General features: G+C 39.4%; 3 protein-coding genes and 1 long non-coding RNA gene across 8 annotated transcripts in view; 2 read left to right on the forward strand and 2 right to left on the reverse strand.

The window, feature by feature from the left end:
• Positions 1-5207: 5207 nt before the first annotated feature.
• LOC144193023 (uncharacterized) lies at positions 5208-6326 on the reverse strand. Of its 2 annotated transcripts, none has more exons than XR_013325561.1 (3): positions 6044-6326; positions 5448-5516; positions 5208-5367 (listed from the first exon to the last, which is right to left on the reverse strand). It is a non-coding gene; the product is annotated as an uncharacterized LOC144193023 (long non-coding RNA). The 2 variants fall into 2 exon arrangements; XR_013325562.1 differs by having other exon boundaries at positions 5448-5505; positions 6044-6325.
• A 1200-nt stretch (positions 6327-7526) lies between these two features.
• LOC144193021 (aldehyde dehydrogenase, mitochondrial-like) lies at positions 7527-33874 on the forward strand. 2 transcript variants are annotated; one of them, XM_077711826.1, is made up of 14 exons: positions 7569-7728; positions 8934-9064; positions 9229-9333; positions 14281-14421; positions 14729-14808; positions 16410-16521; positions 19883-20011; positions 21504-21617; positions 23549-23651; positions 24687-24871; positions 27504-27668; positions 28144-28301; positions 29693-29807; positions 33411-33874. In XM_077711826.1, exons 4-14 carry the CDS (start codon positions 14347-14349, stop codon positions 33441-33443), a joined length of 1269 nt encoding a protein of 422 aa, XP_077567952.1. In that variant the 5' UTR covers positions 7569-7728; positions 8934-9064; positions 9229-9333; positions 14281-14346; the 3' UTR covers positions 33444-33874. The 2 variants fall into 2 exon arrangements, with proteins under 2 accessions (XP_077567951.1, XP_077567952.1); XM_077711825.1 differs by lacking the exon at positions 8934-9064 and having other exon boundaries at positions 7527-7728.
• A 3747-nt stretch (positions 33875-37621) lies between these two features.
• LOC144193027 (uncharacterized) lies at positions 37622-50362 on the reverse strand. The gene is made up of 8 exons (XM_077711831.1): positions 49772-50362; positions 47323-47438; positions 47065-47168; positions 45361-45535; positions 45156-45264; positions 43511-43596; positions 38964-39034; positions 37622-38830 (listed from the first exon to the last, which is right to left on the reverse strand). Exons 1-8 carry the CDS (start codon positions 50237-50239, stop codon positions 37755-37757), a joined length of 2205 nt encoding a protein of 734 aa, XP_077567957.1. The 5' UTR covers positions 50240-50362; the 3' UTR covers positions 37622-37754.
• Positions 50363-54641: 4279 nt separating this feature from the next.
• The window catches only part of LOC144193019 (guanine nucleotide-exchange factor SEC12-like), an 18233-nt gene continuing 17874 nt past the window's right edge, over positions 54642-55000 (forward strand). For all 3 annotated transcript variants that reach the window (XM_077711822.1, XM_077711823.1, XM_077711824.1), the window contains exon 1: positions 54642-54807. The gene's annotated coding sequence lies outside the window, so the exon portion shown is untranslated. The remainder of the gene's footprint in view (positions 54808-55000) is intronic.

Genomic DNA, 55000 nt, shown 5'->3' on the forward strand with positions numbered 1-55000 from the left:
AGATGTAGAGAGAGAGAGAGACAAAGAGATGTAGAGAGAGAGAGAGAGTGATGTAGAGAGAGAGAGACAAAGAGATGTAGAGAGAGAGAGAGACAAAGAGATGTAGAGAGAGAGAGAGACAAAGAGATGTAGAGAGAGAGAGAGACAAAGAGATGTAGAGAGAGAGAGAGACAAAGAGATGTAGAGAGAGAGAGAGAGAGTGATGTAGAGAAAACAAAAACTCCCTTCTTGGAGCGGATAGGAATTCAATAGGAATTCAACTAGTGCAATTTAGCGAGTGGTTTCAGCAGTATGAGTGATTTGCGATTTAGATTTAAGTATTAGGAATCATCCTAATTATTAATATCAAACACGAAGACAATGCAGAAATGGCCTGCATCTAAATAAATAATTATGTCAAACATGAAGAAAACAATACAGAAATGGCATTGATCCAAATTATTAGGTAAATTCTATCTGACAAGTTTAGATAAAATAATTTATTTAGGATAGGCATGATTTCCCTAGAATGCAATAAGCACAGGATTTCTTCAGTGCACGGGAGATATCTTTTGTTTTGCCCTGAACAGATTAAATATGCTTTTGCGGAGTCATATTAAGGACGATTAGAATATCTAGGATTGCATTAGCATCAATCAATTGATGTGAACCAAATGACGTTAACCCATTTCTTTTGAGAAATATTAGTGCTGAGAGGACAGCAAATGGAAGTGAGCTGCCAAGAAGCCCAGACGCGGGATTGCAGTCTTCACCGGTGATGAAAATTGCAGACCATTGATGTCTGATTATGAATGAATGTGAGCATGAATGGTTGTTTGTCTTTTTGTGTTTCTGATTGGCCGACCACCAAGATATAATCAATCCATCAGATATCAAGGTGGAAAATGATTTAAAATTTCAATTCAAATTCTGAAATCGCCAATAAGCCTTTTTTTAATGGATGGTAATGAAAAATTATGGAAAATTGTTTAGTCCAATGAAGTTTTTTTGAGGAAAATGCAGCAGCATGTACCGACAGTGTACTTGTGCGTAACAGCACTGCTGGTAGGTGTATTTGTGGGTAGCTGCACCGCAGGTAGGTGTACTTGTGTGTAGCGGCACCGCAGGTAGGTGTACTTGTGGGTAACTACACTACAGGTAGGTGTCCTTGTGGGTAATTGCACTATGGGTAGGTGTCCTTGTGGATAACTGCACTATGGGTAGGTGTCCTTGTGGGTAGCTGCACTACGGGTAGGTGTCCTTGTAGGTAGCTGCACTACGGGTAGGTGTCCTTGTAGGTAGCTGCACTACGGGTAGGTGTCCTTGTGGGTAACTGCACTACGAGTAGGTGTCCTTGTGGGTAACTGCACTACGGGTAGGCGTCCTTGTGGATAACTCCACCACGGGTAGTTGTACTTGTGGATAACTCCACGACGGGTAGGTGTACTTGTGGATAACTCCACCACGGGTAGGTGTACTAGTGGATAACTCCACCACGGGTAGGTGTACTTGTGGATAACTACACCACGGGTAAGTGTACTTGTGGGTAACTGCGCTACAGGTAGGCGTACTTGTGGGTAACTCCACCACAGGTAGGTGTACTTGTGGGTAACTGCGCTACAGGTAGGCATACTTGTGGGTAACTCCACCACAGGTAGGTGCACTTGTGGGTAACTGCGCTACAGGTAGGCATACTTGTGGGTAACTCCACCACAGGTAAGTGTACTTGTGGATAACTCCACCACGGGTAGGTGTACTTGTGGATAACTCCACCACGGGTAGGTGTACTTGTGGATAACTCCACCACGGGTAGGTGTACTTGTGGATAACTCCACCACGGGTAGGTGTACTTGTGGATAACTCCACCACGGGTAGGTGTACTTGAGGATAACTCCACCACGGGTAGGTGTACTTGTGGATAACTCCACCACGGGTAGGTGTACTTTTGGATAACTCCACCACGGGTAAGTGTACTTGTGGGTAACTGCGCTACAGGTAGGCATACTTGTGGGTAACTCCACCACAGGTAGGTGTATTTGTGGGTAACTGCGCTACAGGTAGGCATACTTGTGGGTAACTCCACCACAGGTAGGTGCACTTGTGGGTAACTGCGCTACAGGTAGGCATACTTGTGGGTAACTCCACCACAGGTAGGTGTACTTGTGGATAACTCCACCACGGGTAGGTGTACTTGTGGATAACTCCACCACGGGTAGGTGTACTTGTGGATAACTCCACCACGGGTAGGTGTACCTGTGGATAACTCCACCACGGGTAGGTGTACTTGTGGATAACTCCACCACGGGTAGGTGTACTTGTGGATAACTCCACCACGGGTAGGTGTACTTGTGGATAACTCCACCACGGGTAGGTGTACTTGTGGATAACTCCACCACGGGTAAGTGTACTTGTGGGTAACTGCGCTACAGGTAGGCGTACTTGTGGGTAACTCCACAACAGGTAGGTGTACTTGTGGGTAACTGCGCTACAGGTAGGCATACTTGTGGGTAACCCCACCACAGGTAGGTGCACTTGTGGGTAACTGCGCTACAGGTAGGCATACTTGTGGGTAACTCCACCACAGGTAGGTGTACTTGTGGATAACTCCACCACGGGTAGGTGTACTTGTGGATAACTCCACCACGGGTAGGTGTACTTGTGGATAACTCCACCACGGGTAGGTGTACTTGAGGATAACTCCACCACGGGTAGGTGTACTTGTGGATAACTCCACCACGGGTAGGTGTACTTGTGGATAACTCCACGACGGGTAGGTGTATTTGTGGATAACTCCACCACGTGTAGGTGTACTTGTGGATAACTCCACCACGGGTAGGTGTACTTGTGGATAACTCCACCACGGGTAGGTGTACTTGTGGATAACTCCACCATGGGTAGGCGTACTTCTGGGTAACTGCGCTACAGGTAGGCGTACTTGTGGGTAACAGCACTAAGGGTAGCCATACTTGTGGGAAACAGCACTAAGGGTAGCCATACTTGTGGGAAACACCACAACAGGTTGGTGTACTTATGAAACAGCACTAAGGGTAGCCATACTTGTGGGAAACACCACAACGGGTAGGTGCACTTTTGGGTAACTCCTCCACGGGTAAATGTAATAGTGAGTAACTCCACCACAGGTAGGTGTAGTTGTGGGTAATTGCACTCAGAGCTGCCAACCTCTGTCGACCCCATTTCAGGAGAACTCTTGTCCCTTTTCCGGACTGAATATGATTCATGCAAAATTGATATAAAATGTAAAAAAAAAAGAAAGGACAATTTAAATCAAACTGTTATTATGTTTTTACTGCTGAAAAGGTACAGCATAATAAAAAAATAAGTATAAAAAGTGAACAAAGTATAATTTGACAATCATTTATTGGCAAATTCCAATTTCCAAAATATATTTTTTTTTCAGCTGGTCTCTGACCCGCACTTGAATGTTGTGCAATGTGCAAATAAATGTCGGTCAATTTGGAGACAGCTTCAACATGAGATATTTCGTCCGATATGAACTTCTGTGAGTGTCTGGGTTTCTCATTAGAAGTTTTATTCAAATTGTCATCCAAATTGCCATTCATTTTGCACTTAATCCGAGCAGGCATATTAATAAGACTTACTAGTTCTGTGTATGCCTACTTCCTTTAAAACCACCGCAGAAATTATTGGATTTGTTTCAAAACAAAAGACTGGTGATATAGTCAGCCTTAATAATACTTCCCTTATGAAAAAAACAAATAATTTGTCAGAATTTGTAACTGGGATGATTCAAAATGCACTCGTGTTACCGAATTCATCTGGTTTACAGTGCAGTTAAATCAAATGCGGAAGTAAGATGCAGAAGCCGTAGCAAATGTGTGAATGTCGAGGCAATTAAAAAGGAAATTTGGCACTTTCTCGAAATAGCTTAAAAAATTGTGTGGAGTGCATTATTAAAAAAAAAAAAAAATCATCCTATTGGAAATCTACCACTAACGACTGCAGCAAAGCTGAGGAGAAAACATTTCACAATGGCGTCTGCAAATGTCACATACGGACAAAAGGAGCCCAAATGTATGCAGACGTGACGTTGAGGAGGTCCGGTTTGGCGGCCTCATTACAGCATCCCTGTTTTTTGCAGATGATGTGGTTCTGTTGGCTTCCACAAGCCGTGATCTCCAACTCTCACTGGAACGATTCATAACCCATTGTCGGGATGAGAATAAGCACCTCCAAATCTGAGACCATGGTCCTCAGTCGGAAAAAAAGTGGAATGCCCTCTCTGGGTCAGGGATCAGGTCCTTCCCCATGAGGAGGAGTTTAAGTGTCTTTGAGTCTGATTATCGATTGAGGTAAGAATGGAATGGGAGTTCGACAGGCACTGATGCGGACTATGCACCGGTCCATCGTGGTGAAAAAGGAGCTGAGTAAAAAGGCAAGGCTCTCTATTTACCGGTTGGTTTACATACCCACCCTCATCTATGGTCACACAAGCTGTAGGTCGTGACCAAAATAACAAGATCCCAGATACAAAGGATGTCCGGACTCTCTCTTATAGATAAGGTGAGAAGCTCAGTTATCTGGGAAGGGCTCGGTGTAGAGCCGCTACTTCTCCGGATCGAGAGAAGCTTGTAATGAGTTGGCTGGGGCATTTGATCAGAATGCCCCCTGGACGCCTCCATTGGGAGGTGTTCCGGGCATGTACCACCGGGAGGAGGCCTCCTGGCAGAGTTGGATGAAGTGGCTAGGGAGAGGGAAGTCTGGACCTCCCTGCTGAAGCGGCTGCCCCTGCGACCCAACTTCGGATAAAGTGGGAGAAGATGAGCTGAGATCACATTATTAATTTGTCACCCGATGGTGCAGTGGATCTTATGCCTGACTTTGGTGCGGGCAGTCTAGGTTTGATTCCCACTCGGTAACAGTGTGAGTGGTTGCCTGTCTCTATGTGTGCCCTACGACTGACTGCCAACCAGTCTTGGGTGTAATCCTGCTTTTGACATTTGGGTTAGGCTCCAGCAACCCTTTTGAGGATGGGCAGTATGGAAGATGAATGAATAAAAATAAATTTTAGCATTTTTGTGTTTCTCTCATGTTTCATACAAAAGAGGGGCATTTTGATCAAATTTAAATGGGTTTTGTTGGTAGTATTTTTGAGAACTGGGGCACGAATTACAGAATTTACACAATGTATTGCTCTGCCTATGAAAAATCCAAGTTACGAAAAAAGTAGAGGTAAGACTGTACACTAACCAGCACATAAAGCTACCCACACAAACCTGTCTGAAGGTGTTGGTGCCAATAACTGGTCGGGCAACTGGTAGCGCAGTGACAGTCAGGGCTACAGGTACAGCCTCCACGACAGGGGCGCTTCCGAGTGGGACTGGGCCACCAAGAACCTCTTGCTCAAACCTACGACATGACAAACAGAGAGGGAAATTCTAAGTGTGATTTCCGTTTTGGGTATAACATATTACGTGAACGGTACTCACAGCGCCATTTCTGCCTCCATCTCCTTTAAACGTTCTTCTTCCGATTTCAGCGCCATTGCTAGGACACAACTAACCAACTTTAATAGTATAAATTGTATAGCCTCTAATGTACATAAGAGTTAAAAAAAAATTATTGTGCATTATGTTGCATTAGTGGCGGCCTAACAGTGAGGGACCCAGGTTCAAATCCATGTCGACCACCTGTGAGTAGTTTGCATGTTCTCTGAGGGCCTGCGTGGGTTTTCTCCCACATTCCAAAGATGGTTGGCTGATTGGACACTCTAAATTGCCCCTTGGTATGAGTGTCAGTGTGAATGCTTGTTTGTCTCCTTATGTCCTGTGATTGCCTGGCCACCAATTCAGGGTGTCCCCCACCTCTGGCCCGAAGTCAGCGGGGATAGGCTCCAGCACCCCCCGCGACTTGTGCGGATAAAGCGGTTCAGAAAATGAGATGAGGTTGCATTAGTATTGGGTCCTAGCGATTTGCTTTCCTATCCTATCAATTTCTATTACGTTTACCGTTTAGAAACCAAATATCTATCAGATGGACGCCGCTAAATTTCGCTAGCAAAAATAGCCGTTTCATTTATTCTTACCTTGATATCCAGTTACGATTTTTTTCTGCGTGGAACCGAGTGATGTTTAATCCAGGCTCGTTTTAAACATGCAAGGTGTAGCTCGCATACAAATGCTAGTGTTTACTTTTCGACATCCTTGGAAAAAGTAAACATAATCAAAAAGCGAGTTTGTTTGTTTGGACGAATATATTACTCGTTGTAATAAAAAGAAAACACAGCTGACCAGAAATACATAGACGTACGTTTCACCGCCGTGCTATCTTAAGCATCGAGGCAGTTTCCGCTTTTCCTGTTACTTTACTACCCCTAGTGGTCTGGAGCAGGAAATGATGAATTTTACTACATTTAGTAATTGGCTGGACGGAGAAAGGATTGATAGACAGACTCATTTGCTACTTTGTAAATCACACTCATGAGCTCGTCTGTTTAAATGAAGGTAAGCAAAATTGAATTTAGACAGGATGAAGTGGATGAAAAATGCAAAGGCAGTTGGCCCAGATGATATAACTTTGAAGGTTTCAAAGTGTTAAGCAGATGTTGCTGTCGAGATTTTAATATAGTTTAATACAATCTTAGAAGGAAAGATGTCAGCAGAATGGAGGAGACGTCAAGAAGGATACACACAGTTTTGGAAAATATAGGGAGACAGAGCTAATTATCCAGCCATACAATAAATTTTAAAAGTTGGTCCGCCAGAGAGTGGTTAGGACGTCGGCCTCACAGTGGAGGACCTGGGTTCAAATCTAGTGTGGAGTTTGCATGTTGTCCCTGGGCCTGCGTGGGTTCATGGTAGGTTGATTGGACACTCTAAATTGACCCTAGGTATGAGTGTGAACACGGATGTTTTGTTGTGTCCTTGTGCCCTGCGATTGGTTGGCCACCAAGTCAGGATGCCCCCCCCCCCCCCCCCCCCCGCCTCTGGCCCGAAGTCAGCTGGGATAGGCTCGCGACCCTAAATGCAGATAAAGCGGTTCAGAAAATGAGATTAGAGATAATAACAAATAATAATACCTTTTTTAAAGGCATTGATACAACAGGGGAACTATTATAAAACATTTGTGAATAAAATCAACTCCCTGTTAAATCACTAGAATTCAATCTTGTTGTAAAAAGCATGCAAATTCTATTGTAGAAAGTACTTTTTCCTGGATTTTTTTTAATCAGTTAAGTCTCTACCCAAAGTAAGTTATGAAACAAGTTATGGAAAAAATGTACGGTAGATATTTTTTAATTAATTTTATATCAACCGTAGGCCTGGATATTACTCGTTTTATTATTGTTTTATTTTACTTGAACTCTGTGAATCCATCAAGAATTTATGAAGTTTATGGTATTTTAGGGTAGTAAATCTTAAATTTTACTTCCGCTGCAATAGCCGCTTGTTATTTACACCACAAGACCCACTTTGAGACATCTACCGCTAAAATGTGATAATTCTGACGACTATTAAAAATAAATTGTAAAGACGATTGGTCAAATAATGGTGACGCCTATATAGGCGTGGTGATTTTTAAAGCGCTCTACAGGGACTGCGCACTTCTAATGCATTTTCGGATAACTCCAAGTGGCTCGTCACCTTATCCGAAATGCTCCGTGCGGTGATTTCTCGAACGCTTCCACGAGTGAAGGTTTTGTCGGGGTGTCGGTACTCTACGACGCCAATACCAGCACCAAACACCCAACCCGAAATCCACTTTAATAAGGTACATTGTTATGTCAATTTCTTCTGATCTGGACCGATACAGAGTAATTATGAGATTATTATTGCGAAACCTTTGTGAGTAACCTAATCGTGCGCACTATTATCAATAGCTACGAGGACGCTTCATTGAAGATATGTCTTGTGTAATCAATAGACTTAAGCGATTGAATAACCCAAACTATATACGTAAACGAAGCTCAAAGCGAACTGTTACTTTGGGGGGCTGGCTGTAGACAATCGGCAAATTTATCGCTCACCACTTTGTTGCAGTTTACTGAAGGGAGCTATTGAAAATGTCCCTTTTAATTTTGGCAGTAGCTCCGTAGCCAGTAACCGGTCAAACAGTCCCAGGGGCTATTTAGCAACCGGCTAAATAGACCCTGGGAATATTTGACCGGTTACTGGCTACGGAGCCACTGCCTTTAAATTTGATTATTGCTTGTACAGTCATACCTTGAGATACGAACTTAACGCGTTCCGGGACCGAGCTCTTATGTCGGTTTACTCGTATCTCAAATATTTAAACTTTCCTATAGAAATGAACTACATACAAAGTTACTCGCTCCCACCCTCTGGAAAAAAAACACAAAAAAAATGATATTACAGTTGGAAAACATTTATATTGGTTCTTATGTTGAAAGATAAACTGAGACATAATTCAGTATAACGTGGAATGCGCGGCGAGGGGAGAAAGAAAGAGACTTTTTGTATGGCAAGGCGCTTTTAACACTAACAGAAATGAACTTTGATTACGATACAGAAACACGTAAACGTTTTAATCTTACCTAAGACTAAACTTAATTCTAATTGTAATTTTTAATTGTAATTGTAGTTCCAATTCTATTTTCAATTCTACCTTTTCTTTTCCGGCTTGGCTCTTTTCCCCTCGTTTTCACCTTCACTTTTAGCTGGATTTTTAAAAGGAGGGTTGTTTGCTTTTGTCTCCCCTTCAAAATATGACAATGACGCACATAAATGTCCTCACACTAGGATAATGCACGACCACTTGCCAACTTGTCCGGGAAGGACTCCTCTCGCATTGGCCCCACACACGTACACCACTCATGTTTTTTGATTAGTTCGTGCTTAACATCGATTGACATCATACGCCTTTTCCTCGCACTACCCTTAATTGCACTTGCTTGCTTTGGACTAATTGTGTTTTCTTTAATTCTACACTGACTAATGCCCCAAAAAACACGGAAGAAATGCAACGCTCTGCCCAGTACTCCTAGATATCTTGACACGAGGGAAATGCGGCGAAAAAGACGGTGCACTGTTATAAGCAGTGTATCGCGTCTCGGCCATATGGCTGTCTCCTATGCTCGTATCTCAAGGTAAATATTTGCTCGGAATTTTACTCGTATCTCAAATTTCTCTGATTTTAGGGCACTTGTATGTCAAGGTATTACTATATTTTGTTTAGAGTGGGATATACACTATGAAAAGGTGCGTTTACTGAACAGCGTAAAACTCATTCACTTCTGCTTCATTCTTATAGCTGTTCATCAATAACGAGTGGCAAGATGCAACAAGTGGGAAAAGCTTCCCAACTGTAAACCCAGCAACAGGGGATGTCATCTGTCATGTGGCTGAGGCAAACGAAGTAGGCAAACACTGCTTTCTTTCAGTCAAGTCACTTTCTGCAGTAACAGGAACCAAAAGCAGAAAATAAGTAATATTATCAAAAACCTATTCAAGACCTAAATAGTTCTGAGGTGACAACACCATCACTAAAACAATTGTAATACTTTTATAGTCATGAATTCCTTCTGACAACCCAATTGTAAATTATACAACGTTGATGGTTCATCAACAAATTAACCAGGTGTACGATAAAATCACCACACAGCGCAAACATGATGGAATTAACATTTGCTTCCATTCATTTTCTGAGGTGTCCAATCCATTTGAACAAGGAATGGACAGCAACAAGAGTGTAGCACTCATGATGAGTGGCTGCCTTTGAATGATCATGTTTCACTGCTTTGCCATCCGATTGTTCGTAATCCTTCTAATTGAAATGAATTGAATCTCTATCGTCATTCATGTCAGGAAATGAGTTACTCATATATTCATTTTCAGTACCACATATCAACACGAGGGTTGCGTGGGTGCTGGAGACAATCCCAGCGAACTACAAGAAGGAGGCAGAGAACACCATGGTTCCAGCCAATGCTTGCTGACATATAGACAAAGCAACCTTTCACAGTGACACCCATGGAAAACTTTTTAGAGTGTCCAACCAGCGGAAGGAGTTAACAAAAAGAGAAAAAAAAGTAGATTGTGAAAAGACCATATTTTCTGAGCTCTAAATTGCAGTTTCCTTATAATTTGGGTGTGATTCGTGTGAAACTGTGAATTCACACTATATCCCACCTGTTATTTTTACTAAACCACAAAAGAGCGCTCTAGGCATGTGTGGATAATTTCAACATTGTCCGCAGGTGGACATTTTTTTTGTACAATCATACCTAAACTGTAGCAGTAAATGGATTCCAGGTTCTGCTGAAACAGGTAAACCGTGATGCGAGGAATGTGTTTTTATGGGTTCTATTTAATACTGATTGTACGACCCTCTTTGTACGATTTTAACTTACCCATTGCAATACTGTTCCCTAACAAGAACAATTGTTGAGAATTTAAAATGTTATAATAAATGAAATAAAAATTGTACTGTACTTTGTGATGATATGTGTATCCAAGGCTATCCATATGGCTAAAGTAGCTTCCACACACACACGATAGTCTTATTAGAAGACGTAATAACCATTTTTGCTGTCTTACTAAAAGTATTGGAAGTCGTCTTAACAACGGTAATCTCGTCTTTCTAGATAAAGCGAATGGCAGACTCATTTACCCTTAATTTGAGTGAAATGCCAGCCGAAGTGCTCGTTTTCTTAGCCAAATGAAGAAGTTGCAGCTTCTCAACGATTACATATATTTAGACATAGTTACAACCTTGGATAAAGCAAAATGCATTTCAGGCTAGCAGTGATTAATACACTCACAAAAGAAAGAGAAATCACAAAGAACAGTGTGAAACGATCCAAACTGCATGATAGATGGACACATTGTGGGGAGGAGCAACGCTAAAATATTTTGTAACATAGGCAAAGGAGTTGCCAGCATTGTTCGGTTTTTAGTCATTTATTTGTAATTTTTTACAGGCTGCCGTAGCTGACGCAGCAACAACAACCCCTCCTCTCGCGAAAATTTCTGCTCCCCTCTTTGCCCACTTTCACGGTGTCTTCAAGGACAGTTCGTAAACAAAACTTCAACATTAGAACCCGTTACAATATCTTAGATTCTGACTGAGTGCGGAGACTTGCTGTGAAACAGAGGTGCTCATTACTTCAATTGTGATTGACCAGTCCAGCTCTTGATAGATTTTTTGAGATCATGCAGCCAATGGTATTCTCTCACCACTCCTGCTTTGTGAGTAATGATCATGTTTTTAACACTATGAAATCCTGCTCATCTCATGGTAGAGGTACGGTTGGTTGTCATTAAGATATCGGTTGACAACCTGACACAATGGATGACCAAAATATAATGCAGCATAGAATGTATTTTTTTATACACATAGATTTTTTCATTTCAAGTTTACTTCAGTTTATATTTGCACTTCCTCTTAATCATGAAAAGTACTTAGTATATTAACCCTCACAAATGCCATGATCAATCACATAGTGTGATTAAAGCACCATAGAAAATAAACTATTTCACAGACCACTGTCAATATGAATAGAAAGTGATGCCACCGAACTCTCTCTGTTTTAATAGAACACTTTTAACAAATGATGAATAATACAGTTTTACCTCTACTTCAAAAAATATTTGGTTCCAGAACTTTATATGTAAATTATCTAATTCATTAATTCAGTCCTCACACAACTACCAACTAAACCCTTTAAAAATGGTCAAAGTGTCCCAAAAAAAACAGGGGGGGGGGGGATGCAAAGCTCCGCCCCGTGCTCGTAGACATATTTTATACACGAAAGAGATGTGGGAAGACGGTGCCATGGCCACCTGGCTTGCTCGCATCTGGAATTTTTTCTCGTATCTAGGGTGAATTATTCGATCGAAATTTTCATCGTATCTCAAGCATCTCGTAGGTTGATCTCCTCGTAGATGGAGGTACCACTGTATATGTTTTAGGGCATTGAATGGTAAACTGAAGGGCAATCAGGTTTTTTCTTTTACAGCTAGATTAGGGGTCTCAAACTCAATACCTGGGGGCCGCTAGAGGCAGAGTCTAGGTGAGACTGGGCCGCATCAGGATTTCCACAAGAAAAGATCTGGCAGTGCTTCTTTTCACATTGCTGAGTCACATTTGGCCTGAGGGGGGAAATAGTGGAGGCCCTCAGTAGAGGTTGAAGATGCTCATCAGTAAGCCTGGACCTGTACTTGGACTTATTGAAGTTCAAGGTGCAGAAGAGCTTCTCACAAGTATGTTTTCCCAAAAAGGCACATGGTCCGCTGGACCATTCGGGAAAGTTCAGGGAAGCTGGGGCTCAACTCTCTCAAAAATTGCCCACTTGGCTTTGAGTGCAAAGTTGCACTGCAGGTCAATGAGCTCCATTTGAAGCTCAGGAGGGGCATCTTGCACATCAAAGGAGAAGGGGTCCGCAAAAATTTGAAATGTGGCTGTGTGCCTTGAAGTCAGCAAATCTGTGATAAAATTCCTCCTGTAGCTTCGAAATGGCCTCAACATACTTCTCACCACTGAATGGTGTGCCTGCATCCACGAGAGCCTTGCATGCTGAGAAATGGCAAAGGTTTGCCTGAGAGAGCTGGGCTTTCCATAACACAAGTTTAGTACAGAATGCTCTCACGTTGTCATAGGCAGCACTGGCAAGTTGCCCCTGGCCTTGTAGCTTCTTGTTCAGTACATTAAGCTCATGTGTGATATCAACAAGAAAAGCTAAGTCCATGAGCCATTTGGGTTTCACTTAGCACAGGAACAGCATCCCCATCTATCTCCATGAAGTCTTTTACTTCTGCTCTCAACTCAAAAAATCTCTTCAACTCATTTCTCCTGCTCAGCCAACGTACCTCAGTGAAGTAGAGCACATCGCCATATTCTGACTCCATTTCCTCTAAAAATGCACGGTTGATGCATTTGAAGACAGACATCACATTGTCAAACTTCAGGCATCTGCTGCAAAGGGCCTGCTGATGGATAATGCAGTGCGGAGCTATGGCGTCCTCCACACTCTCCTCTTCCAGTTTTTTTAACAAGTGCTACCAACCCATTCTTCCTCCCTGTCATTGATGGGGCTCCATTGGTTGCTATTCCAACAAAGCTCTTCTATGGCAAACTGGCATTCTCAATGGCATCACACAGCTGGTGAAATATTTCCTGAGCGGTGGTCTGGCCATGCATTGGAATTACTGTGAACAACTCCTCCATCACTTCAAAATTGTCATCAACACCACGGACATATATTGCGAGCTGGGCAGTGTCTTTGATGTCTGTGGTCTCATCAAGAGCCACTGAATATACACTGAAACATTGTGCTTTCTCACACAGTTAATCATAAATGTCACTTGACAGGGCAGAAATGTGCTCTGCCACAGTGTTGGCAGAAATGCTGATGTGGTTGAACTAACTTTTCTTTTCTGGACAGACAATATGTGCAGCCTGTAATATGCACTTTTTCATAATTTCACCTACTGTGAATGGCTTTCCTGCTTTAGCAATCAACCCACAAACGGCATAGCTAACTTCGACTGCTGCATTACTGACTTTGGTAGCCTGCTCAACAAAGAAATATTGCACTCCCCACTTTTCTTGAAACTGTCTATGCTCATCACCGACCTTTCTCTTCACGGCAGGCTTTGAAAGATACATCTCTGGGGCTCTGTAATATGTGTTTCCACTTGGAATGAGTCTCGGGTTGAACTTTAACTTTCAGTCGCGCGGTTCTGTGGCGCATGCGCACTTTCGCTCTCCGATCGTATTGGATTACGGCAGTTCTCCGCATATCTCAAGTGTCATGTTAACGCACTTACTGTTAAGTTTCAGTTTCACTCGCAGAGATGGCTACAGACGCAGACACAGGCGGGATAACGGATCATAGTGCCTCATTCAGTTCTATACTGAGAGCAGCGAAGGACTGTGCGCGCTGAGCAGAGTGATCGGCTTCACGGCTTCTCCTCTGACCACTAACCTAGATTGTAATCCAGGATACTTTGCTCCTCTGCTTTAGGAAGTAATTTGACATCAAAACACAAACACAAAAATAGTCAATTTCTTCTACCCTCTCCTATATTCCGCCTCATATCGGCAGCTTGGGTTCATGTTCTTTGGATTTGTTCACAAAAAACATACGGTATCACCGGCGGGTTGCTTGAGCCTTTCCTAGCTGACTTTGGACAAAAGACAGTCTTAACCTGCATCCCTGCTTGCCCGTCAGTCCTTAAGTTGGTATTCTGCCAGTGGTAAATTGAGAATTCCGAAGATATAAATATGGTTAGTATTGCATTGTTATAGCTTGGTTAGTTTTCAATAGTGAAACTAATGAATGTGGTTTTATTTTCTGTCCAGGTGGATGTTGACAAGGCAGTGAAAGCAGCACGCAATGCCTTCAAATTGGGATCGCCATGGAGACGGATGGATGCCTCCCATCGTGGCCTGCTTCTCAGCCGTCTGGCTGATGCAATTGAGAGGGATTCTGCCTATCTTGCAGTCAGTTTTTATAAAAGACAGTCAAATACACGAGACCTGTTTTGTCTCTGTAACACATTACAAAAATCTGTAATGTTTTCCACACAGCATTTTGCGCTTAACCATTGATCCCTACAGAAACTTTGCCACACATCAAATGCTTTTAAGTCCAAAGTCTTTATTGACATATGCGATTGAAAAAGAGGAACAACATGTGTTGAACAAGTACTGATTAATTAAGTGTTTAAATATTTTTATTGGATCTTACTTCAATTGTTAAGTGTACAACATATATTTGGCTTTGATGAAATTGTGTTTGTTTTTATAGGAACTGGAGACCCTTGACAATGGGAAGCCATATGCTGTCTCATATACAGTGGATCTGCCCAATGTGGTCAAATGTCTCAGGTAACACACGAGTAACTGAAGGTTGGCATTATGTAGCCGAGGTGTTTTGGTCGTGATAAGGTTGAAGCGTTTCCTGTTACCGTTACTCCCCAAGACAAATTCATGGCTTTTTCTGAGTAATTTGGCACCCTAGGTAAGACGTTTATTAATTGGGTATTTGAACAATAGGGAGAGCTGTAGTAAATACACTGTCGTAAATGTTAGAATTTGTTTTAATCCTGATTCAAAGAAGCTAAGATTGTGGACACCTTGGATCTTCGAGTAATTTCCAGATGTGGGGTTTATGGCAAATAAATGTCGCCTCAGCCTCCTTGGTTCTTGTTTTTGGAACTATACAGACCGATGACCTGAGGCAGGGTGGGCAATTAATTCCACAAAGGGCTACAGTGGGTGCAGATTTTTGTTGCAACCTATAGAATAAAATTGGTTAAACTGTCTTTGTTGTATTGGTTGGAACAAAAACCTGCACCCACTGTGGCACTCGAGGACCGGATTGCTCACCTCTGACCTAAGGGGTACATAATCTTTGTAAAGGTAAATAAAAAATAAATAAATAAATAAATAAATAAATAAAAAGCGAGCATATATTGTGCCCCAAGGTTATTATGTGTAGACCCGCAGATTTTATGGTCAACCTTTGACTCACAGGTAGCCAGTGTAATGATTAACTGAGTGTGTATATGGTCTAATTTCCTTGTATTTATAAGGACTCTGGGAGCAGCATTGTGGATTACCTCCATCATCCTGACTGAATTTTTTTTTTTTGTTACGACCTGAATATTTGCTAGCCGCCTTGTGGTGTAGAGGTTCACTCGCCAGATCTCGGTGCGGACAGGCGCGGGTTTGATTCTCGCTTGCGGCATGATTGTGAGGGTGTATGATTGTTTGACTCTGTGCCCTACGGGCTGACTGACGACCGGTCTAGGGTGTAGTCTGCCTTTCGCCCGAAATCAGCTGGGTTAGGCTTCAACACTGCTTTTGAAGAGGTGCAGAAGGGAAGATGAACAAATGAAAATATGCTATTGAAACAATCAACTTTACTTTAACTGGATTGTGTTCCTTTACCCATTGAAGGCTCAGGGACCTAATTACAAGCACTACAATCTTAAGCCAATACGTCAGACAAGAATAATAGACCATTCTGTTTCCTGACCATCCTTTTGGCGCATTACTCATGGTTAGTGCATCAGCTTCACAGTTCTGGGGTCGCAGATTTGATTCTATCGGTCTTCACTCTGTAGTTTGCATGTTCTCCCTGGTCTTGTGTGGATTTTCTCTAGGTACTCTGGTTTCCTTCCATATTCCAAAAACATGCTGAATTTGCAGATGCAACAGTAAATTTCCCCTAGGTATGGTTGTGAGTGTGCATGGTTGTCCTTGTGCCCTGCGATCGGCTGCCCACCGATTCAGGGTGTCCTCCGCCTCTGGCCCGGAGTCAGCTGGGATAGGTTCCAGCATGGGTGTAAGCATGAACGATTTTCTGTCTCCTTGTGCCTTGCGATTGATTGACCATTTCCCTACAAAAAGTCACCACTGAAGAAAGAGCACTCATAATATATTTTTTCTTTTGTGCCCATTTGAAATAATTGCTATCTTCTCAGATACTATGCTGGCTGGGCTGATAAATGGGAAGGAAAGACCATTCCCATTGATGGAGATTATTTCTGCTACACCAGACATGAACCCATTGGAGTCTGTGGACAAATTATACCGGTAAGCTACAGATGAATTCAGTACAAATTCATTTGACATAAATGGTGAAAAGTAGGATATACTAGTCCATTCGAAGTGTAACAAAAAATGATCTGAATGATAGCGTGTTGATATGTAAGCGACTTGGAAGATTGGCTTATGCATTAGCCTAACTTTACCTTGAACCACAGTAACTCCTGAGAACCTCTTCAAGCACACGTGGGGAGAAAAAAAAAGTTTGACAAATCACGGATTCAGATTTTTCTACACAGAGTTTGCCCTTGTAATCCAGTGTTTTGATTATGGGGTTTGGTGCATGTGATTTCTTATAATAGAATACATTGGGGGTGATTATTGGTTAACATTATTGGTTTCATGGTGTTTCAGTCCTTCAACTGAAGCTGACTTACATAGCATTTCACACACTCAACAAACCATCCTATGAAGCACAATATAACCTATTTCTGGTTTGTTTACATCAATTGTTTCACTTTCCATTGACATTAATTCTATAGACGAATACTAACTAAAAGTACATAAAATGACTAAATATCAATGGTAGTCCTATATCATCATCATTAATTGTTTGCTAAGATGAGCAGGCAATGTGTTTCCCGAATACGGGATGATTAAAGTTATCCAATCCAATATATGCAGGCACTCTTTTCCTCTTTTTGCTGCCCAATAGAGTTGATTTAAACCCCAGCAACTATGGTACATGGTAACAATGTTTGACAATGTACCTTCTGTTACCTGACGCTGTACAGGTTTTGTGTTAAAGGCTTGTTTTCTCCATTATTTTCCCATTGAAATCCGTGTTATATTAAAGGTTGCTACATATACTTGTTCTATCTATATTTTTTTGATCGCCTTTACGCCTTCTCAACTGAAAGATACCTCAGGACATTTTTCTTGGTGTATGTTCTACCATGGTTGCTGTTTATAGCTTCCTACTGTTCCGTTAGTTTGTTTCATCATTGCTTGCAGTTCCTAATTAAAATTACATTCTACGGTCTTAATCACCTTAAAAAGCTGACCTCTTTAAAAATGTGGACACCTGGATCATTTCTTGTATGATTGTCTCTGGAAGTTACAACAATACAGTATTGTCATGTCTTTACACATTCTGTTCTCTAAGAATTAGCTTTCAAACTCCTCGAGGCCCATGGTGCCCTTTTGTGCAACATAATGTGCATTTGTAACTTCAAAAGGTTGCTGTAACTCCATAGTCAAAGAAGCACAATGTTTGAGGAACCGATTCTCCTTTCACAGTCACCATCTTAAGGCACAATAACAAGACTATTCTTGCTCTTGTGCTTTAGCATAACCACCTGTCTGCAGAGAGACAATCACAACATTTATTGATAGCTCTTGGGGTTGGATATTTTCCTATTTAATGTTCCTAAGCAGAATAGTTGAGTGCTTGTGATTGCATCAAACACATCCAGAACAATTTCTGGGCCTTTCATGAATTCCGGTACCTCCCTTTTGAAAATCTACACACGGAGGACAATTTACAAATTAGTGTGGCTTTTTTACAATAAAATCTAATTACTGTATATAAGATTTGGCGGCTTTTCCATCTCTTATGCTGGGGTTGAACGATTTCAGCGTGGTTAGTAGCTTTGTCACTTAACCTGAGTCTCTTGAAAATTTACCACATTGGGACATTTGAGTTCGATTCTGTAGCCAGTTCACTTCATAATAATAGTATTCTCACATTTGATGATTTTGACCCACACCTGTTCTCTGTATTGTATCTCAGTTCTAGCATTTCTACATCCTCTTATAAAAAGCAACTTTCTCTTCCTTACCCACAAGGGAGTGACTGCAAAAATAGGTACACAGTTATGTAAAGAACATGCACAATAATCATTGTATTATTTTTATTATACAGAGGAAAATTAAACTACTTTTGCACCCCTAAAACCATTTACAGTGCTGTGAAAAAGTATTTGCCCCCTTCCTGATTTCTGTGATTTTTTTCCATCACACACAGGTTTCATATCATCAAACCAATATAAGTATGACACAGAGACAACCCAAGGAAATGGATGTTATATAGTATTGTATTTTCCAAGGCACAAAAAAAATTACAAACTTGTCTGGCCCTCTGAGAAAAACAATTGCCCCCTGAACCTAATAATGGGTTGTGCGATAATTTGTGATGGCCTTTCACAACGCTATGGAGGAATCTTGACCCACTCTTCTGTGCAGAATTGTTTCAATTCTGCAATATTAGAGGGTTTTCTAATATGAACAGCCAGTTTCAGATTACACAACCGCATTTCAATGGGATTTAAATCCAGATTTTCACTTGGCCACCCCAAAAACCTTAACTTTTTTTTGCCATTCAGAGGTGGACTGATTAGTGTGCTTTGGATCGTTTTCATGCTCCATGTTCCAAAGGTGCTTTAGGGCGAGCGCACAAACAGAGGGCTGTACGCTCTCCTTCAGAGCAGCAGTCATTCTTCCATCAATTCTAGCAACTCATTGTTGTCCTCAGGTAGCAAAGGAGCCCCAGACCATTACACTGCCATCATCATGGTTCACTGTTTGTATAGTGTCCTTTTGATGGAATGCTGTGCCATTTATTTTTGCCAAATGTAACGGGCTGCACGCCTTCTATTAAGTCCAACTTTTGACTCATCAGTCCACAGAATGTTATTGCAAAATTGTCGAGGATCATCAAGATGTTTTTTGACAAACGTAATACAAGCCTTTATATTCTTTTTGGATAGCAATGGTTTTTACCTTGGAACTCTGCAATGGATGCCATCTTTGGCCAGTGCTTTTCTTATGTAGTCATGAACTTTGACCTTAACTGAGGCCTGCAGTTCTTTGGATGTTTTTCTAAGTTCTTCTGTGAACTCCTGCATGAGTCGTCAATGTCGCACTCTTGGTGTAATTTTAACGGGCACTCAATGTTACTTTCCAAGTATGACTTGTTTTATTGAGTTTTCTTTCAAAGCTTAAAACTGGTTGACTTGAAATTTCAAGTTGAAGGTGTAGTGTTTCATTTGTTGTCCTTTCACTGTTTTTATTTAACTTTTTCAGTAAGCATTAAGCATTACAATAATTATCTCTCAGCTATTTCTGTCGCCAAACAGAACACACTAGCCACTACTTAGCTCACTTAAAATCTGCTAGAATTGTGAGATGTGGGAGCCTAACACACTATTTAAACTTTGGAACATTTTCAAAGACCAAAACCAGGATGTGCAAAAATGTCGCACTGTTCTGTGTGAAACGTAATCTTTTAGGTGGACTGTAAAGGCTTTGTTTTGAAACTGGAGTCATAATATTTGCAATGTGAGATCAAACCATTGAGAGGTCATGCAAAGTGGTAAAATTCTATTTGCTCTTCCTTTTCTCTTTGCAGTGGAACTTCCCCCTCTTGATGCTGGCGTGGAAACTTGGCCCCGCTCTTGCAACCGGTAACACTGTGGTGATGAAAGTCGCTGAGCAGACCCCGCTTACCGCTCTCTATGTATCCAACCTGATAAAAGAGGTACTTTGTCCATGTTGCAAACTATAACAATCTTTACTATGGAAAAAAAAGCTGTCACTTCACAGTATTCTGTTGGACTTGTTTAAGTAATTATTCATTTATTTTCTGAACTGCTTTCCTCAAAGGTTGTGGGGGTGCTGGAGCTTTTCATCCATTCATTCAATCAATGATTTTCGGAACCGTTTTATCCAAAATAGGGTCGCAAGGGCTGCTGGAGCCTTTCCCAGCTGACTTTGGGCCAGAGGCGGGGGTTATCCTGAATCAGTGGCCATCCGATCACAGGGCACGAGGAGACGGACAACCGTTCACTCTCACACTCATGCTTAAAGGCAAATTTTACTGTCCAGTCAGCCTACCATGCATATTTTTGGAGAGTTTGGTATTCGCTCATCCAGCTAGGTCTCCGTGAAGCACTTTATGCAGATGCTCCGACATTGTCCTTGTTGTCTGATAAGCGCTGTTAGCTCTTCCATCTTATTGGGGAGAGATCTTGCGTTCCCCATAATAATAGATGGAATGCTGGGTCTGAAGCATTTCTTTTTCTCCTGACATTTTCGTCCAGCTCTGCATCCTCTTCTCTTCCTCTTTAACTCCGCGGGGAGGTCCAGGGGAATCCAGGTGTTGCGTAGCGCTATCAGTTGATCCTTTGTGTAAAGCAGCGTAGGCATGGCTGAGTGGGTCAAAAAGTAGTGTCCAAAATTTGATGTTTGAATTTGAAAAGATAAACTAAACAAATAGATCAAAGACTGCCTCTTGCACAGCTTGAGTCTTGGACTAGTCTTGAAAGTGAAGTTTTAAAACATTAAAGTAGCGAATATAATATATAAAGTAAAATCTTAAGAGACAATAAAACATAAAAATAAAGGATTAAAAAAATCTGTAAAAAAGGTGTAAAAACACAGAATACGAGTGAGGGTTTAGGGAGCTATTGCAACAAGCAACTGCTTTGAACGGCGCTTATGATGAATTTTATGTGAATAAATGGAAATAACACCATAAAAAAATTGTGAAAATTTATTTTTTACCATGATTTTGAGAAAAAAAATCCACCATCAAGTGTAAAGGTTATTGAAGCACAATAACGTTTTTACATGTAGTTTATGATTTTTACGGTAATATTCTGGGAACAGCTCAGTCCCAGTGATAGACGGATGGATGGAAAGATTAAAATCTTAAAATAAAACAAACAAAAAGAATGCAGGGCCTTTACAAAAAAATAAAAATAAATCAAAATTGCCCTTAAATTATCATGATGTCACCAAAAGACGTGCCCTCCATTTTTCAGCATGTTTTCCATGTGTTGCAAATGCCACCCACTGCCATGTATGGAAAATGTGTACATTGTTGAACATTAATGATTCCATTTTCTTGATAATCATTGTGTGATATTATTCTTTGACTAAAGATGATAATGTTAAGACAAAATACAAACATGCTCAATTTTGTCTTATTTGTTTCAATAGTTTACTAAGAATGAACATTTTATTTTCAGGTGGGGTTTCCAGAAGGTGTGGTTAATATTTTGGCTGGCATGGGGCCTACAGCCGGTGCCGCTATCGCAAGACACATGGATGTTGATAAAGTGGCCTTTACAGGATCCACAGAGGTAGAAAAAGCCCTCCCTTCTTCCCAACTTTTCTCAATGATTCAAAAAAATAGAATGAAAAGCACAATATGCTAACTTATGTTACCTTGGTATTGTCAAAAAACAATGTCACTGACAAAATGTTTTTTCACGGCACGTCTCAAACTGCTGAGTGCAACAACATGTACCAATATGATATAATAGGGAATAAAGATTCTGTATGCCTTTTATATTGCGTGTTGAGAGGAAAGGTTTATTTGAAACATGGAAAGATTAATGATTCTTGATCATTTATGGTAGTATTAGATTGTTTGCTTTTCAGTTGTGACCTTCGGAAAAACGCTCTATCTAAAAGTGAGTCATTGTTTTATTAAACAGATCAAAGCTCTGGAAAGGTTTATTTGAAACAGGGAATGATTAATGATCCTTGGTCATTAATGGTAGTATTAGATTGTTTGCTTTTCAGTTGTGACCATTGCAAATTTGCTCTACAGATGCTCCCCTACTTATGAACATTCAACTTACGAACAAACGGTACATACGAACATGTCTGCAAATTGCGTTTGTCAAAAAATGTTCGTAAGTTCGATTTTGTATTTGAGTAGTGTTTCTTTCCGCCACTAATACCGACGCCTGGCGCTGAGAACTCAGCTCACCCAACATCCACATTTCTCTGCCCAGTATGTTGCAATGCGGAAGTGTGTGACGTATCTCCATTGCACAAAGAACCTTTTTCATTTCTATCATTAAATATCTAGTGCATCCATTATTCAATATGGTTGGTGAAAAACGAAAGGCTTCTAGTGAGGGAGGTGCAAGGAAGAGGCAAGCCATTTAATTTGAAATGAAAGTGGCAATAATAAAGAAGATTGATGCGCATGAGAAAGTGGTGAGCGTTGCACGGGAATACAACTTGAATCGTTCAACCGTCGGTACCATTTATAAACTGAAAGATCGAGCAGCAGGACCCAAATGTTGAACGTTGCACGAAGGTTGCAAATCAATTGAATGATGTCATACAGTGCTACCACATTTATGATGAAAAAAAAGAAGAAAACCGCAATCGTCATTAGATTGCTTCTTTCGGCCAGTTTCTAGTAAATCTCTCCATCTCTCTAATGTATGTATACAGTACTGTATGTATTGTCTCCATTTTATTAAATGTTTTTTTTTTCAGTACAAACCAATGCTGGTTACTTATACAAGCCTTACACATACAAATGCACTTATATAAACCTTCAATATACTTATATAGGCCTTAAACATAAATTATAATACAAAATATAGCACTGAATCAACTATAATTTGAACAATTTCAACTCATGAACAAGCGCTCGGAACCTAACTCATTCGTAAGTAGGGGAGTGTCTGTATATCTAAAAGTGAGTCATTGTTTTATTAAACAGATCAAAGCTCAGGAAAGGTTTATTTGAAACGGAAAGATTAATAATCCCTTGATTAGTTATGGTAGTATTAGATTGTTTGCTTTTCAGTCGTGACCATAGGAAAAATACTCTATATCTAAAAATGAGTCATTGTTTTATTAAACAGATCAAACTTCAGTTATAAATGCTTACTAATGTGTTATTGACATCCTGATATAGCCCCACTTGCATTTCATGGGAAAGTGTGTGCTGTCTAATCTAGATGTGAATATACATATTACATAAACTGCTGTAGGTTGGGAACAAACAAGAAAATGAATGTCACTCAACAAGACTGACTATGAAAAAATACAAACGTTCTAAAACTTTGACATTAATGCGTAATTTACAGTTTCGGTGAATTATCGGTTGTCTTTGATCCAAAAAGTCAATTTATTTAATAAAAATATTTTTGCCAATGTTCCATATTGACTTCTTGTTACCAAGGTATAGTCTAAATTCCCAACAATATTCAAGAAACGAGAGCTGTTACCGCAACAGATTGTTGTATGTTTTTTTTCCTGTCAGGTTGGTCATCTAATCCAACAGGCTTCAGGCAACAGTAATCTGAAAAAGGTCACTCTAGAACTTGGAGGAAAAAGTCCCAACATCATCATGTCTGATGCAAAAAGTAGGGTTTTATTGTTTTGGTTACAATGTTATCTTTTTTGGTTCATAGTCTATTTTAATTATAAAATGCACTCTTGTGTTGAAATTATTATGAAGTAGATGTTAAGCAAAGCTTTTGATCGTTGTTAAAACCTTTATCTTTCAGATTTATTTTTCTGGGGGGGGAGGGGCTTTCCTTATTTCTGTACATACAACTTAGGATGTTTTAGTTTACGCAAAAACTGCACATCAAGGTACTTAAGTAAACAGTATTTGTCAGCCTAAGCCCAGGATTCCTGTGGGTACTTGAAAAGCATTAAAGTATTGAATTATAATTAATGTAATTAAGGTCTACATTTTCTGTTAATTCATTGTTGGTGTTAAATTTTGACTATACATATACATAAATTAATTAATTCAAAATACTTTAAGTACTGTGGTACTCAGTGTAGTCCAATCAGCAAGAAATGAACTGCCAAAATTAGACCAGAAATGCGAAAAAGATCCAAGTTATGAAATTCCCTAAAAAATAAATGCATTGCCACGGATGCATTGATTCTCACTTTAGAACACCGTTACTCTCTCATCTCTTCGCTCTGATATCATGACAATAAAATTGTTCTTTTCAATTCAATTGGCTGTCTCACATCAACCACTATCCATTTTTCAAGGTTATCTCTTAAATACCTGTCCACCTCAGCTAAAGGCTCCCTTTATTAATGATTGCAATTCCCCTTAAGCGAACGCGGCACATTTTCACACATGATTTACTTTCCCGGGCCACACAAAATGATGTGGGGGGCCAGATTTGGCCCCCGGGCCGCCACTTTGACACAGGTGGTTTAGTTGGTAGTTGTGTGAGCACCGTGGAATGAATTAGTGAATTTACATATAAAGTACTGCTCTACTTGTGAAATTTTCAAGTTACGAAAAAAGTTCCGAAACCAATTAATTTCGAAAGGAGAGGTACAACTTAGACACATCAATCAAGATTTTTTTTAAATCATTTACTTTTTTCTTTTGTCAAATGATAACATTTTGTCTTTTTACTTCTCAGTGGAAGATGCTGTGGAACAGGCACACTTTGCTTTATTTTTCAACCAAGGCCAATGTTGTTGTGCTGGCTCCCGGACGTACGTTCAAGAAGATATCTACGAAGAGTTTGTAGAACGCAGTGCAGTGAGAGCTAACAGACGAGTTGTGGGAAACCCGTTTGATTTAAAGACTGAGCAGGGTCCTCAGGTGAGTTCTGGTTATGATTTTCTTGGGTTTTATTTCATATTACAAGTATTTACTGTATTTATAGAGGTTGTTAATAACATAAACATAATTGGGATATTAGTTATCTGTTATTTGTAGCAGTGTTCGGTAACTGTACAACAGCAGTCAAATTATAGGAAATGGGACAGTGTGAGACTGTTCTAGTGTGCTTTTATCCAACGGGTCCTTATGTAAGAGGAGTGTCGAGGCCAATGTTTTGTGTTTCTTTAAAGCTGCGACCAGGTTACAGTACAATATAGGCATTTTTAGAAAGATTACCTCACCTACCCTGAGCCAAAACTGCCCATTGAATTTAAGGACAGGTATTAAGTGATAGATCTGAAAATACAACTTCAGGAGCAGGTTAAGAAAGAGTGAGATCAGTTTAATAGCAAGTAGACATTTACATTTCATGCACGTCGGTGTGTGAATTGTAAGGATACTTAAGCATTTTTTAAACAGTTAGTCAACAGTCCTAGGAAGTACAATTAGAGCTCCCACCCCACAAAATACATTTAAGAAATGGCACTTGCAAGACAAAAAATACCTTTTAACTTGTATCGCAGGAGGTCGATACACAGTTAGAGCATTAACCAGTTGAGTTAAAGATCAGAATTGCTTGCCAGTTATTAAGAAAGAAAATGGTATAAGATCTACCGGTACTTGTTTAATTGAACTCCTTACAGGATGGTAGGCGTGACCGGACGTTTGGCCGCCGGTCTTTTGATCGCCGGTCTTTTGATCGCCGGTCTTTTGATCTCTTTTCGTCGCCGGTCAAATGGTGACAGAGAGTTTACTGTTGAAACCAGCTCTCAAAATTGTATTCATGAGAGAGAGTTTAATATCTAAATATCTACTGTGTTGAAGACGCCGTGCGCACGGCACGGTCTCTTACCAGATGTCGAACAGTAGCGCCTGGGTTCCCGCTTCGGCATATTGACCTCCAAGGCTCTTAGGACCAAATGATAGGTTAATTTATAATAATACTTTAATATAAATATTAAAACACTGCAGGCAGACATCTGATTCAATTATTGACATTTAATTAAATAGGCACATGGTGGATAGACTTATAAGTTAGAATACATCCAGACTTCCTCTCGGTCTCTGCACTATCCTCCCGAACAGTAATTTCTCGTACGGCTAAAAACAAACATTTATATGAATTTAAACAATCCCGCCTTCATTTGGTATGAAAATTACATAAAGAAGCGAGAAGTGCGTCACGATGTAGGAACACTATGCAAGTGTTTCTGGAAGTGATTGATATCCATCTGCTGGTATCAAGAGTCCTTGACGACTCTTCGCTGCAAACCGAGATCAACAGTCCTCGGAGCCCGGGACTGGGTGAGATGTCAGATCAACAGTCCTTGGAACGAGGACTAGGTGACTGGTTACGATCCTGAGTTCTCTTTAGACAATTTGAAGAATGCTTTCCTACAAAAATGATGAAATGCACATATAGATAGATAGATATAGATAGATATAGATAGATATAGATAGATATAGATAGATATAGATAGATATAGATAGATATAGATAGATATAGATAGATATAGATAGATATAGATAGATATAGATAGATATAGATAGATATAGATAGATATAGATAGATATAGATAGATATAGATAGATATAGATAGATATAGATAGATATAGATAGATATAGATAGATATAGATAGATATTGATAGATATTGATAGATATTGATAGATATAGATAGATATAGATAGATATAGATAGATATAGATAGATATAGATAGATATAGATAGATATAGATAGATATAGATAGATATAGATAGATATAGATAGATATAGATAGATATAGATAGATATAGATAGATATAGATAGATATAGATAGATATAGATAGATATAGATAGATATAGATAGATATAGATAGATATAGATAGATATAGATAGATATAGATAGATATAGATAGATATAGATAGATATAGATATAGATCTCTATCTCTATCTCTCTCTATCTCTCTATCTCTCTATCAGTGCTATCTATATCTATCAGTGCTATCTATATCTATCTATATCTATCTATATCTATCTATATCTATCTATATCTATCTATATCTATCTATATCTATCTATATCTATCTATATCTATCTATATCTATCTATATCTATCTATATCTATCTATATCTATCTATATCTATCTATATCTATCTATATCTATCTATATCTCTATACCTATAGGTATAGGTATAGGTATAAATATAAAAAAAATGTGTTGTACATAAAACTGATCACAGAAATAGTAACAATGTTCCAAAAACATTTAGTACCAGCTTTGTGGAACTTAAAAACACTTTTTCAACATCTGGAAAGCAATTTGAACAAATGAATAACTTTCACAGCAATTATCTTGTCTGCACGTACTAAAACACTAGCGGATAATACATGAACTACAAATTTTAAAGAAAATTCATTTTTTTTTATACAATGCCGCTTTCTTCCCCAAGCCGTACCAAACCACCACCAGACGGGCCGGATCCGGCCCGCGGGCCGTATGTTTGACACCACTGCCTTAGAGCAAGACAAAATATTGGAATCATTTGTTTCACATTTATGTTATGTTATGCTTCTTTGGGGTGTAGGTGGATGAAGAGCAGTTCAAAAAGATTTTGGGTTATATCAGCAGTGGGAAAAGGGAAGGCGCTAAACTGATGTGTGGAGGCGCCGCGGCTGCTGACAAGGGATATTTCATCCAACCTACTGTGTTTGGAGATGTTGACGACAACATGACTATTGCCCGGGAGGAGGTTTGTCACCACCTAATTTTCGCCCTAATACACTTTGTTTAAAAGTTTTATGAAATAATTCAGTAAGTGACTTCAAAATGATAGCAAATCCATCTTGGTAATGAAATTAGGTCCTACTTCATCTTTCTTTCTCAGCTGCTTTGGCCCCGCCTACTAAAATTTCAGAGCAGATGACACCCAGTATAATAGTGGCATCATTTACATTTTTTGACATGGTCAAAGTTTCATAGCACCTTTAAGATAAACTTGAAGTGTTCTGTTTCAAATTTGGCATCTCTTTCTCTACCCTAAAAATCACTGATTGCTACTGGAGGGAATGCATTCGAAGCAGTGAACTGAGAGGGGTGGCAGTGAATGAACATTCCTCACAGCTAAAATGAAGTGGATGTCTATAAGAAATACACATCAACCCACACACAGCACAAGGTTAAATTGATGTTTCTTATGTGTCATTGAAAGTCTTTTTCCATGGCAGATCTTTGGTCCTGTAATGCAGATATTGAAGTTCAAAACAATCGAGGAGGTGGTAGAGAGAGCGAATGATTCTATATATGGTCTTGCTGCTGCCGTGTTCACCAAAGACATCGATAAGGCTAACTATATCTCCAATACCCTGCGCGCTGGAACAGTATGGTATGTGGGCAAAACTCTGTCATCTAATTGCTCATGAGGGAGATAATAACAGAGGCTATGCATCTATCTGGCAATGAGTGCTGGTTACAAATTTAGTCAAGCAAAAGGGAGCAATCTCTGGCCAAGTAGGTGTTATACCAAATATCACAGATCCCATCATCATTGTTGCGGGCCAATTTTCAGTTATGGTTTCTTTTAATGGGCCATTATGTCTATGACCTAGGGCTGCAATCATGAATTTATTAATCAACTGTTGGCATCTGAATTTATTTTTTGTGGTTGATCTAACTGAAAAACATTTTTTTTCCTTTTGTTAAAATCAGACATTTCTTTAATGTATTTACATTTTTCATTATACAAAATGGGAGGGTTGTAAATTTACTTGGTTTTGAATTTGATTTAAAAAACAAATGTTCTGATTTCTGTAGTCTACAATCTCTCCTCATTGGTGACTGAAAAAAGTGACTTGAAGGGGCAATATGTACGACTGGCGGCTGAAAATGGTACTGCAAGCACAAACTATTGAAGCACACAACTGCTGCTTTGAGTTGCAAGATAAGCACTTTGCAATAGAGAATCACTGAGTTATCATACCAATCTTTCGTTGTCATTAAAAGCATACACAATTTTATTTTGCCAACCAAAATTAACATGCATACAGATATTTTGTCAATTGGCCCAAATTCTACATATTACTTGCATAAACATGCCAACTTTATTCAAAGTACATGCCAACTTTATTCAAAGTAACTGCAACTTTGGCTTCCATTGTTATTTATTTGCTTGCTTTTCAGTTATCTCAATTGTGCGAAGGCATCTCCATTGCCTCTTTTGTTTCCAAATTTGTCAAGACCCCTTTACCATTCGGAACAAGATTTTTTTGCTCTTAGTTTACATTGGTAATTATGACTGACAAAGACAGAACTGATCTTATAATTGGCTTATGGTAGAAGACTGCATATTAGTAAACACTGAATCAAACCCATATTTTGTCACTTATACTTTTAAAATTGGAATATCTCCGCTTACATATTAAGAACCATGCTAATAAATGATAAATCTTACAAAATGCAAATTTACCAGGCCACAAATGATCTGGCCGAATCTGGCCCCATATTGTGAGTTTGACGTGCTCTAGACCGTTGTCATGCATTATATCAATTACTCATTTTATCAAGTATCTGATGGTTGAATCATTTATAGAACATGTTAATGCTTGCTGAATACATTAGCAGCACTAAAACAAAAATTCAGTTTGCTACATTAAGGCATCAAAAGTTCAGATACACCTATATGTATAATTCTGTTCAATTGTAGAGTGATCCACTTTGAAGAGAAAATAAAATTAGTTGGAATGGAACTTTTTATAATTGTCAGTTTTATTTCTGCAGGGTTAATTGTTATGACGTGTTTGGGGCCCAGGCTCCATTTGGAGGATACAAGGCTTCAGGAAATGGGAGAGAGTTGGGACAATATGGCCTAGACAACTACACGGAAGTCAAAACGGTAACTATTTCGACAAAACGTCATGTATACCGTATTTTCATTTATAAAGGCGCACTTGAAAGTCTTAAATATTCTCCAAAATAGACAGGACACCTTATCCAGGGCACCTTATCCAGTGCGCTTTATATATGGACCAATACTAAAATTGTTCTGACGTTAAATTTAAACAAATCAGTCAATAGGGTACACCATCTTCTACAGCTCTCACAACTACAGCAAGCAGCTCCCGACTCTACTATTTTTCCTGTTGAAAAAGTACTGCGCAGTGACTGCTGGGATATATAGTACTTTTGTCAATACACCCAGTATGACAGCGAGCACACTAATTTGGTGCTCATGGCCATTCCGGCTGTATCTACAAAAGAAATCCTGCCGCTAGATGTTGGTGTCAACAGAGCATTCAAAGCTAGACTGCTATCTCTGGAGATAGGGATAGGGAGATAGAGATATATTATATCATATATACAATATATATTATATACAGATTATATATATATATATATATATATATATATATATATATATATATATATATATATATATATATATATATATATATATATATATATATATATATATATATATATATATATATATATATATATATATATATATATATATATATATATATATATATATATATATATATATATATATATATATAGATATATATATATAGATATATATATATAGATATATATAGATATATATAGATATATATAGATATATATAGATATATATAGATATAGATATATATATATATATAGATAGATAGATATATATATATATATATATATATATATATATATATATATATATATATATATATATATATATATATATATATATATATATATATATATATATATATATATATATATATATATATATATATATATATATATATATATATATATATATATATATATATATATATATATATATAGATAGATAGATAGATAGATAGATAGATAGATAGATAGATAGATAGATAGATAGATAGATAGATAGATAGATAGATAGATAGATAGATAGATAGATAGATAGATAGATAGATAGATAGATAGATAGATAGATAGATAGATAGATAGATAGATAGATAGATAGATAGATAGATAGATAGATAGATAGATAGATAGATAGATAGATAGATAGATAGATAGATAGATAGATAGATAGATAGATAGATAGATAGATAGATAGATAGATAGATAGATAGATAGATAGATAGATAGATAGATAGATAGATAGATAGATAGATAGATAGATAGATAGATAGATAGATAGATAGATAGATAGATAGATAGATAGATAGATAGATAGATAGATAGATAGATAGATAGATAGATAGATAGATAGATAGATAGATAGATAGATAGATAGATAGATAGATAGATAGATAGATAGATAGATAGATAGATAGATAGATAGATAGATAGATAGATAGATAGATAGATAGATAGATAGATAGATAGATAGATAGATAGATAGATAGATAGATAGATAGATAGATAGATAGATAGATAGATAGATAGATAGATAGATAGATAGATAGATAGATAGATAGATAGATAGATAGATAGATAGATAGATAGATAGATAGATAGATAGATAGATAGATAGATAGATAGATAGATAGATAGATAGATAGATAGATAGATAGATAGATAGATAGATAGATAGATAGATAGATAGATAGATAGATAGATAGATAGATAGATAGATAGATAGATAGATAGATAGATAGATAGATAGATAGATAGATAGATAGATAGATAGATAGATAGATAGATAGATAGATAGATGTATATATCTAGATGTATATATGTGTATATGTGTATATGTGTATATGTGTATATGTGTATATGAATATATGAATATATGAATATATGAATATCGAACTGCAACATGAGATTATGGCTACGTGAGGTGTACGTCAAGCGACCGGATTGCTTTTTTCACGGCTCGCCGTCACTTTTGATTTGCGACTCCATGCGTGCTCATCTCACATCAGCGGTAAAAAATCAAGTCACGAAAATGAACTCAGAGCTTGCCTTCATTCCCGGAGGCTTGACTCAAGAACTCCAACCACTGGACATCGGCCTCAACCGGGCTTTCAAAGCAAAGATGCGAGTGGCATGGGAATAGCGGATGGTAGCTGGCGAACACAGCATCACGAAGAGTGGAAAGCTGCTAGTCACGCTACGATTTGCGAATGGAATGTGGCCGCCTAGGCGAACATGTTTGCTTGCACGGTTGTTCGAGCTTTTGTCAAAGCTGGCATCATCTCCGTGGAGCCACATGGCAATGACGGTGACTCTGAGAACGAAGAGGGGACCCGATGTCATTTGGACAATTGTTTAATTCGGATCCAGAAAATGAAGACCGATGGATTTGTGGGTGACGCGAGTACATTGTAAAATGGCTAAATAAAGTACAATCGAACTCAGTTTTTCTTCGTTTGCCTTTTTAAAAACGTGTTTTTGCGTGTGCGTGAATGTTTAAGTTAGTGTATGTTTTGCCATGCCTGGCTACGTCTTTTTTAAAGGTGCGTCTTTTGTGTGCGCCAAATACAGAAAAAGCACTCGTTACTGACACTGCGGCTTAAAATGTGATGTGCCATATAGTCGTGAAAATACAGTACACTTCCCATAAAATGTTTGTAATTTTACTTGTATATACAGTGGTACTTTGACATCCGAGTGGCCAGACATACGAGCAATTCAAGATACGATTAAAATTTCGGGCAAATATTTATCTTGAGATACGAGACAACTTTTGATATACGAGCAGACAGCGGACGTGAGATGCTGTTCATAAGAACATCACGGGCACTGTCTCTCCCCGCAACTCCCTCTTTGTAATGTCACTGCGAGCATTGGGCGGAGCGTTGCATTTTTTCAGTGTTTTTTTTTCCCCGTTGGTCAGTGTGAATGGCGTGTATTCTACTTCTCGTTTGCAAGTGTCCGTACGTTATCCCATTGTGAGGACATTTGTGTGTATCATTTTGGGAATATTTTGAAGGGAATACAAACTCAAGATACCCTTGATATTGACTGAAAGTCAGTGTGGAGGCGGAGCAAAAAGAGCCAATCCGGGAGAGGAAAGGTATCAAAATGTCAAACAAAATTAGAATTAAGTTTAGTGTTAGGTTCAATTATACCTATTGAGTTTCTGCATTGTAATTCAAGTTCATTTAAATGTTTGTTTTGTTACGAGTGCATCTCTCGCCCCAATGCCCTTTGAAATTTTAGTACTATTAAACATTTTAGTAATATCAAACCACTGGTTATGTGTAACTTCATTAATGGATGGCGAATTAGAACAAATAAAACATTTGTTCCAATCCAATATACTGTTTTTGTTGATAAATTTGTTTTTAGTTCATTTCAATGGGTAACGTTCATTTGAGTTAGAAAATCAACATACAAGCTCAGTCCCAGAACAAATTAAGCTCGTATCTCGAGGTACCACTGCACTTGAGTTACATATACTGCAAGTAAACACACTTATGTCATTATTAATCCTTTAATAAGATAAACAAATGGCTATAATGCAACCTCTTGTAGCCTTCCTTCATTTCATTCATTTGTTTATTTCCAGGTGACCATGAAAGTCCCACAGAAGAATTCATAAACATCTACACGCCAAGAGAATGTTTTCTGTAATCATTATGGAATGTAATATTGGGGTGGACTTTACAATTCCAGTAATCTATGCTGTTTGTATGGGTTGATATTTTACACATTGATTTGACAAATTCAGTCAAATGGTTGATCTTCATACATTTTAAAATAAAATTACCTAGCCTTTGGTCACTGAGGATATATTCCTGAATATGCATTTGTATGCTTTGGCTAGATTCATCCAGCCCAATTTCAGAGAGTAATGATAATGGAAAGAGAAACACTTTGGAAAATTTGGAGCTCAAATATCAGTTTTTTAAAATGCCATGCAAAATCTTAATCTGCATACAGTCTGCTCTAATTACAATGGCATGGCAAACATTTGCAATTGGTTATTTTGGTCTAAAATAATGTCTGTTCAATAAAATTATTGCTGAGGTATTTGTGTTTTTTTAACATGAGCGTGATGATTTGTGGACACCCGTGTGCAATTTGAACACAGTGTGTTTTATGTACATTTTACAAAAAGAGCAATATTGAATACGAAACACTCGGTGTCAGGTCCACACTGTACATTCAACAAGGTCAAACACAAGTATGCACACCAAGACAGATGGAGTGAGATTTTAATGCTTCTGCAGAAGGGGAGCACGGAGAGAAACAGTCAGTTATTCTGTGTAAGACTCCAGTCAATCTCCGACTGTTTCCTCCCGCCAATCTCCAACTCACCCTTCTGCATTAACGGATTTTATTAGAACAAGATTGTGTATGATAAGATATTATATATTATTATTATAATTATATAATTAGATTATATATTGACAAATGGTCGCTATGACAAGGATGCTTTTTATTATTCGTACTGTAACATACTTTTTGTTACACAAGAAGCATGGTAGTAAAATCAGTCCTTCCTCATAAGTTGCCCGTCTCTCTGAATGTGCCGAGTTAACTCTGGCAATATGTCTGTATTTCAATTAAAGCAATTAATAATTAGAACTTTAGGTTTGACTTCCTGGAAGGTCCAGTAATCACATTTTCTTTGGTGACTTGGACCTTCAAATATCTGCTCATTTACTTTTTTTTTTTAATTTTGTTACTACTGCTCTCCAAATAATTTTTGCTGACTAAACATAAACTTACTTTTTTTTTCAAATCAAAAATATGTTAGCACTTACTTTAAGAAAAAAAATGAATTAATTCTGCCTACATGGGATGTGGTAAGGAAAAAGTCAAATTAGGGCAGGAGTAACCAAGTCTGTTTTCCATATCTCCTTCCCCTACCACACCTGAATCAAATAAGCAATTAAAAAATATCTATGAATTAAACAAAACTCCCATTAAAATATGCACAAATCCTACTTAAATTTTACCTTATTTTACACATTTGTCCTCCTCACTTCTCATTTCTGCTGAAGGTGTCACTTGAGATAGTCAAGTTCCCATTTATATGCAATATATTTCCATGATTTTGCTTTCATTTATTTAATAAGGGATAGCTTATATGAATGATATAAATGAATATTTATATTCATGTTAATGAGCATAGATATGTAAGATTGTAGTTGAGGGCTAATTTCCATTTATAGTCCATTGTGTAGGTTGAGGACAGACGGTTGGGTCTGAAGTTACAGATCCCCATACCAACCGTGCACAAAGGAAAAACGAGGCATGAGACTGTGTTATATTTTAAAGCGACCGCGCGGCTGGGAAAGGTTCGGAGGCGCGAGTCCATGTCCATGATGGACTCGCGCTCGGCTCTGCGGACCTTTTCCTTCTTCCTAACCCTCTTCAATCCGTGTCCCGGTTAAATGTCATAGGGACCTTCAATCCATATTACAATCAACAGTGTCACCACCATCATAGGTGTCACTAAGTGTCACTGTTTGGCTGCGGATTCGTCATAGAGCCAAGAGGAAATATGTATGTCCTTTGAAATGCACTTATTGTTTTACGCAACTTCACACGATCTCACACACTAGACCAGGGGTGGGCAAACTTTTGGGCCTGGGGACCACATTGACTTTAAAAATCTGACAGATGCGCCGGGTCAGTACAAGATACGATACATATAAAAAAAACTATCTGTTAGCAGTACATATGTAACATAAACGGAAAAAAAGGACTAAAGTATTAACATACTCATCACTCGTCGTAAAAGTATAAAATCAAGTGAAAAGAATTGTATTAAGAAATATTAAAATGTCATTTAAAAAAGATAAAGGGGCTATAAAACACACACAAAAAATAAGAGTGGACAGAGCTACTGTCACTGGCTTCCGCGTGACGGTCCCATCGGAAAGGGGGGGGGCATCGGGACAACGCCCGCGAGGCGTTTTAATCCGGCCCGCGGGCGTTGTCCAAATGTGGCACACGGGCCGTAGTTTGCCTATATACGTTCTATACGCACGCACACAGTCACACGGCAGATTCAGACAGTTTTCTTGCAAATTCACCACTTGTTCTTATATGTGCACAGTAGAGTAAAAAGGAATGTATTCAAAAATGTTAAAAAGTAATGAAAAGAAAAGATAGAAGGGCTGGTGTGTTGGTGCGGCCCGGGGAAGAAAGCTGCTTTGTACAACAACAAAAAAATGAATTTTCTTTAAAATGTGTAGTTCTTGTATTATCCGCTAGGGGCAGTGTTTTAGTACGTGCAGACAACATGAATTGACATTTGTTAATGTTCGAATGTTATTCTCTTGTTCATTATATATTGTTCATAATGTAAAAGGAAAATTCTGTTGATAAACATTTTGATAATTTACTCATTCTTTGCACTAATTATTAGTATTAGTGACTAATACAAAGGAAAAAAGTGGGCTTATTGTTAGTTCTATGTAATTTGGCAATGAGTTTACTGGTTTGGCCCACTTGATCTCAAATTAAGCTGTATTCGGCCCGCAGACCAAAGGGAGTTTGACACCCCTGGGATAGGGCTTTTGAGGATTGCAGTTGGCCACCCCTGAATTAGGAAGTTTGACAGCATGTCTTATTTTTACATAATTTACCAGGTCCAGGAGGGAAATAGAATTACAAATCACATAGGCAAAGAGAACAGCAACTTTTTTTGAGATGCGGCACACCATCGGAAAATCTTTTAATTTAAAACTATTTTGCCTATATTAACAGTAGTCATTCTCAAAGTTTTATCGGCAAGAATCACATACACCTCCAATATATTCCAACATCTAATTTATCCCACTAACCTAATGTCACCGAAGGTTGATGCCTGCAGACCCTGAACGACCTCCAGTCCAATCACTTTTTTCTGTTCACCCATAATAGTCAAAAAGAACCAAACTTCATGAATGTTTTTTTGTGACAAAGAATTATCTGTTCCAATCAGTCAGAGAAAAATCAGAGTTGTAGATATAACTGGAAACTCGAGAGAGCCATGACATTATGTTCTCCACAGGTGTATGTAAACTTTTGACCACAACTGTAAATCTAATATTACACAAAAAAAATTGCTCACAGACTTTGCGTCGTGTAATGTTGATGCCGTACAAACCAAACAAATTAAGGTTGATGTTAGAGGAAAAAAAATGCATCAAAATCACTTTCACAATAAGAATCTGTAATTTAACATTCAGCATATTTCAATTTTAATCTTTGTAAAAGTGCAATTTTAATCTCATTATATTCATAATAATTGCTCTCTTTGAAATATTACATTGTATGTATTAGATAACCTTATTCATCCCGTATTCGGGAAAGTTCGTTGTCACAGTAGCAAGAGGGTGAGGATGCAGAAATAGGAAAGGCATTTTAGACATAAATAGATTGGTAATAAGTAAATAAGCGTGTTGCTGAAATTTACGTGTACGTACGCACGCGCACGTACGCGTACACACACAGATGTACATGCATGCATACGGTAGGTCTTAACACTCAGCCATTTTTTTCCAAAAGAGCCTAACAGCTGATGGGAGGAGGTATCTGCGGAAGCACTCCTTCCTCCAAGGAGGGTGCAGCAGACTTCTTGCAATTTTCCCACGTCACACTTGACCATCAGGGCACGCAAATTTGTGAAGCGTTCCTCATTTTTCCACCTATTTCCTTATACGCAGCTGTGTATGATGACAATAAAGGCCTTCAATATACAAATTTTTTTGACACCAGTGTGCCGCGGCACAGTGGTTGGGAAACACCGTACTACAGGCGATCAATGACATGGATAAAAAGTAGAATTATAATGCAATTTATTGCAACACTTCCCAAATCAGGCAACACTTTCTACTGACAATACATGGTACAGAGTATTTTTTTCTTATATTGCAATTGATTTTGTTACATGCACAGCTCACTTGGTCAATTATCAATTCCAAAGTCCATGTTCTGCCATGGGCCACTCTATCAGATGACTCTTTTCATGCACTTTGCTTGTGATTATCATCACAGAGGTGTGCTGAGATTTGCCAACCCCTTCCTGAACAGTAAGAGAACCTAAAGTGTCACTAAATTTGCTCTCTGTCGCAGCTGCATTGGCAAACTGACTGTGCTTGAGCGCTTCACCTTCAATTCCAGAATTACAGTCAGAACCATCGACACATGCTTGGCCTCTGAATTCTGGTTGTCTGGTTTTAGGATGTTGGAACTGATCTTCTTCATCAAGTCCTTTTCTGTTAACATAGAAATCTGCTTGCTCTTCTATCCTTTTTAGTTGTTTGTTACCAGATTCATCTGAAGACTTGGAATAGGTCTTGGCTGATTGTAAATCAAAATCAATTTTATCTTTAGGAGACTCTTCTCTAGCTTGTATCTCCAGTCTAATGGGATCAGCTGCAGCGGTCGGAGTAGAAGAAGTATATCCAGCACTTGCGTTGCTCTGTTTAACCTTGACTGTATCATTCTTTGGTTGGCAACTCTTTTCATTGGAGCACAGTTTAGCAATTGGAATCAAGTCTGTGGAAATGTTTTTTGAAGGAATAAGACTGCTAACAATGCTGGAATTGTGAGCAACTGAAATTGTGTTTTTAGAAACAACCTTTGGAGTGGCACTGTTAGCAGTGAATAAACCACTGTTTGAGCTACTATAAGCTAAAGTGATTTCTCCTCTCTCAGACACATCTTCCGTGCCATGTTTCATGATAATAGTGCCATCTGATGTTGTGTGTGTACTTTCATTCATTTTCATCGACATGCTGACCACTGAACTAGACATTAGTTCTTCCCCTTCATACGGAAACGGGAAAGTCTTGTCACCATCATCAATCTCTTCTGTCTTATTGTCTGGCTTCGGCACTTTTAGTAGTGTGCGAGACTCCCGAAAGAGATTTTGTTGGCCCCTTTCTTCTTCCTCTACTGATTTTGGAGGTAAAGGCTTGATGTTTGACCATTCTTCATCCAGGTAGTGAGTGTTTAAGACAGGACTGCTCACGATGGCCTTCACAGCTGTGGAGGACAGAAAACTAACTCTTAAAACTTTACAGGTGAGGCTAGCAACAGTTTTTCACTTTACCAATCAAGGTATAAAATGTGTGTGGTCTTTACATGAGAAATGAAAGCATATATTTGAGTAACTTACAGTCCTGCTTGTCACCACAGATGGATTCACAGCAGGAACAAGTTGACAGTGGTGAATCTAGCTCCTCCCACCTATACAAACAAAACGGCAGCCATACAAGTCTAAAATCAAAACATGCGTTATTTTTTGGTTTCTGCTCAATGAGATTGACAGTGACAATAAACAATAATAACAATGGAAAGCAAAATTCAAAGCTCATGACAGTTACGCATAAATCTTTTATTTTACACAAACAGAAGCAATTTCCTACCTTACAATGCGGCTAATCTTAAAATGTAAATTTCCGTTTCGTTTTTCAGAAGCCAACATTAAAACTTAAACACGTAAACATATCTAAGACTGTCGGTATGTACTTCTTAAAATGAGAAACAAATACAGGGACCCCAATGTTTTTGCCCAAGGAAAAACACTATGAAGTCCAAGAATTTAACCTAGGAATCACGTTTGACTCTCAACTTGTCTAAATGACAGATAAAAAACATGGTAAATTCAATTCAATTTTTCCAATGATAGGTTCTTTAAAAACTAACACCTGAGACCGTGAAATTATATTTTGACACAATGATCTTATCAGACATGATTTACTGCCTAACAAGTAGGTCATCAGCTTGCAAAACAACACTAAAACCAATTAAAACACCAAGCTCCTCCTCCACTGCAACATTTTGTACAAAAACATTCCAACATACCAACAAGGGCTGGCTACCGAGGCAACTGTGTAGTTCCCTTCAAAAAGAGTGTTTTCAGCCAAAGCACCTTGGTCCTCCCCGCACATTCCTGGAACTTAATACCAATTAATATATGTGAACTACCTTCACTGAACCTCTCCGCCCATTTCTTAGACGAACAAAATTTTGATCATAACGTTGCCTAGAACTGCACGTCAATGCGTGTGTGCGCGTGTGTCATTGCCTTACTGATTGACTTTGGTGCAGGCAGTTTGGGTTTGATACCCACTAGGTGGCACTGGAATTATGAGTGAGTGGTCGTGTATCTGCGTGTCCTACGACTGACTGGTGACCAGTCTAGGATGTAGCCTGTCTTTCACCCGAAGACAGCTGGGTTAACACAAAACACACAAGATGTACTACAGGTATCATTCACTCATCTTCCATACCGCCCACCTTCGAAGGTGCTTTGGCTAAATGCACTCTTTCTGAAAGAATCTATACACTCTTTTGCGGACTTCGTTTCCTCAAAATATAACCAACATAAAAATTACCAAAAGCACCTTACTAAAGAAATTATCCTGGACTTTCGCAAACGCAGCACGAACCTGGCCCCACTCCTCATTAACGGAGTATGTGTAGACAGGGTCCAATCCTTCAAATTTCTGGGAGTCCATGTCACGGCTAGGCCCTCCTGGTCTACAAACACCACAGTGGTAGTGAAAAAGGCCCAGAAACGACTCCACTTTCTCAGGGTACTGAGAAGGGACAAATTGGACACCAAGCTTCTGGCAACCTTCTACAGAGCCACTGTGGAAAGCATCCCGACTTACGGCATTACAGTGTGGTATGCCGGAAGCACGGCAGCAGACAAAAAAGCCATGCAGAGGGTGATAAACACTGCCCAGAAGATCGTCGGATGCTCTCTGCCATCACTAGAAGACATTGCCAACCCCCAGTACCTCAGAAAAGCCGGGTCCATTGTTGGGGACCCATACCATTCTGGACACGGCCTATTCCAGTTGCTTCCATCTGGCAGATGCTACAGGTCCTACAAAGCACGGACAAACAGGCTCAAGGACAGCTTTTTCCCAACAGCCATCAGGACTCTGAACCTGCAGCAACACGTGACGTGACGACAACACAAATCCCTTCTATGAAATTAAGTCGCAATGAAGTAACCGGAAGTTCGTTTGGTATGGATCTGCCTTCCACAGGCTGACTGAGGGAGGGTAAGTATAAAGACTGAGAGAGGTAAGTGATCCATCTTATTCTTGTTGGCATCGGTGAGGCAACTTGCAGTCGCCGGATTGATGGCGCTCAAGGCGGAGAGCTAACAAGTATGAATATGTCATACATGTCATAAATGTGTCTTGCCTGGGAAGACGAACTTATGGAAAAGCACTATACAATTTCGTCATACGCTGCTGAGGGTATGATGACTACTAGGCTTTTTGTCAAGTCAATGATGACGACAATGCCCATGCCTGATTTTCATTTTTCATTTTCATTTACCGGAGGAAAGAAATACAGGTCGTTTAGAATATGGTAGAGTGCTCAATTTTTAAGCCAGGATTCAGTGCCTCTCCAGTACTGCACAGTTTTCAATCCATTCCAGGATTTTGGGCCTTTGTACACTAATTGCATGTCTTCCTGTATAAACTGATACGTGCATTTCTAACGATCAGTATTTTGGCCCATGCTGTTATGCCAAAATACATCCCCAATCAATTGCTAAAATGGATTGTATCATGGAAGCATAACAGGGTACGGAGTATTGCACACCTTGTGCACTTTTGTGCCACAAACTGGTGGCTGCATGCTTGACTTTTCTAAGGCAGTTTATTTTGTGCTGTTTTTCCACAGGCTTCTTGCGACCATATTGACTATTTAGAATTAAATGCTGGATTGCTCACACAATTTTGAGAGTGCCGTTTCCCTCTAAGGTATCGCACTATTTTTGACTTCTGAGTCTGTCAAGTCCCTCTTCTAGTTCATTTCACCAAAGGAAAGGAAGTTGCTTAATTATGCACACCTAATATAGGGTGTTGAATGTTGATGTCATTAAGCCACGTGCCTCATCATTAACAGAGAGGCACATCATCTGATATGCTGAATTGGATGTGGGCTTTCAAGCCTATATACGGTTGGGGTCAAAAGTTTACATACACTTGTGAAGAACAATGTCATGGCTCTCTTGAGTGTCCAGTTAATTCTACAACTATTTCTTCTCTCTGATAGAGTGATTGGAACAGATACTTCTTTGTCACAAAAAAACATTCATGACGTTTAGTTCTTTTATGACTTTATTATGGGTCAACAGAAAAACAGTGATCAAATCTGCTCGGTCAACAATATACATCCAGCAGCGCAAATATTTGGTAACATGTCCCTTGGCCATTTTCACTTCAATTAGGCACTTTTGGTAGCCATCCACAAGTTTCTGGCAAGCTTCTGGTTGAATCTCTAACCACTTCTCTTAACAGAATTGGTGCAGTTCAGTTAAATTTGATGGCTTTTTGACATGGACTTGTTTCTTCGGCTTTGTCCACAAGTTCTCAATGGGGTTTAAGTCAGGACTTTGGGAGGGCCATTCGAAAACCTTAATTCTAGCCTGATTTAGTTATTCTATTACCACCGTTGATGCGTGTTTGGAGTCATTGTCTTGTTGGAACGCCCAACTGTGCTCAAGACCCAAACTTAGGGCTGATGAATTTAGGTTATCTTGAAGAATATGAAGGTAATCCTCCCTCATTAGCACATTTACTCTCTGTAAAGCACCTGTTCCATTGGCAGCAAAACAGCCCCACAGCATAATACTACCACCACCGTGCTTGACAGTAGGCATGGTGTACTTGGGGTTAAAACCCTCACCTTTTCTCCTCCAAACATATTGCTGGGCATTGTGGCCAAACCACTCGATTTTAGTTTCATCAGACCACAGAACTTTCCTCCAGAAGGTCTTATCTTTGTCCATGTGATCCGCAGCAAATCTCAGTCGACTCTTAAGATAACGCTTTTGGAGCAAGGGCTTCCTTCTTGCACGACAGCCTCTCAGTCCATGGAGATACAAAACATGCTTGACTGTGCACACTGACACCTAAGTTCCAGCAGTTTCTAATTCTTGGCAGATCTGGTTTTTGGTGATTGTCGGTTGAATACTCACCCTCCTGACCAATTTTCTCTCAGCAGCAGGTGATAGCTTGAGTTTTCTTCCTGATCGTGGCAGTGACAAAACAGTGCCACTTTATACTTACAAACAATTGTTTGCACTGTTGCTATTGGAACTTGCACCTGCTTTGAAATGGCTCCAAGGGACTTTCCTGACTTGTTCAAGTCAAGGATTCGCTTTTTCAGATCCATGCTGCGCTACTTTGACTTTCCCATTGTAGCGTTTGAATCCAATGAGCCCTATTTAAATAGCATCAGAGAAGTCATCAGCTGTAGTCACTCAATCTCTCAAGAAGTTAAGCGGCCATGCTATGAAGCTCATTTCACTAACACAACTTTCTATGTCACCAAAATTGCTAACCCGTGTTGCTGTAAGTATATATTTGACTCAGCAGATTTTAAAAAGTTTTCTGTTAACCCATAATAAAGTCATAAAAAAATATTCATGAATGTTTTTTTGTGACAAAAAAGTATCTGTTCCAATCATTCTATCAGAGAAAAATCTGAGTTGTATAAATAACCGGAAACTCCAGAAAACCATGACATTATGTTCTTCACAAGTGTACGTAAACTTTTGACCACAACTGTAGCTTAGCTATATTGTAAGACAATGTGTATAAAGAGGACGTGGTGAAAATACTCTTACCTAATAATTCTCCAGTCCCTGTAAGTAAAACTTTCCAATGATTTTGACCCTAGGGGACTTACCTTCTAGTGGACTGATTATAGTTACAAGACTTGGCTGTGTGGGAAGTGGTGGCACCAACTGACATTGAACAATGTAGGTACAGTACCTATGCACAAAAAAACTAGAGTAAATTCTATTACATTCACTATTCAAAATGTTCCTGATCGGACTTTTTCAAAAATCGGGTAAAAATTCAGATTTGGTTAATGTTTTGCTATGGCAGTTAAATCGTTATGGTAAATGATCCATAGGATTAATGCAAAAATATATCGATACTTCACAGATCATTTTAACACTACTGGAACAAACCTTGAAGTAAAAAAACAAATGTCCAACAAATCACCACTAAAATAGCCTAATTTATTGCATTGGTTTATTCATATATTCATGTAAAATACCTTATCTAAACTACTTGTTTGCAATCTTATTTTGTTGCTGCACACCTGAAAAAGGGATCTCTTGTTTTTTTTCTTACCGTGTTGAAGTCATCCTTTATGGTTATAATTTTTTGCAGAAACTCAGTTCAAGATTGGGTAGACAAAAAATATGGTGCTCGGTCTTTTGGTCGCCGGTCTTTTGGTCGCCGGTCTTTTGGTCGCCGGTCTTTTGGTCGCCGGTCTTTTGGTCGCCGGTCTTTTGGTCGCCGGTCTTTTGGTCGCCGGTCTTTTGGTCGCCGGTCTTTTGGTCGCCGGTCTTTTGGTCGCCGGTCTTTTGGTCGCCGGTCTTTTGGTCGCCGGTCTTTTGGTCGCCGGTCTTTTGGTCGCCGGTCTTTTGGTCGCCGGTCTTTCGGTTACGTCCCTGGCTGTCTTTTACCAGGGAAATCACTAGCCTGGACTCGGTTTAAACTTCCAAAGAGCTCTAGTATCTGTATTTAATCATTAAATGCTGTTTTCCGCACGATTTTAGCACATTATAAATATTATAAATATACAAAATATTCCTGAATACTCTTGTCATGGGAAGAGTATTTAGGAATATTTTTATTAAGCAGCAGCACCATATTTGAACTTGTAGTTGTTTAATTGAAAACTCCTTGGAGTTCGAGATACGCGGAAATTTATACTTGTTAAATATATTTAAATTTTAAATAATTTACCAATATTTTAGGAAATATATATTCAAAATGATTTGCTGAGAACCTTAATTCAAAGATTAATCTCAATGTGTTCTATTCTGGTGTAAATTACAGTATCTACTGTTATAACTCCTTTTCTTGTTTGGCCATGAATAAATGTCCTTGTTATTCTAAATGAATGTTGTTATTTGTAACTTATTCTAAATGAATGTTATCAGTAACGGGCCGAATCTGGCCCGCGGGCCGAGGTTGAAAAACTTGTACAAACACGACCGGGGGCGGGGCAAGCGCGTCGGCTAAATGTTCATCGGCTAGATAGTCTGTCGGCCAAATAGTTTGGCTAATTCTACGTTCAGCTAGATCGTCTTTCGGTGAGTTGGCTGTCGGCCAGATGTCAGTCGGCTAAATGTCTTTCGGCATGTAGACCGGCCAGAGTCTGAAACCTGTGTGTGTGTGTGCGTGTGTGATAAATATGTAAAAATCAGTAATCAGGAAGGGGGCAAACACTTTTTCACGACAACGTATAATACAAAGTGTTAGTTGTCATTACATAGTTGGAATTCAGAAATGGATAATATATGGTTTCTCACTTGTGAGCCGGTCCGGAGAAGAAAAGCATCCATGGAAAACTTCAGCAAGTTATCACTCCTTGACCAGAAGTAGGAGGAACTGCCTTGTCTCTCACTGTCGGTCATACAGCTGCAAAATCAATGCCCAAGTGCTTCATTTAATGTAACTTAAAAACTAATAACTTTGATCAACTGTTCTAAGTTTATGTTCTTACTAGAGACACACCCATAATTCGTGATGAGAGCAACTTTGGGCATGCTAATCGGGTCTTTGGAAGGCGTCACATGGCATGAGTCAACAAAAAGCATCTCCCCTGGCAAGAGGCTTCCTGTCTGGGCCACAAAATTCACTGGCTCCCCCAAGGCAAATGAGTGTTCCGGAGAGAGGGGTTCCCACTCGGCTGATAAAAATACATTCAATAGATTATACACACACAAATACAACAGCAACTTCATACTAAACCGTTCTTCACTGCTGTTACCAAGTCTATTCCACTTGACCGTGCATTGGGTCGCTCCACAGCACTGAAAGTCTGTTCCATGTATTCTATGACACGTACATTAGCTGCACAAAGCCAAACAGAGCAGCAGGTGGATGGAATTGAGGGAAATGGCAATTATGAAAATACAAATGGGACGGCCCGGTAGCGCGAGTGGTTAGTGTGTCGGCCTCACAGTTCTGGGGTCCTGGATTAAAATCCAGGGTCGGTCCACTTGTGTAGTTTGCGTGGTCTCCCTGGGCCTGCGTGGGTTTCCTCCAGGTACTCCGGTTTCCTCCCACATTCCAAAAACATGCACGATAGGCCAATTGGACACCCTAAATTGCCCTGAGGTATAGGTGTGCGTGTGCATAGTTGTCCGTCTCCTGAGTGCCCTGCGATCGGCTGGCCACCAATTGAGTGTGCCCCTCCCGCCTCTGGCCCGGAGTCAGCTGGGATAGGCTCCAGCACTCCCCACGACTCTGAGGTTAAAGCGGTTCAGAAAATGAGACAAATGTTTTTTCAGAAAAGTATTCATCACTGTAGGTAGAAATCATCTCCAACTCAGTTACGTGGTAAAGAAAGGTCCTAAACAGGTAAAATTAAAGTGCTACCCTCAAGATAGTGATGGTGCACAGAAGCGAAGTGACTCAAAAAGCACAACTGATTGGAACATTCAGTCAACGAGAATGCACTATTTACCTTTCCATGCAGGCAGGGTATTTGGCAATAATGTCAAACGTGATTGTTTGGTCAATAGTGGTTACACAAAGTGGGGTAAAAGGGCTTTATGTACGTGTATTATTAATTTTCTAACAGGTGAGGTTATTGAGTTTGGAGTAGAGTAACTTAAATCCACTCAAACAGGGAATCGCATGGTTTTTATTTAGCATAATAGGCTTATGCTGTCAATGAGCAAAAAAACATATAGCTACAAAATCTGTACAAAAGTTATTACCCAGTTCTTGTTTTTGAGATTTTTATCAATGCTTAATCTTTACTACATTAATTTCCATCCTTTGCTCCTCGGAGGGGCCAAGCCTCCCCTGTCCTCAGAACATGCCGTCAGCCCTGGGCATAATATTAAGTGATTGAAGCGGTATTAGGCGAAAAAAAAGTCTAAATAACGAGTTTGAAGTCCTTATCACTTATTTTTACGCTACGTGAACAGGAAGTTTCAGGGTATGTGGACTACAACTTTTGTCGAAGAAAAGGTGTGTACACAGAACAGCATTTGGTGAAGGGGCAGCGCGAACGCCACGTAGCGTGACAAAACGCAACTGGTTTGAAGGCAGCACGAGTGACATCTTTGGGTGGGGAAGTACCCCCCAACTAAAATACACCTTATCATTTTGTGTACACCAACCAATTAGTTAGGTTGCGACCCAAAAAGGGTGGATAGTGTGTAAACTGCAAGAGTATCAATGGAGCATACATATTTCTTTGCTTACCGTTGCAAACTGTTAGGCTGAAACTGAGTTTTGTTCGGAGACTCTTTCTGAATGTTGTGTGCTGCATCTGAGGTGTGTAGCCAACTTGGTAAGAGTAATGAAACCTGTAATAAAAAGGAATGTCATGAACAAACAGATAATAATGCTGAAGGTATTAAGGAGTACAGTTACTTCCCTACTCTCAAACTATTTAAATTTGAAAGCCCACTTGCTAAAATGTCAACTACTATAAAATAGTGCAGAAATAAGGGATAATACCTGTTATAATAGCAGTGGAGGGGCAGATTAAACGGTAGAACACGAATTATATAGTCCTGCGGTGGTGGGGTATAATAAAGAGCACAAGAATACACCAGTAGACCACCAGCAACCACCTGAAAAGGGTAAAATAAAAATTAACATTTTTCAAAAGCTTCACAACAGCTGCGTTGGAAAAGTGACAGATTTTTACTCATTATGGTCTTGCTGTGGCTATACGGTATAGCTATTTATAAGCCTTTCTTTACATTCCCCCATGGTGGTGAAAACCGTATTTATTCGAGAATAACGTGCACAACCTGAATAACGCGCAGCCTTTATTTGCGACAAAAAAATTGGTGTAATTTTTTTCCCACTTTTTCTCAGATCACATCATAGAATGCACCGATACTGGTAACTGGTAAATGCTGAACACGCGTCACCATGACAAAACATTTATCCACAACATGTGGCACGGAAACCTGGTTAAACTAACGAACAGCATTAACACAATTCTCAAATGGAATTTACAATTTTAAATCCTTAAATTCATCATCATATTATTTAACATTTTTGAAATTCGGATTAGTCATCATCAGATTTAAACAAGTGATTCCATTCTTCCTGAGCGAGGATAGCACTCACTGGGGACTCGAGTGAGTGGCTGCTCCTGCCCCTGGAGCAACTTTTTAAAATTCGATCTCCCCTATAAACTTGCCAAATGTTATTTGGAGAGGGATGGCTTTTGTAAAAGAATGTAGATCATATCCACTGAGAAGGGGGATATATATGTACATTCTTTGGGCTAAATAGAACGGGCTCTCCCTCGTCATCTGGCGGAAAAGACAGGTTTTACATCTCCCTTTATAACGGCTCCAGAGGGGACTTTGACCGGGGGAAGGTCCTTTTCACTGGGATTTGCTCATAAAAGCGAAGACGTGCATGTATAACGTGCACCCAAACTTTGCTTCAGTTTTTTGGTAAAAAACTTTGCACGTAATACACGAATAAATATGGTAATAATGAAAACAGGTCTGCAGCATTGTGGCCTTGTCTGCAAAGCAACCTCATGCCATATTTAGTGCATGTTTGTTCAGTGGGCCATGGTGAAAATAACCACATTTTATCACATTTGGCTTCAAACAATTTCTACAAACATGTTGAGGATTTTAGACATTCTTCTCTTTTTTTATCCAAACACATTTACCAGGAATCACTATTTAAAGACAGTTTTATATTGATATTGTAATATACCTTAGCTTTGTCACACAGTTATGGGTGGTTGTCTCAAAAATGTTGTCAAATTTAAAATGTTTCCACCATCCTTGCCCAGGGCCTTTGTAACTAGTTTTAGGATGTACTTCAGCAAATCAATATAAAGAGAATTCACTTAAGAGTAAAATGCCACTAATCAAAAAAACACAAGTTACTCACCAGAACGACTTCTAGTAACACAAGTAAATGTAATGCATGACTTTCCAACTCATGCAAATGAATTTTAAAAAAAATGCAAACTTAACATGGAAGTTGACTCTTAGACATGGTTTATTTATCCAGATTTGGAATTTTATCCAACATCATCACTCGAAACTAAAATAAAATGACTGATTTTTATAGATTAATAATTTAGGTGGGTGTTTGACTTCCTTAATACTATATAGTCCATTAAAAAAAGCTGCTACCATTTTATCGATTAACACAATTGGTAGTGAAATTTGGCACAAAACATGCACAAAAAAGTTGTGAACTCCATCTTTAAAAATAGAAGAAATAAAATTTTCTTGAGAATAAAAATAGCAAAATAAATTAGCTTTAAGCTATGTGTAATAAAATGTAGCAGTTATTTTTAGTATGAGCCACTCTAACCTTTTTGGATACAATGATCTACACTGCAGCAAGGGTATCAGACTCGGGTTGGTTCGCGGGCCACATTGACATCGATTTTATGTGGGCCGGACCATATAAGATATAATATTTAGATTTTTAAAATTATAATTGGATTAAAAGAACTGGATTAAAAGCCCTGAATATTCAGTTTTTTTATAGATCTAAAACAGTTTATTTTAGCGTTTTTAGATTTTACAAAATGCTTTTTGAACTAAAACAGAAAAAAATTGCAATTATTGATTTAAAAGGGGGAAAATCAGGAAATTTAATGTACATCTATACTCTTCATTTTAATTTGATCTTAAAATAGAAAGTCGGCACTCATGATTTACTTTCTTGGGCCACACAAAATGATGTGGCGGACCAGATCTGGCCCCCGGGCCGCCACTTTGACACGTGGTCGACTGTGAACATCTATTTAAAATGTATTGTTGTTTCACCTCATTCACTGTCAGCCCAGGACACAGAGTATGCTATGGTTGTTGGTAAAAGAGGGAAATTTACATTTAAAACGTTGTTTGACAGCAATAAACATCCAAACTATTTGCGACAAAGGAACGTGAAGTGTGCCTTAAGTGTATACCTGAGTTGCCGAGACACAGGGGTCGGTCAAAGCGTGGTCGAAAATCAGAAAGTGTGAAGACACCTTGGTGGGCTGACACGAACCCAGTCTGTACAGTGCTGGATTTGGCCAAGCGCGAAACTTGAAGCGGTCTACTCGCACAACTATTTCCCTGGAGCCACACCAAACTTCCACCGGGCGCGTACGTTGTTCCTGGGCTGCAATGTGGTACTGCGTAGTCTGCGCGGGGAACAACAACGCAGACAGTTCCGAAGGTACCGAGCTTTGGGTGGGAGTGGGCCGGAACAACTCTTTGGCTACAAGCGGCTGTGGTGCGTGCCAGAACACCGGCAGGTGGTAAAAGGGAGATTGCAAGGCTTCGTTTCTTACAAGCGGTTTTACCGCTTCTGACCAACTCAAGTGATGAACCGGACCACCCACTGCCAGGCTGCCATAAAATATCCACATGAGGCACGACATCACCAACATGACTTAAACTAAAAAGGAACCACCTGGGCAGCCGGAAGGTTGAGCTGAGCCGTTAGCAGCAAAATCACGCTGAAGTCTCATCGAGCGCCTTCATTAGCACACCTGTTTTCTCTGATTGGACCAGTGGGCGGGGATGCCGAGATGAGCTAAAATTGCTTTTTTTTAACCCCTTCATTCACATTTATTTTTACCAAGAATGCTTTTTAAAAATACATATAGTAGAATAGTGATGTCAAACATGTGACTCTGGGGCCCATTTACGGACCACGCGACTAAAACTTTTGTTTGCCCAATTTGACATCCGAATATTTGTGACAACAACAACAACCACAAAAAACGGGTGGCACGACGGCCTCACAGCTCTGGGGTCCTGGGTTCAAATCCAGGTCATGTCCACCTGTGTGGAGTTTGCATGTTCTCCTCGGCCTGTGTGGGTTTCCTCCCACATTTCAAAAACTTGAATGGTAGGCTGATTGGACATTGAATTGCCCTTAAGCATGGGTGTGAGTGTGCGTGGTTGTCCGTCTCCTTGTGCCCTACAACAGGCTGGCCACTGATTCAGGGTGTCCCCCGCCTCTGGCCCGGAGACAGCTGGGATTTGCTTCAGCACCCCACGCAACCGTAAGGAGGATAAAGCGGTTCAGAAAATTAGATGAGATTACTTAAGAAAAATCATTTTGATTTTCTTCACAAAGTTGATGAGGGTGCTGGAGCCTATCCCAGCCAATTATGGGCAGCACAAAGGGGTAAATATGATTTCTGGTAAATGTGTTTGGTTGCTAGCCAATTGCATGGAAAAATTTCAACCTAAGATTACATAAATCGGTTTGACTGGCAACAAAAAATGTTATATGGACTTCAGAATCCTTATGTGAATCAGGACCAACAAGAAAGAACATTTAAATACACTTTATTAATGTGTGACACTCAAAATACACTTTTAAATCAATAATGTAATCACGAAATAATCGAATGTGCCTAATAATGTTTGAAAAGAAATACGGTTATACATGATTGGCATTGAAACTGCCTTCCTTGCCCAGCGCAAATGTTCTTCATCTGTCTCAAAATACAGTGATACCTCGAGATATGGACTTAATTCGTTCCGGGACTGAGCTCGTATGTCGATATTTTTATAACTCGGATGAACGTTTCCCAAACAAATTAATTCGTTCCAACCCTCTGAAAAAACACCAAAAACAGAATATTGGATTGGAATTTTTTTATTTCTTCCAATTCCCCATTTATTAACAAAGTAACACATAACTAGTGGTTTAATATTACTAAAATGTGTATAATAGAACTAAAATTAGACGGATTTCACGTAGGTTAGAGAGAGAAGGACATAGAGGGCAATTGGGGGAGACTTTTTACACTGGTGAATATATAATAATATAAAATAAACAAATTTGACTGAACTTGGATTATGATGCAGACATACTCAAAAATAAGTTTAATCTAACCTTACACTAAATTTAATTCTAATTTTGTTTTACATTTTTATACCTTTCTGCCGGGTTGACCGTTTGCCCAGGCTCCATCCGGACTTTCACTATCGATGGGCTGTTTCCATTTGTATTCCCTTCAAAATATTCAGAAAATGAGGCACACAAATGTCCTCACAATAGGATAAGGCACGACTACTTGCCAACGAGAAGTAGTACTCCTCGTACTAGCCATCGCTACGCGATTCGTGCTGAGTGATGGAAAAAAACATTGAATAAAATGCAACCCTCCGCCCAGTCCTTGCAGATATCTGTTATACACGAAAGAGATGTGACCTTCTCTGGGGTCAGATTCCGCATCTTGGAGTCAGTCCTCATATCTGCCCCTAAACAGGAGGGTGGTAAGATGGTTGTGGGCTACTCCACAGAATCTGCCGTTTGGAAAATGTGAGACAGTGCATATTTTTTATTTTTTTTAAATTATTATTATTTTTTATCCCCCTGTATACAGTACACCATATAGAATACGGGTAGAGAGAGTGAAATTCATGTTATAACAAAAAAACTGTAAAATATGTTGTTTCAATGTAATATTTGTATTTTTGTATTTGTTTTTTCCGAGGTAGCTGATCCACAAAGTAGCGAGGGAACACTGTATTCTAAATTCTTGTGGTCAGTCCAAACCACAAATGGGTGATTAGCCCCTTCCAGGAATGCCACCACTCTTCCTTCTACAGCTAGTTTCACAGCAAGCAATTCAGAGTCCACAATGCCGTGATTGCATTCCGCCAGAGTCAGCCTAGAAAGTGCAAGGGTGCACATTTCCATCCCCCCGGTCTCTGGTCTGCGCTGAGAAGTGACAGCGCCAACACCCTCCTCGGAGGCATCCACCTCCACAATGAACTGTAGATTAGGGTCCTGGTGTGCAAGATGAGGTGAAACAGGCCTTATGATCACCAAAAGAGGCTCATGCTGCCTCTGACCAATGGAACAGGGATTTTTTGATGTGAGTGCCGTGAGGAGCGTGGCAATGCGGCTATAGTCCTGATAAACAGCCTACAGAAATTTTCGAACCTCAAAGAATGCTGTAGCTCCTTCCTACATTCAGGCTTGGGCCACTGAGCAACACTCGCCATTGTAGGGTCCATCCGTTGCTCCCTGTTGGCCACGACAAACCTGAAGAAGGTGGGCTGTGCAACATGAAACTTGCATTTATGTGCCTTCATTTAAACGCGGTTCTACAACAGGCATTGCAATACCTGTAGCATGTGTTGATTGTGTCCTGTGAGAGTGCTTGAAAAAAATAATGATGAACAATCATGAACTGATCAAGCTTGTCTCGAAGGGCATCATTTTTGAGAGCCTAGAAACTGCTGGTGCATTGCAGAGCCCGAAAGGCATCACCAGAAACTCAAAATGGCACAAAGAGGTGGTGAAGACTGTCCTTCATTCATCCTCCTCCAAAATGCGGACTACATGTAGGTGTTATAGAGGTCCAACTTGGTAAAAATGCGGGCCCTGTGAAGCGGAGCAAAAGAGGAGTTCATGAGAGGCAAGGGTTAGCTGTTCTTTATAGGGATGCTGTTGAGGCCCCGGATTTTTTCCCCAAGATGGATGGCACCGTTAGGCGGCCGCCGGTGCAGTAGCTCTATCCACTCTTATTTGTTTTTTGTGTTATACTGTTACGATCCCGTCGCGTAGTGCAACGCGATCGGGGGGGAAGGTGAACCCAGGTGCCGAGTCGCCGAGGAAAATGGAAAAGGGGAGGCAGATATGTTGCTCTTGTTGCTTGGTTTAATAAACGGGAAAAACATAACATAAACAACTTGGCTTTATCACTTACAACTACAGAAAAGAAACATGCAGCGTGGCGTGTCGTCAAGTGAACGGCATGACAAACGTGGAAACACAGGGAATGAAACCAGACGATCCGACAAACATTCAATAAAAACCATAATGCTTAAATAGCCAAAAAAAACCTAATCACCTAATTAGCCACAGCTGATAACAATCCTGACAGTACATCCCCTCTAAGGGACGGATCCTAGACGTCCCAAGGTCAATTCTAACATGAGAAATGAGAACAAGCAGGGAGTGCGGGTGGGAGACCGAGCAATGTCCGGGGGTCTTCCACACCAACCCATGAACAGACGGGGGCGTTAGTTTTGAATATAAGTGGGTTTGTCTTGTTTACCTATTTTGACCACTAGAGTGTAGTAGTGAGTAGACTATGCATTTCAAGATAAGTGTGGAGTTTGTAACAAATAGAATAATTGAGTTATAAAAGAAAGGAATATATATCACTACTGTGAATAATGTTAATTGGTTTATAGGTTGGTGAGATTATACTTTGAAATAATATGACACTAATCAATGAGTATCAATGAAAGTACGCATGCAGAAGAGTCTAATGAGAACGCCGACATGTAGGGAATTTGACTCTTATGAAAAATTATGATATAAAAAGGCGCTAGAAATAGTGTCGGTGGCCCAGTGCCGGCGTGACGCTCCCATTGGTGCATTCGGGACTTAGGTCTCTCACCAGCGGTTCTTATGTTTTACCACAGGTTACCGGAGAGCCATATAGTACACCCATCAAAGAGCCAGATGTTGCTTTCGAGCCATTGGTTCTCTACCCCTGTTTCAAACTCAAAAATGAGACCATGGGTTTTCTGTCTATAACTCAGAGATTCAGATATCACTTGTTCTCAGATTGTTCTCAAAGTAACAGCATTTATTTTCAAACAGATTACATCTATTTAGAAGAAAATCATCAAAATGACCTTATACATACAGCAATAACAACAACAAACATCGAATAAAAACAGTCAACGCAAAAATACAATACTGCTCAATAGTCCAAGAAAACATACGTTTCAACGCGTTTTCATCAAAGGCTCTATATACAGATTTTGAAAAGCATTTATAGTGGGTGATTTTCTCAGTGTGGTGACGTGTTCGGAATTTGCGATCTCCACGTCATCCCGCGTTGCATCATGGACGTATCGGCCATTTTACAGAATACTAGTATTTGATCTGAAGTGGTCAAATCTCAATGAAACATGATCCTTACAAATTCGTATAAATGATTCCGTGAGGGATACAAAACCTTTTACCATTAAGGTAGGTGACCTCCAATTTAACGATCAGTTAAAACGGCACGTAAGCAGAAAGTCACGATCGGATAGAATTTAGAACTGACTGAAAAAGTACATTTAGTAGCCTAGTATGGACATGTATGGAATATTATTTAGCGATACTGCCGTACTCTAGTGGGAAAATGCGGTCGGTTATTCCATAAGGATAGTGTTTGTCG

This window comes from Stigmatopora nigra, unplaced genomic scaffold (genome assembly GCF_051989575.1).
Source record: "Stigmatopora nigra isolate UIUO_SnigA unplaced genomic scaffold, RoL_Snig_1.1 HiC_scaffold_43, whole genome shotgun sequence".
NCBI classification, from domain to species: Eukaryota; Metazoa; Chordata; class Actinopteri; order Syngnathiformes; family Syngnathidae; genus Stigmatopora; species Stigmatopora nigra.

Bases quoted from the DNA above. Each gene is read 5' to 3' on its own strand.
- LOC144193021 (XM_077711825.1), top strand. From the start codon at position 7,612: ATGCTCCGTGCGGTGATTTCTCGAACGCTTCCACGAGTGAAGGTTTTG. The intron at 9,334-14,280 runs GTAGGCAAACAC...TTTTCTGTCCAG, and splicing joins ATGTGGCTGAGGCAAACGAA to GTGGATGTTGACAAGGCAGT. The intron at 23,652-24,686 runs GTAGGGTTTTAT...TTTACTTCTCAG, and splicing joins CATCATGTCTGATGCAAAAA to TGGAAGATGCTGTGGAACAG.
- LOC144193027 (XM_077711831.1), bottom strand. From the start codon at position 50,239: ATGTTGGTGATGTCGTGCCTCATGTGGATATTTTATGGCAGCCTGGCA. The intron at 43,597-45,155 runs GTGAGAAACCAT...TTTTGTGCATAG, and splicing joins TTCTCCGGACCGGCTCACAA to GTACTGTACCTACATTGTTC. The intron at 38,831-38,963 runs GTAAGTTACTCA...TGTCCTCCACAG, and splicing joins CTGTGGTGACAAGCAGGACT to CTGTGAAGGCCATCGTGAGC.